Source organism: Vigna angularis, chromosome 3, assembly GCF_016808095.1.
Source record: "Vigna angularis cultivar LongXiaoDou No.4 chromosome 3, ASM1680809v1, whole genome shotgun sequence".
In the NCBI taxonomy this organism is placed as follows: Eukaryota; Viridiplantae; Streptophyta; class Magnoliopsida; order Fabales; family Fabaceae; genus Vigna; species Vigna angularis.
This window is the reverse complement of record NC_068972.1, coordinates 20,107,233-20,174,940: the sequence shown is the minus strand read 5'-3', so window position 1 is coordinate 20,174,940 and position 67,708 is coordinate 20,107,233. Positions and strand designations below refer to the sequence as shown.

Sequence of the window (67,708 nt, the reverse complement as noted above, 5' to 3'; positions counted from 1 at the left end):
CATTATCATGAAAAATTAAATAACATTCTTTTATTGTGGTTATTTATGTTGATCATTTGTTTCTTTGTTAGGAATACTCCCTATATCATATACCTAACATATTAAAAATAATGATAATTAAAACATCTAAAATAACAATATAAATTGTATATTAATTTAATCAAAATTTAAATATTGAAACATAGTAATATCACATAGACAATTCTCCTTGATAATTTTGTACAAAAAAATATCATCATTATTTTTATCTCATTGACTTTTGTAAGTTGACCTATTTTAAAATACAAATTAATCAAAATAGTCAAAATAATTATTTTGGAACTCACTTGTAACACCTATTATATGTGTCTCCAAGCATGACATAACTCTGTTCTTTTAGCATTGTTATCTTTTTATATAGATAGTTTAATCATATAATTATATAGATAGTTTATAAGTTTGGGTTATGAATGTTTTTAGCTTCTAAACATAAAAAAAAATAGAATTCTTCCATATACGAAACTTTAATACATTTTGATCCACAACCTTTAACAATAAATAAATATAATCATTTTAACCTTTAACAATAAATAAATATAATCATTTTAATCAAATTACGTCGAAGATATTTTAACAATTCATAGTTTTTTACTGGAAAAAGCATTCTAAACAGTCACAACATCCTGTTTCTGAAAAACTATATTGGAAAGATGATTTTGGGAACTATTCAGAAAATTTTCTCAGATAAACAACTACATGTTATATGTTATATTTTCTGGTATGTGTTTTTGGGGCAAAGAGAGGTATTGGTCATTATGCTATGTTTGACAACTCAGACTTAATTGAATTGGAAATAGATATTGGGTTTGAAGTCTGCCTCGAGGTTTTGCAGGTACCCCACCTCTTCTTGTTCATTTAAGGACATACCAGACAACGAAATAGAGATATAATACCAGACCCTCCAAGACAACTACTCTTTAAAATATTTACATATTCAAGAAACATTTCAGGAGTAAATTTGATTGATTATGCATGGTTGATTGTTCATGCATTTTTGTAAAATGTATCCTTGGTCATGCTTTTATAAATAAGTGGATGCATTTATGTTTTTTCAAGCCATATAATTTTATATCATGCTTAAATCAATGCATAATCATTTATTTTTGTAGTATTTTTATATTATGTTTATAGATATAGCTGTGTGTATAGCTGGTCGGTTATACTTTGTCTTCTTAGAACATTCTATCTTATACTCCTAGATAAAACAAAATGCATAAATGATAGGTTATAGTTAGATAATGTTTAACAAGAACATTCACTAACTTGGCATCCCGAGAACATTCGTGTATGCTTTTTTATTTTATTAATACATATAACCTTTATGATGTCTTGAAAGCATTTTTATTTCTTATTTTTATAACTTGATTCATAACTTTTAATTCTTTACTAAGAACAATTATGTTTTTTATTCGATCTTAATTTGACACAACTTTTAATAAGAATGTAAGCTTTTTCTATAAATTGATGTATAATGTTCGGTACCAAGAACATTTAAAGTTTTCATATAGATAAGCGTATGAAACCTTAAGAATAACAATATAAATGGATTTTTCATCAATCATGACAACCTTCTACTTCTCTTCCATTGCACGATTCTTTTCTTATAAGTTGAAACTTTCTATCAATGGTTTCAGTTCAGGATTTACTTGTTCCACACCCTTTTTTGAGCTCATTATATCTATGTACATCACATTATACATAAGCAAGTCGATATAAAGTTAAGCACATACAAGAATAAATACATTGATTTTCATGTTAACAACAAAATCAAGTTTTTGTCAAGGTTTTACAATAAAAGCATGAAATAATTTCTAACATCATGAAAAAGAAGTATTAATGATAGAGAACTCAATAAAAGTGTTAATAAAGATAAATGCTATGAATACTGAAAATGAAGAACGAGAAAAAATACACTAAAAAGATAGGACTAAACTTGTTGGTCTATATAATTTACTACAAACTTAAAATAGATTGAGCTAAAGAATGAATTAAAAAAAAGAATCACGAAATAAGAATAGTTATATTAACAACTTAGATTAAACTTGTGGTAAGTCAGGTTTTGAGTCAATAAACTTTCGTGTAAACTGAAGAGTAAGTTAATTAATAATGTTGTACTATATACATCTAAGGACCTGCTACGACTTGAAAGTATAGGATTTGTTCTTGACGAATACATATTAGTTTACTAAGTCGACATGTACTCAACCCTCACCTATTTGATCAATACGAGAGACGGTTAGTCATGATAATCCATAATTAAGTTAAAGAGAAAAAAATTAAGTTAAGATTAACAGGTAATTAGGCCACCACATGATCTAGACCCATCCAAGTAAGAGCTCATGAACAGTGCTATAGATAGCACATTCTATGAAGTATATTAATTGCATTTATTATTACAACATTAATTACCTTCAAATGCACTTAACTGACTTAAACGTCATTATAACACACAACCTCATGTTTGGCCGAAAGAGGACAAATACTCTTAAAGAGGATGAATAGTTTAAAGTTGAAGACTTGAAATGCTTGGAGTGTTTGTCGAATTCTTCTAACCATATATTTGACTATATGTAAGAATAAATATAACATTTTTAATTGTTTAATTCACTATGTATTTTTGTGAAATCTTTAATTTTTCCATCATGTAATCAAATTTTTTTAAGTATTATATATATAATACAATTTTCTTTTAACCTTTTTAAAGTTAAGGCAGGTCAACTAATTCAATCATCAAATTATGTTTAGTTGGATCAGACCAATTATTTTAAAGCAAAGTTAGTTAGAATAAGCGAGTATTTTACATTGTGATGCATAAGTTGCGTTTAATAAGAAAAACTAGTGCTCGTGACAATTCTAGAAAGTGAGTGAGAAAAATAAGTGTAAGTGTACCAAGAAGAGGTTATTTTAAAGGTGTATCAGGGGTGGGGGTATATGTTCCTTTTTAATGTAATGAAGGGCCAGGGGGGTTTAGATAACATTTACGGGGGTTTCATCAATGGACCTAACACTAGTTTACTACATTTATTGGAATTCTCATATGTAGCGGCTCATTTCTTTCTGCACCTCTAAATTTCAACTTTCATCCTTATAAATTTTTGTAACATGTGTTGTTTGTATTCTAAACTATTCATATGGAATTCATAATAAAAAATTACTTTGGATGGTATAATTCAGAATAATTTTTTATCTTCTAGATTATTCATTTCAAAATACAAAAGACTATATTCTAGATTATATATTTTAGAATACAAAATAAAAAATATATTCTAAATCATATTTTTTAAAATATAAAATTAACATATCAGATCCTATAATTCGAAATATAAAAATTTATTGGGATGCAAGTTAAAATTATGGAGAAGCAGGAAGAAATTGATTCCATAGTGCAGTGCATGTAGTATAAAGGCCCATATATATACTAAATCTAAAAGGATGAGTGTATTATGTATTTTTACATCTCGTTTTACATGCACCCCCAATGATTTCTCCTATATTCTATCGAGTGTGACAAAAAGTCTTCATTGTTTGTATAATTTATTTTTAAATTGTTTAATATAAAATACGTTTGAATAGATTATCCAAAATGCATTTTAGAATATACAATTTAGAAATGTATTTAAGATTGTAGAATTCAAAATTCATAATTATATTTTTGGATTACATCCATAAAACATTCACTTAAAACATTTTTTTTATCAAACTTGTTAGACAAATTTAATTCTAAATATTTAAGAGAATAATTCTTATCTTATTAAACTTATTTTTTAATAAAATTAAATTCTCCAAACATGTGTGAACAATGAGGAATGTTGAAAGTTTTCGTAGATAAAACTAATTAAAAATATATAAATGGATAAAACATGGGGTGTAAGAAGAAGGATCATGTTCCACAAACTATTTTTATCCATCGGAGAGGCCAATTCTCTATCTCTATTTCTCTTCTCTGTCTCATATCTCCTTGTGTTGTTACCTCAGAAGGATCGGTCTTACAAGATCCACTCTTATCTTAACACTAGCTTTTGTCCAGTAAGTAAAAGAAATGAAATTTTGAGGGTCGAAATGAACTTGGACACAATAATATAGTTGGGTAAGAAGCAAAATGACCCCAAAGGATTGAAGTTGTGGATGAGAGGTCATTATTCATATGTATGCATGAGAAGTAACACCTCCTACTAGACTTGTTTCGTCCAAATTGTCATGCACTCACCCACTCAAATATGAAACAATCCTAACGGGCCATAACTATGGTCTAGACCTGTATAGTCATGTCAAACGAGCTGGTGTTTCACATGCCACTGTTTTGGTGCTTTCACTTCTTTGTTTCTTCTATTGAGAATTTCCTTGTGGTAGCATTAATGCTGGCCCGAGAAAATGCTAGTTCATCAAGCTCCTGCTCTGGTCCTCATAATGGACAACAAACTCAGATTATTTTTCCTCATTCAAATGTTTGTTTGCTTTCCTATACATGCCATTTCTCCAAGGCTTCAGTGTTTCTACTTTGGAAAGTTGAAATGAGTTTAAATGTGAGCCTTGTGTCCTTGTCAACCATAGCTGGTTGGTTTTGGAATGAGTTGAAATTTTTCATTCAATCATGAACTCTCAGGTTGTGTATGGTCCACTCTTGCACAACTTCATTGGAGATAAACAATTCACAGTGATGGTAATGTGGTACATTGTCCAGTAGTGAACATGAGGGTGGACTGACAACTAGGCCTGCTTCATTAGAGGTGGCAGCCTTGGGATCAGGATACTGCCATTGTCTACTCAACAGGCCATGAGACTTTGCCTTTGTTTCTTACACTGTCTCTTCTGATATTTAAGGATGTTTGGTTTGATCTGCCACATGAGGATGTTCTAAAGGTGCAGTAGAACATCTCAACTCATACCCATTTGACAAAAACCATGTTGCCCTATCAATTTATCTTCCGCTTGTAATTGGGTAAGAGATAGTTTGAGTGGTTAAGATCAACTCAGAAACATTCTTGAATTAGTACTAAAAACACCATATTCTCTTTATATCATATATTTGAAACCTTTATGAGTAACAATATCCATTTAGTTGTACTAGTGTAATGGAGTAATAAGTAGGTGTGCATAATCATCCAACTTCAACATATTATTACAGTAGTGACGAGAAGAATGAATTTTGAAGTGGTGATTGTGAATCAAATAGTTTCTCTGTGTAAGCCATTGAAAGAGTGATTCAAAGGCAGTCTTCCAGCAAAACCAAACTATAAGCAGTACTCCAACAGTACTAAATAGTACATAACATGAATGTAGACTTAAAGCTACTTAAAAATTGTAGATGATAATGTGCTTGAATGTTCTTTGACGAAGTATATACTACAAAGATTGTGAAAGAAATTGAAATTTTATAATGGCTATGGTTCAGCAGCTCCTACCCATAGGAGTATGTTTTTGTGGATTTTCTTAGGTCCACCTGCACAAGTCCATAGTGGACATTTGCATGTGAATAGAACAAGTTGTGTTTCGCACATTAGCAGCTAGTATAATCTAAGTAAGGAGGTGAATGATGGGCCCTTGTGGTGAACAAGTATTGTAATCATCCCATGTGTTTATTTTTAATGCTATTCTCAGTGACTGTCTCCAATTAGAAGAGGTTAGAAACATGCAATAAAGCCAAGAGAAACAAGACAAATCGGAGCTGTTAAATGCAGTCGGGTTTGGAGAAAACTGAATGTCCAACTGATTTGGGGTTGGTGAGGTGAAGAACTTATATGGGCCATTCAGTTCAAAATCTTATGAAATTATTTTGAATGAGTTAGCATGGGCACTCATATGGGCTGTTTCTACTTGTTGAGTCCTGTTTGAGAAGGTGAACTAGGTCATATATCACCATTGTCAAGCTTCTACACTCAATTAGATTCTGTTTGTGGGGACAATATTTGTAGTATTTTGTGTGTTTACCATTCCTATAAACAGGGTAACCACACATTATGCATGTATCCACCATACTCCACACTCCATACTCCATACCAATGTTACTCATTCTCTACTTTGTGTTGTCAATGTTGAGCACTTTCTTTCTTTTGCACTCAAAATTTCCTTTCTTTTCTCTCTCAATTTCTTTCTTCCTTTCATCCATATACTAAAACATTGTGATTCATGTTTAAGTTTTGTCGACAAAGTAATGGCTGGTATGAGTAGATATGTTTAGAGAAATAATGTTGCTTAAGTTAGAAGAAGGCCATGTAGCGAAGATAAGAAAAGACAAAGCTGAAATGAGAGTGGTTCATTATTAGATGAGACCTATTGGAGTGATGTGTCTCTCTATTCTAACTACAGTTAGAGAGACCAAGGGTTTCAATATACTTTTTATTTGTCTCGAGGAGGTTCGTTGTAAGATAAAAAATCAACATTTTAAGGATCAAATACTTATAAAGTTTCTCTAAGATATTCTTCAATTTTTTTCTTCAATTTTTACAAGTTACTTTACCACATGAAACACTTACATATACCTTTTTCTTTCTCTTTATTTTTATCAAAAGAGAAAATCATAAAGTTTGTCCGTTTTAGTTACAAACAAAATTTCGAATCAGATAAAATAAGATATGGACATGAGTTTATATATACATAAGATATCTCCATTATTAAGAGGCTTTTTGACTTGGTACTAAAAGTAAATCTGTAAGAATTTGACTTAAAAGTAAGTTTTAGTACCTATGTGTATGTTAATGTTATCTATAAATGGTGTAAGAGAGGACCCAAAGCTTTTCACTTTCCTATTTTGTAGGTATTGAAAATTGCTCCATTAATCAAAGAATGTATTATTTATTAATAATTCATCTGGATTAATAATCTAACATTTAATAGTTATGTCAGAAGCATATATGAATAAATACTATAAGATGAAAAGTGTAGCTTTAAGCGTAAAAAATATATTCTTCTAAGCATTAACCTTAACAATATTGTGTACTTGCCCAGTTGTTAGTTTACTGCAATAGCTAAAGGAGAAATTAATTTATTTTATAATAAAAAGAAACAGGTAAAACAATTAGAGGAAGAATTACAAGACAAAAAAAAAACAGATAACAATAATATCTAAAAAGAAAACAGGAAAAACAACTAGAGGAAGAATTTTAAAGGAGAAATTAATTTATTTTATAAATTTTTTCTCAAATACTAAAACATTGAAAAAGAAAATAACAAAACACTGTACTTCTTTTATAAGATTTTTATCAGATGAAAAGTAAACTAGAGTCATACTTCTCTTCTGAAATGTAGTTTACATAAGGGTTTGATTTTGATTTTTGTGCTTTCAGCAGGTGAAGTGCTGCAATTGTTGAAAAATTAAGTTTTATATATGTGTGTCAAACTCAATATAACAATGTTATGTATTGCTTTATAATAATAATACTTTGATACAGTTTTGAATTTTAACATTTATTTGACATAGTGAAAGATTATCTTTGTTGAATTTTCAGACTATCACAATGTACAATTTTAAAATTTAATAATATCTGACGTGTAAAATAAGTGTATTTATCACGTTAGCATGTGAAGGTACCGCTGCTCATTGCTTTATAATAGAAAAATTGTTATGTAACCTATGGGAATTGGCTTTGATTCTTAAGGCATAGGAGAGAGATGTGATGGGAATGATGTTGAACCCTACCAGTTGTCACAAACATTGAAGCTGAGGGCCACTAATTATAGGATATGACCTTTTTACTATTCACACAAAAGGACAAAGTAAGTTAGAACATCTTATTCTCAAAATGTTAATATCAACATAATAATGAACCTTACATCACATGAAGATCCCTCGTAAGATACTCTATTTGTGAAGAGGAAAATTGCTTCAAAATTTGTTGCCTAGCTGCTTTAAATCTAAACCAAAAAGTTGAGAAAGTCTATCATGAAAATTCTTCACTTAGATTAGCCCTAGTCTCAATCTTATCAAACAAAGTCTAATCGATGGAAGCAGAGAGGAAAGGACTCAAAAATCTAAGATGAAGCCTAAAATGGAAACATTTTAGTAACCTTTTTCTCCTTTCTTTTCATTAAGCTTTTGGGATTTTTATGTTTGACCAACCCTTGTATTTGTCCTTGTTTACAAAGCTTGTGATTGAGAGAAAAAGAAAACAATCACTTCTAATCACCAGCACAATCTTCTTTAGCTAAAAGAAATGGAAAAACAGATATGAAAATAAAAAGAAAAAGACAAGGATGAGATTGCAAATGAAGTTGAAATGATATCGTTAGACTTAATGAATGAAATATGGTACACGTATAAGCCGTATGAATTTGAGAGAAGAAATTGTAAATGCCAGAAAGCCTCATCATCCTTGGTTTCCTAAAGAAAATCCCAAAAGACGGTTGAAAACTTGGGCCATGGGAGAGGGCTAATAAGAACCTAAATTCTATGATGTTATTACAGAAGATATTGTTAATTTGTTTATACAACAACAAATTCCTGTCTAAAAGAAACAACAATGGTTGCATGGTTGTATGAGACTTGAGAGTTAATTTCAGAACTGAGAAATGCAACGTCTATGACAAGCAGTGGTACGATGTTTATTTGGCTTAGTGTCTTGTTTCCAAAGTTGGGCAATGTCTTGAGAGATTTTCATAGCATCGAAAGAGGCACCAGAGAGCCCTCTCCTTGTGAACCCAACAGCATAAACTCCAAAATTTCCTTTCCAACCATTTGGGAACGAACACTTTGGGAAACCATTCTCCGAGAAAAATTCACCTTCCTGCAACAACAACAATATTACCCTTTTCACATTATTTTTCCATTCCCACTGTACACTCAACAAACATTTCACACTTAGTGGAAACAAATTCTCACCTGAAGCCAAGAAGGAACATTGCTACGGTACCCTGTTGCAAGCACCACTGCATCAACATCTTGCTTTTCACCATTAACAAGCTCCACGCACCCATTGTCGAATCTCTTTATGGCTGGAACAACTTTTATGTCACCGGATTTAATTTTCTCCAACGTTCCAATGTCCAAAACAGGGGTCTTACCCTTTCTGTTCTTCCACGATAAAGGACCTTCCAAAGGCCTTTTCAGCCCAAACTTCTCCGTGTTCCCCAACACCAACCACGCCAGCACCAATAGAACTCTGTCAACCACCCAAAGTGGCAACCATTGCAGCATCAAAGTTGCCAATTCAAACGTTGACTTCCCAAACACTTCTCTGGGCAACACATGAACCTGCCAAACCAAAATCAAAGCAACCCCATTTAATCACCCACCTCAAAATTATTCAAAGAACAACTTGTAAAAATAAGCAATTTCAGTGGGTGATATATTAAGACGTGATGATTACGCAGTTGATATAATAAGTTTACAAGAGAATGACTCACCGAGCTACGAACAACGATGGAAGGAGAAGCACTGTGGTTAAACAAGTCGAGTGAGAGTTCCATGCCAGAGTTGCCACAACCAACAACAAGAACTTTCTTCCCCTTGAATCTTTCTCCACATTTATACTCACATGCATGAATAACATCCCCTTTGAATTCCTTCAACCCTTCTATCTCAGGCATCACGCACTCCGCATTCTCTCCGGTGGCCACCACCAGCCACCTAGAAATGTACTCAAACTCATTCTTCACAGAGCCACAGGTGGCAACGGTTTTGACCCTCCAGAAGCCGCTGGTTTCATCGTACCTAGCAGACTGGACACACTGGTTGAATCGTGGGTTTATGTCGAAGTGTCGCGCGTAGGATTCGAGATAGTCTATGAACTGTTTCTTGGAGGGATATTGGGGGAAGTGTGGTGGGAATGGAAGGTTGGGGAGCTGACAGAACTGTTTGGGAAGATGGAGTTTTAATCTGTCATAGGTTCGTTTTTGCCAGAGTGAGGCTATGCATTCGGCTCGTTCGAGAACCATGAAGGGTACCCCTTTTTGTTTTAGACACGCTGCTGTGGCTAGTCCTGAAGGACCTGCACCTACGATCACAGGACCGTTGACCCAAACGCAGCGTTTTGAGAACGTCTCCTCACAATCAACTAGGCGAAAAAAGTTTTCCATTTTCACACACTACTTTTTTCTTTTTAGTTTCGGCCTCTTGGGTGTGTCAGATAGAAAAGAAGCAGTTTTGGAAGTTGGGAGAGAGAGAGAGAGAGAGAGGTGAATTTTGTGAGGTTTGAAAATGTGAATTTGGGTTGAGGGAAGAGAGGGGTTGGAGGGGTTTAAATAGGGATTTGAATCTGTGATGAAAATGGATAGTTAAAAGACATTTTTCACTTTCTTGTTATCGTATCACGTTAGATTGTCTAGAGATAAGTCATTCTTTGTGCTATAAAAAACATTGGTTTAAGAATTGATTTATAGTTATAGTGTTTTAATGATTTGTTTTTGAGATTTTACTTTTTATTTAATATTATTTCTAAACTTACACTACTTATTATTTTTTAAGTGTATATTTATTTATTTTTATTTAATTTTCAATTTTTTTATTAATGTGTTTATTCTGAGTAGAAAAACAATAGAATAGACAATTTTGTAAATATTTATTTAGCACTTAAGGGAGGAAGTAATTTTGAAAGTAGAAATATATTAGAAAAGTATTTCTTCTATCTTTTTATCTATCTCGATTTTGGAATTTTTTTTTTTTTAAATTTTATCAGTTTCTTTAGAAGTTCAATAACATATTTATTATTGTTTTTATTATGCCCATTAGTTCTTCTAATAATTTAGAGGAGAATAACTTAGGACATGATAGGATGTGGGGTTTATTATATTACACATCAAATTAAGTTTTGTACTAAAAAAAAATGGTTACTGTTAGCATATAATTTGGTAAGGATTTAAAATTTATTCTTTTCTCGGAAAGTTTTCTTTCATCATAATCGTTACATCAACAAAGCGCTTTCTTTTATATATTTAATAAACAAAATTGTAAAGTAATAAGATCTTATCATCCAAGTATATATATCTTACCTAGAGGGCTGATGATGTGACGCAGGTGTGGTGGGCCCGAAAATAATTGGACAAGCGAGTTGTAGGGTTGTTTTGACCCACAAAGCCCATTCCGCCAGCCCAATTTCCACACCACGCTGGATGCCATGTGTCAGTCCCACGTTGGCCAACTATATTTGTTCATTAGCTTCCATGCTTGCTTTCTACCTTCCAACCAAATACAAAAACAACACTCTCCCTAACCCTTTACTCATCTTTTCCTAAATAATCTACAATATATTATACAAAAAGTTATAATCTTTTCATGTTCATTACATCGATATTGCATACATTTATATTTTGCATGCATAGTATTAAAAATACCACACCAATTAAATAAAACAAATTAATAATATATAAATGGGTGTAAATATAATTTTATAAACTAATTTTGTAAGATTAAAAATTTAATTTTAAAGATATAGTGGATTATTAGAGTTAAAAGATGGAAAAATTATATATCTTATAAAAATATAAAAATAGCAAGATGGTTTCACCTTAGTTTGTGGAGGGAAGAGAAATTATTGAAGGAAGTATACTAGTTTCGGTGTGTGTGGTACATAATTAAGATTATGTACTTGAAAATGTATAGTATTATATGATATGATGAAGTATACCAAATTAATTAGGTAGGTGCTAATAGTTTTATTTGATGATGACTTTTTTGTCTAGGTGCTCTTATCTTCTAATTCGATCACACTACATATATACATGCACTAGTACTTTGTGGATGAAGTTTGAAAATTGATGGAATAGGGCACTTTAGAAATGGTTAAAAGTTTATGGAAGGATGAAAATATATTGTAATCTATGAGCTTGGCATTTCTTCAAGGGTTGTGTGTGTGTATTATTAAATTTGATTTGTAATGAATGAATGAGTGAATGATATTATTATGCATTGGTCGCCACTTCCATTTCAAATGCTCCAAAAACAATCTTCCAAATGCCTTTACCACAAAGATATATGAGAGAGGAATGCATAGACTTAGATATATGTTCCTTTTAGGTAGTCATGTCCAATGTTCATGATGTGATTGGATTATATATATATATATATATATATATATATATATATATATATATATATATATATATATATATATATATATATATATAGGTAATGTGTATATTGTGAAAAATAATGTGATTAATTTCTTATCTTTAAGCTTCTATCACCAACCAGCCTTGCACTGCTCCACAGCCAGCTTGGGAATCATATTTCACCTTAGAACTTTTCTGCTTTTAGGATATCAATTCAATTCAATTTTCAGATACCACTTTTTTCTTCATGTCTATGCCCATTAATTTAATGTCGGTGTGATTATTTGCTTCGTATTTATTTAATTTGCTAAACAAACACGTTTTTGGACAATATATCTGTGTTTTTAGAATCGATTGATATAAATATATATAAAAGAAGAATACGTTTTGTAACACCCAGATATTTTAAATACAATATTTTCATTCAAAAAGTGTTATCTTATGTATATTATTTAAAAAAAAGTGTTATGTTATATATAATTGTAACACTGTGTTTCTTATCTAAATATGTTTTTATAAGTAAATTGATGAGTTATGAAAAATAAATTTGAAAAAAAAGATGATTTTGAAGTATGAACTAATTCTTATTTCTAAGTTACAATTGGATGTTTATGTTAAGAGAAATAATTTATATTAATATAAAAGTTAGGTTTCCACATATTGTTTAGTTTGGAGTATTTTTGGTAAATATTTTATTTTTGTTTTCCTTCTTAACTCTTGGATCGAAATAAGATATAATATTTTATTTTGACTCTCAAGATTTCCATTTAAAATGTATTTGGTTAGAGAAAATATTTTTGCAAAAAGTGAATTGACAATACTTATGTCTTATTTCGAGTTATTTTTGTAAAAATTTGACTATAGATTTGTTAACCGTTATCAAGCTTAAACAAACGTTTGCATTTAAGATATTCTTTACTCTTGTTGTTCGAATTTAATTTTAGAATTATGCAGTAAGAAATATAATTTCTGCGTTTTGTTTTGAGTGATAAATTAATGGTATTATCTTAATGTGTTAATAAATTTTAAATATTAATTTTATCAAATTTTGAGAATGTATAAAATACAGAAAAATAATGAAACATGTAACTAAACATTTTAAACCATGAATGAAGAATACATGATTCATAATATTGTTAAATGAATGCATGACATGTGAATAACATTAAAAAAAATTAAAATATTAATGTAACATTCATATAAACTTCTATAAATTGATACTTGAGAGAAGAGGAATAGAATCTTCTTAGTTCTTTAATGACTGCATATTATTTCCATTAAAAAAGAGAAATAAAGATATTATTAATTAGATTAGTTGAAAGTGACTTAATTAGTTTGCACAAGTTATTTTGATGTATGAGAAGCTAGGCATTTATTATTTTTTCTTATATATTTCATTTTATTATAATTATTTATCTTAATTATGTGTCATATTCTTATTTTATTTATATTTACTAATTTTTTTATTTAATTTATTTAGTGTGGTGTTGATAATTTCATTTTATATTCATTATTTTGATTTATTTATTTTATTTTGTGAGGTATTGACTTATTATTTTTTATTTAATTAATTAATTTGAGATGTTTATAACTTCATATTTATTATTTTGCTTATGTAATTTATTTAATAAATGTTCATAATTTATTTTTCTTTTATTTAATTTATTTAGTAGAATGTTCATAACCTCATTTTTATTCATATTTATTATTCCGGTTTTTAATTTTTAGTGAAATGCTGGTAATCTCATTTTTATTTATTTAATTTATTTATGGAGATAGTGATAATCTCATCTTTGTTTATATTTATTATATTATTTATTTATATTCATATTTATTATTTTATTTATTTAATGAAGTATTCATAATAAGCTTATTTTTTATTTATATTTATTATTCTACTTATTTTATTTTATTTAGTGAGGTATTCATAAATTATTTTTTACTTATTATTTTATTTATTTAATTTATGTAATGAGGTGTTCATAATTTTTTTTATTTATATTTATTATTCTTTTTATTTAATTTATTTAGTGAGGGGTTCATAACTTCATTTTTATTTATATTTATTATTCTATTGAGTTTTATAACTTCATTATTTTTGTATTTATTATTTTTTTATCTAATTTATTTTGGTGTGGTGTTCATAACCTTCTTTTTATTTATATTTATTATTTTGTTTATTTAATTTATTTAATGAGGTGTTTGTAATCTCATTTTTCTTTATTATTTTGATATATTTAATTTATGAAAGTGAAGTGTTTATACCATAATTTCTATTTATTATTTTAATTTAATTAACTTATTGAGGTGACCCTAATCTCATTTGTTTATACTTTTAAGTATATAATGGTTCTAGTTATTTGTTTATATTGTTTACATATATATATATATATATATATATATATATATATAATATAAATATAATTATTTGTAAGAAAATAATAATATGTTAAATAATTGAATTATGGATTGAATTTGAATTTTTTTTAAAAATAATATTAATTTTATTGATATTGAATTCAAAAGAAATATTTGGTGGAAAAATGTAAAAAAATTCTTATGACTTTAATTAATTGCAATTAACTTAATAAGATGTTACGCGTAATATATTAAGAGTTAATAATATTTTTAATCAAGAAATTTAAAATTAACTGTTTATCTTAAATGTTTAAAATATGTTTGTTTCCCATACTTTAAAAAAATATAAAACGTAATAGTTCTAAAAATTAATTTTGGATATTTTCACAAAGAAGAGACAGTAGGTATTAATTTTAAAAGACGGAAGTGAAAATTATAATCTTTTTAAGGCCTTAAAAAGACGATATAATCTTTACCAAAACTGTGGTAACATTAGGAAAGTGACAGCAAATACAACGAACTGGAATAAACATCAAATCAAATCAAACATGTACAGCTATACTCTGTCCTTACGAACAGTAGAAAATTAAATAATAAAAATAATAATGAAAACTTAGGTATATGGTATCTTACTTTTTTGCTCCTAATTGGTTTGATTACATAAGATTGGTAGGTAGGTACAAGTTTCTTCTTGGTCAACTAAGGAATATAAATCTCCAATTTTAGCTATTTCTTTTGGTATGTTAGGAAATTAATCAAACATAATAGTGATACTTGACAATAAAAAATTTTAGAGCTAGATCATCATTAACAAAGGGTCCCATGGTTATTTAGGGTTATAAAATTGCACTCAGCTACACCCAATCATTAGAACAACACATCCACATGTTGAATCATTTCTCTCTCTCTTTCTCTTCATTATCGTCACTTGAATTAACAACTTCTGCTTTGAATTAAAATATGAGACACTCTTTCTAAATATACAATCTCTTATTTATTAAAAAGAATCAAATTTTGTGCCACCACATTTAATGTGCTTTTACTTAAACTAGAAAAACTTAGTGAGTATTCTGATTTACAGTTGTTTAGTCAATTTGGTACAAAAAACAATTTCACTTTTACAAGGAAAATACAAACCATAATAATAATAATAATTGTTATGTAGTAAGGATATTTATGTAATAACATAAATATCTTAGATATTTGTCAAAGCAACTAACCACATTTTTAGGTAAGGTGGTTATTTTTATTTTGCTTATAAATACAGTGACAGGACCAAAGTCCAGGTACGTTCTCTTTATGCTCTAGAGATCCTGAATAATACTTCAGAGCAGTATCCAATTACTCTCTTCTGAGCTTCAGCTCCATAACTCATATCTGACTTGAGCGTCGGAGTATCTTTGCAGGTACCTCCCCTCCTTTGGCGAGTATGAAGGACAACAATTGAAGAAATGCAAGCATTCCAGACATCCAGGAGCAACAGAGACACACAGGAAAATGTACACCGAAACATTTTGGCGCCCACCGTGGGGCCGAGTGCCAACCCAAAGAAGCCACAAGAGGAGCCTCGGCCTCAATGAATCACTCGTTCGAATAGAGCTACTCCATCTGCATCGCCACCATGATCCCCATCCGCGATCCGTTGACACCACTGTCACTACCAGATCAAATGACGCCTCCATCGGGTTTCTCTCCTTCTCCCCCCGTGAGTCATTGATGCCAGTTGACATCAACGAAATCACACCCCTTCGCGGGTCAGACTCAGCGCAGAAAACGCCCCCAAATTAGGTCCATCCATCAGCCTCCGTCACACCACCGGACACCACTGTCATAGGGGAACCATTAATTCATCCCCGTCACCTCCAAAACACGATCACAATGATCCTAAGATAGTGATGGAGGCCACCAAACTCATCTTCCATCAGCAATCATGCACCTATGTCCTCATCACCATCTCCATGCCTTCATCGTCACCACTGCGAAGATCAAAACCACAATTCCTAATTTTCCAAATTCCCAGTTACACCAAAAATCGCAGAACAACGGGAACCCTAAATTCCCAAATCGCAACCCAAAACTCAATAGCGCCGCCGCTTTTTCAAATCACTGCATCGCTGTCAACGCCATCTTCACGCCTTCAAAATGGCGAACTCTTCACACAGGAATCGAAACCCCAAGGAACAGAATCGAGATTGAGCAGCGAAAACCCTAAATCCCCAAATTGAGACTAAGAACAGAAAAGCCTCCGCCGCGCCACCAGGCGCTGCTGTCACAGGGGCACCACCGAATCATCCTCCATCGCCGCCTTGGCTCAGACAAGCGCCAACTCCACCAGCGGCAACACCTGCATCTCCAATTGGCGTTGTCTCCAACTATTCCACAGTGTGATTGACTCTAGGGTTTTTTGGGGTAAAGATAGATTTTGCAGAGAGGCGGGAGGAAGACGGTTGTCACCCAGGGTAAACACTTTCGGTGTCTGGTCAAACCCATTCTCCACGTCTTCCGCAACCCTCGCGTAACCCACTCGTCATTCAGTTTTGCCTCCACGTCATCCAACCCAATTTCTATTCCTCAAATACTCCAACGTTCGACCTCGACTTTCGGCTTCGAGGACGCTCGACAATCACAATGTACGAGCGTCCAAACTGTCAGCCTCGCGTACGCCAATGACGTTCGTCATGGAACGTCCCTAGCTCAGCCTCGCGTACGACATTGACGTTCAGCCTGGAGCGTTCGTCTCTCTGCTCAGCATCGACATTCAGTCCCTAGCGCTCGCGCTCGACACTCAACGTGGACGAGCGTTCAAACAAAATACCGTTCATCCTCGCCCTTCGGACATGAACGCTCGACAATGCCTGTGTACGAGCGTTCAACCAGTCAAGGACGTTCGTCCTGGAACGTCCCTACCTCGGCCTCGCGTACGACATTGACGTTCAGCCTGGAGCGTTCGTCTCTCCGCTCAGCATCGACATTCAGTCCCTTGCGCTCGACTCGACCGCTCGACAACTCATGTGTACGAGCGTCCAAATAACCGGACGTTCAACCTCGACTTTCGGAACCAAACGCTCGACAATGAATACGTGGACGAGCGCTCGTCCATCCGTTTCAACGAGCGCTCGTCCATTCGTTTCAAGGAGCGCTCGTCAAATCCATGTCAACGAGCGTTCAAACGTAAGACCGTTCGTCCTCACCTTTTGGATTCTAACGCTCGACACTCAATATGGACGAGTGTTCAAACAGTGGACCGTTCGTCATCACCCTTCGGACTTGAACACTCGACAGTGCCTGTGGACGAGCGTTCAAGCAGACAACCGTTCGTCCTGAAGCGCCGCAAGTTCAGACTCGCATACGTCAAGGACGTTCGTCCTGAGACGTCCCGCAATCAGCCTTGCGTTTGGCCTTTCGGTTTCAAGGACGTTCGATCTCTATCGCTCGACCAAACTTCAACACGAGCGTTTACAAACCGCTCGACAAGCAACGTGACGAGCGCTCAAACCGTCCTCTCGCCCAGCCGCTCGACTCTCCACTTGGTTTAGGCCGCTCTACAAACAACGGGACGAACGTTCAAATCATCCCCGACGTTCGCCCACTCGATCACCAGCGACGTTCGTCCACTCTATTCTCAATGATCAGCCATCCGGAGTCAGTTCGTCCTCAAAACGTCACACACACAACCTCGCTAACGTTCGGCTTCGACTTTCGTGCTCGAATGCTCGACAATCAGTGTGTACGAGCGTCCAAACAGCCAAAGTTCGGCCTCGATGTTCAGAATCGAACGCTCGACAATCAGTGTGTACGAGCGTCAAAACAATCAGTGTGAGACCGTTCGGCATCCCTTCGCTTTCAACCGCTCATCCTCACGTTCGGTCTCTACCGCTCGACCATACTTCAAGAGGAGCGCTCCCACATTCGGCCTCATTAGCGTTCGGCATCTTAGCTGCAACCGTTCGGCCAATCACTTCATTAGCGTTCGCATATTTCCGCAGGAAGCATTCGATCACTTCATCTCTTTGACGCTCGGCCTCAAGCGTCCAGCCGCCAGGTTTGCAACTTGACCAAACAGTCTCACCTATATGCTTAATATTATTTCTTACAGTGCCGATAAACATATCTTGTACATAAAAGCGGACACTTGAAAGCCGATCATCCTGAAGCACTTCTAAACCCAGCAGATGTTCGCCCAAGAACACCCACATGCATAAAGGGATACACTCCCGCTGGCCGATGTTCGCCCTAGAACACCCAGGTGCATCAAACAACACGTGCATAAAGGGATACACTCCCGCTGGCCGATGTTCGCCCTAGAACACCCAGGTGCATCGAACAAAGAGACACACTCCCGCTGGCCGATGTTTGCCCTAGAACACCCAGGTGCATCAAACAACACGTGCATAAAGGGATACACTCCCGCTGGCCGATGTTCGCCCTAGAACACCCAGGTGCATCGAACAAAGAGACACACTCCCGCTGGTAGATGTTCGCCCCAGAACACCCAAACAATCAAACTTAGGGGACCATCCCCATAGCCTAGCTTATGTTCGCCCAAGAACATCTACTTCCAAAGAATCTGTCGTTCAACATCGAAGGCGTTCGTCATTTGGTCTCAACGCTCGACATTCAATTGTAACGAGCGTCCACTCAGTCCGTCGTTCGGCTTCAACGCTCGACATTCAATTGTAACGAGCGTCCACTCAGTCCGTCGTTCGGCCTCAACACTCGACAATCAAATGTCAACAAGCGTCCAAACTTCGCTGGACATTCCATGTTTTCGAGCGTTCAAAAAGTGCTCGCCAATTCAGTACAACGAGCGTCCCAACATCACTCGCAAATTCATATCAACGAGCGTTCAAGAAGCGCTCACCAATGCATGTCAACAAGCGTTCAAGAAGCGCCGGCCAATGCATGTCAACGAGCGTCCAAATATCGCTCGACATTCATTGCAACGAGCGTTCAAATACCGCTCGTCAATCCACATCAACAAGCGCTCGTCAATCCATGTTTTCGAGCCTTCAAGAAGTTGGCCGTTCGGCCTCACGAACCCAGGTGCACGAACGTTCGACCTTTTGTTTCTTAAGCGTTCACCGACCCAGCTTTTTACCATTCGTCTTGGCCTCTATTTGGCTCATCAAACGCAATTGCTCGGTCATCCTTGATTTAAAACATTCAATCCACACATAAACGACAACCACAAACACGCTCCCCAACACAACCTCCCTCAAACTCATAAGTCCTATAGTCGTTCGGCTTCAACGCTCGACATTCAATTGTCAACGAGCGTCCACTCAGTCAGTCGTTCGGCCTCAACGCTCGACATTCAATTGTCAACGAGCGTCCACTCGGTCAGTCGTTCGGCCTCAACGCTCGACATTCGATTGTCAACGAGCGTCCACTCAGTCAGTCGTTCGGCCTCAACGCTCAATATTCAATTGTCAACGAGCGTCCTCATGATCGGCCTCGCATGCCACTCGGCCTCTACCGCTCGGTCATACGTATCCTCACGTTCGGCCTCACTTGCTCCAGCTTTTTGCCGTTTGGCTTCGCCTCCTTTTGGTCCATCAAATTCAACCACTCGGTCACGTTCAATCCACACATGAGCAATAACCAGGAACACGCTCTCTAATTACAGCAAAGACAGCCTCCCTCAAACTCATAAGTCCTATAGTTACCACGTCCATAAAACGGAACGGTTAACTCGGACTTGGGGGGCATGTTATGTAGTAAGGATATTTATGTAATAACATAAATATCTTAGATATTTGTCAAAGCCACTAACCACATTTTTAGGTAAGGTGGTTATTTTTATTTTGCTTATAAATACAGTGACAGGACCAAAGTCCAGGTACGTTCTCTTTATGCTCTAGAGATCCTGAATAATACTTCAGAGCAGTATCCAATTACTCTCTTCTGAGCTTCAGCTCCATAACTCATATCTGACTTGAGCGTCGGAGTATCTTTGCAGGTACCTCCCCTCCTTTGGCGAGTATGAAGGACAACAATTGAAGAAATGCAAGCATTCCAGACATCCAGGAGCAACAGAGACACACAGGAAAATGTACACCGAAACAATAATAAAAAAAAAACTAAACAATTTAGTTATTGATTTTATGAATACAACACCATGGTGATAGTTATATGAATCCTATAACTACACTTATTTTTTGAATGCAAACTTCTTTTATAAATATATTTTTGTCTGCTAATAAAAAAATATAAATAAAAGAGAAATATGTCAAATTTATTAACTTTTTAATACATATGTATATATTACATCTACTTGGTTCGGATACTTCAGATCTCAATATACTTTTAGCAAATCCAATATATTAAAAAATTAAAAGTACTTTTGTTATAAAAGAAATTCGATATATTGATATGATAATAGGCTATCTTCAAGAATATTATAAATAATAACATCTACTTAAAAGTAAATATATATATATATATATATATATATATATATATATATATATATAAATAATTTTATTTATCCATGAGATATAAGATATTTCCTTAACTCTTGTTCTTTACTTCCAATAATCACTTAAAATAGTATATGAATTTTTACTTATTTAAGTCGTGAATATTTCCTCAACTTATCTCAAAAGTTAAATTCAGTCATCTTGACTTTTACATTAGTGCAAAATAGATTTATTAAGTTTGTGATTTAAGTCTATTTAGAAGAGAATAGACTTAAATAAAAGTTAGTTATTAAAATTTCTTGTTTATTAACATACTTAAATAAATAAAGTTTTGTATCGGTTAATTTTTTAACATATTTAAATTAATATTTTTATATAGTTACTTTTTTAACATATTTTAAAAAGTGTTATTTTTATATCTCTTACTTCCTAAGAGACATAAATAAATATTTTTACATTAACTATTTTTAATCAAATTAAAAAAGTGTTTTAACCTGCATTCACATTTTCACTTTTAATCTTTCAAACTTTTTTCATTTTTCAATCTTTACATTCGTGCTCAACCTTAACCAGAGTTGCAACAACGTTTGTCCAATGATAGCAACATTCTTCTAGTAATATATATGAACTAATTTCTTTTATACACGAAGGATGTGTGTATTTTGTTTTTAAATAATAGATTTTTTTAGGAAAATGAAATGGTGGATGGTTGGAATAGACACATAGAAGTTAGAATAATAAGAAAAAAAAGTTAACTATTTAGATTATGCATATTAATGATCGGTGATAAAACAAAAGGTATTTTAGACTAGAGTTAAATTTATGAGAAACAAAATATGATAAACCATTAGAGTTTGGTAAGATAAAATAAGAAATGAAAAATGATGAACGATAAAATAAAAAATATTTTGGATTATAGTTAAATTAACGAGAAACAATAACAATTTCATCTTTTCATCTCTTCATCTCGAAAGTTTTTTTTTCATTCTCAATAATATATATATATATATATATATATATATATATATATATATATATATATATATATATATAATTACTTTAGAAAATGGATGTGTAGTTTTATATACTATTAATGATTGATAGTATAATGAGATTATTGTACTTTGGTTTAGGAAGGAATGAAGAGAGACAAAACTATGTACACCGACTTTTGTTTGGAATAGTTTTCTGGCATGTGTTTGGATTTTATCTCTATATAACATAATCTTAGTGAATATGATTGGAATTAAAATATACGTCATAATAATTTTGGCTAGATTTTTTCTGGCCAACCATTCATCTTACTCAAAATAAATGTAGTATTGCTTGGCCATTAATTCTATGTCACGACAAACATATTCATTCATTGGCTACTCTTTATTATTTTTAATTCAAAGTTGTATTCCCTTTTATATCTTCAAATATTTTCTTCCATTTGTGAAGCTTTTTTTTAATATTTTGTAAAATTTTATGAAATTTAAATACAGTAACAGATAACTTAACTTTTAATATTTTTTGAAAAAGTTACAAAATATGAAAATATTTCCTTATCTTATCCATTACTTCATAAATATAAAAATAATTCCTACATAATATTGATGGTTATTAACTAGATAGTAGGTAGATGTTTATACATAAAAGGAAAAAAGAATGTATATTATGATTGTTTGTATATTAATAAGCTTGCTAATGTTTATAATTAAGTTATAAAAGTCATATATCAACCATGATTTCTAATTAATATAATGCTAAAATTTGTGAACTTATCATACATAATTATTAAACAAAAATATCTATTTTTTCATCACTTAAAGAATTAATTAGTTTAAATTTATTTATGTATTTTTTTTCTCTCTCACTCACACACACACTCTCTCTCTCTCTCTCTCTCTCTCTCTCTCTCTATATATATATATATATATATATATATATATATATATATAAATATATATATATACACACACACACGAGCCAATAATCAAACTTATTAAAGAGGATAAGATATTTAGAGTTGACTAATAATAATTTTGAAAAGATATTAATTAATTAACTAAGTGATGATAAATTTTTTGCAGCAATGAACACTCCTCTATCTCTATATAATAGTTGTTTAGTCAAGGAAATCATCTTAATTCGTTTATTTTCAGTATAAATTGAAGTAAATATTTCTTTATCATTAATTTTTTTTATGCATGATAAAAATATATTTAAAACATATCTTATTTTAAAATTAAAAAATAGATAAAATAAACAAACACCCCTTTAAAAAGTGATTATTAATATTTAAATGGAATGAAGAGAGATCTGAAGAGTGATGTTGGATTGATGATAAATGGTAAAGTAAAGATTTTGAACAAACTTTGAAGTCATGTTCCTAATTAATTGTCTGTTGCGTACCTAAATAGTATGTTGGGAGCATTGTACCTTGCACAACCATGGCTCTGCATGTGGCAGGCCATGTCCTTATTTTTTGCATTTTTTTTCTCTTAAAATACCAATAATTATCTTTTAAAAGGAATTGTCCTCCTTCTTCCCCTCATCACTAACAAATCTTTTCCTAGAACAATATATGTGGATAAAAAACACGGCACTGTGATTTTGGTGGTTCTGATGAGTTAAGGTTGTTCATCAATTTTTGGGGTACTGATTATGATCATCTGATTTCTTCTGTGATTTGAGATGTAGGGTTTCATTTGAACTAAATTCGGAAATTTTCATGTTCTTGTGTTTTGATTAAGGTTTGATAACTGTGATGTTCGTCTCTTGAATCGAAAGTATTGTTTTGTTATATGATGTTTGATTATTCTTTGGTTGTGTGAGTGGTGGCCACAGAGTTGATGGATGCTGTCGTAGGGTCGCGGTGGCGGTGTTGTCAGCTTTGTTCTGACTGAGGATTTCCTGAACTTGGGGTTGGGCTGGCAGTTTGGGTTAGGCCGACAAATATGGATTGGACTAACTAATTTGCGTCGTAAAAGACCCATTGTTGGACAGTCTTGAAAACATTAAGGGGGTTGTTCCCTCCACCTCCCCGTTTCCTCCCTCCACCTCCCCCTTCCTCTTTTACCTTCTCATTTTATCTTTTTATTCCTAATTTATCCTTCGGTATATTTTTAGGGTTAAAATTTTATAATTTTTACCCATTCCCCCACACAACCTATTCATTCTCTTTTACATGCTCTCATTCTTATTTTCACACACACCCTATTCATTCTCTTTTACGTTCATGCTCTCATTCTTACTCTTTCGTCTTGGAAATTCTTTCTCTTATTTTTCTTTTGGTGTGAGAGTGAGAGTGTGAGGAGTGAGAGGTTGCTGCAAAGAATTATTGTACCGATGACAAACTTCAATCTCTGTGTTGCTTGAAGGTGATGGTGATGTTTTAACAGAAAAGTGTGTGAATAAACGCCGAGGTACGTGTGGAAAATTTCTTAAACGGATATGGGCATTCGTCAACAGATATCAACATCCGTTTAAGGTAAAACGGATGTCCATATCCGTTTAACAACAACATTATGCAGTCGAAGTAACCAAGTTACAAGATTTTTATTGAAGGTGTGTAAATCCTTTACATTGTGTCTTGAAAGTTGATTATTATTATTATTTTGCAACACCATCTTGCAATGCAGCACTACTTCCAATAAGCCTAGGAATTTAATCTTTTTACAAACTGATTGTAGAAAAAAATTGATTGCTCATATAAGTATTTATCATCACTACAAACCATCAAATAACAATTGGAAGAGGGGGAGTAAAAACAACCTCATTTACAAAAAAAATATATAACAAGAGCAAGCTGACGACATTTACAAAAATTATCTAACAAGAGCAAGCCAGATTTTATGCAAACTGATAACACACGACAACAATACAACAGTTGCAGAAAATACAGAATGCTGAAACAACAAGACTTTTTGGCAACAAACGGAAGAAAGGAGTGAGAGAGTTGAGAGTAAGAGTTTTACAAAATGAAACGGATCTAGAGAATGGGAACATATATGGAGTTTGGGGGTGAGAATGTGAGAGGAGGGGAGGTGGGACTGCTGCTGAAGTAGTAGAAATTTAGGTTACTTAACTAAATAGGGGTTAAAAAGTAAAAAATAAAGTAAAAAAGTTAAAAGAAGGTTATTATGTCATTAAAAAAAAGTTGAACAAAATTGGGGAGATGGAAGGTGGAAACGTGGTGGTGGAGGGAGCAACCCCAAACATTAATAATAACAACTCAATTGGGCTAGCTGGGTTTGTAAGACCAGACTTGGACTTGGAAACGTAGGACTCATTACTAGCAGAAATCAAATTAATAAGAATGAGACAAGAGAAATTAAAATAAATCCTATGTCTCTAAAATTAAAATAATGGGAAATAGAATTAATTAATCATTGACATTAATTAATGAAAATAAATTATAAAAGGAGATAGATGAAACATTACTTTACAATAATAATTGTTATAATTATGAGAAGAAAGTTATTATTATTTATTTAACAATTAATTGGTAATTAAATTAATTTAAAATTAAAATTGGAAAGATAAATTAATTTGATTCAAAAAGGAAATTAATGAGATTTTAAATTAATTGGAAATTTGATTTGAATGATTGATTAAAGTAATAAATGATCTATGGATTGATATTAAATTATATTTATTTATTGTTTGAGTGGAATCCATTTAGCACATTGTATTTTTGAATGAGACTTAGGATAATGATGAATGAATAATGTTAGATAGAGAATGAAAATGGTCGTTGTACTTAGGTATATGATGAGCTTTGATTGATGTTGGAACGAGTGAGTGTTGAGATGTACCTGAGTGTGTAGTTGATGAGCATAAGATTGGAAGATAAGTCTACTTGTTGTGCCTAGTAAAGCTTAAGACTATCGATCGTCTGATACGAGATAGCGACTCCCTTTGGCTTTGTGTGTGAAAAGGGATGCTCGGGTATTGAGCCTTCTTTGTGTATGGGGGTGATGGTGTTTGCCTTGTCTTTATGTGGCATGAAACATGTTCCTTAGCCAGGTAGGCGGGACTACTCGAGCAGACCTGTAGGAGAGGCTACAAGAGACCTATGGGTATTAAAATATTTGCGAGTATCCACGGGTATCCGCGGGTTTTAAAATATTTGCGGATATTTTTTAAGTGAATATCTGTGCGGGTAGCGAGTCAGGTAATAAGTGGATTTCTGGGTCGGGTTGCCGGTAGGTACTATTCGTGCCCGACCCGACTCGTTGCCATCCCTACTCTAGATGCATGATAGAGACGCGATAGTGAGAAACGACTTGTGTTATTTAAAGTTTTTGTACTAAAAATGTTAGAGACAATACAATCGAATTTATTTTATTACGAATTTATTTTATAAATTTTGATTTTACGATAGTGATTTTAAAAATTTTAAATTTTACTCGGACATCCCAAAAATTGAGATGTTATATGCTATTTTCATTTATATTAAAATAATTTCATCTGTAACATGATTTTAAGTATTATTTACATAAAAACAATAAATACTTGAAAATTAAAATAAATTAATGTAAAATGTGATTAAGATATAAGAAAAAAGTGTTAAGAAAGAAAGAGACACAAGGAACCGCGTTTAGGTGAAAATAAAATTGAAATGTTTTTGTCGCTTCACGATACTAAATATTAAAAGGGTTCCAATATCTTATGTTTTCCACTTTTCTGCCATACATTTAATGCCATGCAAAATTAGTATAATTGCATTTGCCAAGTTTAATTGTGCAGAAATTTCAACAATAAAATGTCTTTTTATATTTAATTTTTATTTCATATTTTGATTTCTAGAAATTTAAATTCAAAGTTATTTTTAATATATATATATATATATATATATATATATATATATATATATATATATATTGTAAAATTAATTGGTTAGATAACTTGTGGTTGATAAATCTTGAAGTCATAAATTTTGATGGTAAAATAAATATTCCATTATAGTTATTATTCTTAATTGAATAAAATTAAGTTTTAATTAATTTTTATATTTGGGGAAACTATTATTTTCTCAAATGTTTAAAAATTACTATTTTTATTTTACTTTCTTACACATAATTTAAAAAATATACATTTTTGTATAATTTTAAATTAAATTTTAATTACAAATTGTTGTATACATCTCAAATATTAAGGGATCAATCCTAATGTTATACTAAGTTATTTTAAACTTTTAACTTGCCCTTAATTATTATATATTTTTCCTATAATTTATAATTACTTTAAAAAATATTTAGAAATTAATAGAATGTATCTATATAACTAAAAAATAATAATTAATGTTATTTTTATTTCAAAAGTTAGAAAATATTTTTTTTGTCTTAAATAAATGGGTAAGAAAAAAAGTGATGGGATTTGTTATATATACTGAATTTTATACCATGTAGTAAAGTTGTATATAACTAGTTTGTAAGAACTGTATTTAATATTACTTTTATGTTTATCTGTTTAGTTTAAAGAATAGCATTGTTTTAAAGATTATAAATGCTAGTTTCATTTATACTATATTTCTTTAATTTTTAATATAATTTTATTATTTCTATAATTTAAAAAAATAGAAAGAATAAAAGAAGTAAAATCAAGTTGTGTTGCAACATGGAATAAAAAAGAAAGTGTTAGAGAAGAAGATAAACCAAATGTAGTCGCAAAAATAAAATGGAAAGGTTTTTGTGCTACGCAAAGACAATGTAATACTAATAAACATTAAAGGTTGCTGTCTTCTCTCTACTGGTCTATAAATTAAATTAGATAAAAAGTTAAAGGTATATAAATTAAATTTTTATATTAACTTGTAGTAGTTGGTTAGTTCTTAAATTATTTGACCTTAAAACTTGTTAGTTTTATTCTGACACAAACTTAAATTATTAGTAATAGCAAATTAAAAATATTATTTAAATTAAGACTATGATATATCCTCGAATATGAAAAGAGGAATAATGAGCTTATCTATGAGTATGTTACCTGACTGGATTGTCTAGAGTGGCTTTCTTGCACATATTGAAAGGATTTTTTATTTGACTGAGGAGTTTTTCTATATTGAAATGACACCAAAAAGAATTAATGTTATTCACAAATCAAAACTTAAGCAAATAGTACAAATGAATCGTGTGTCTGAACTTACAAATTACCACATTTTAATGTTGTGGTAACAAAAAAAAGTTCTCTCCACGTTAACTACGTCTACAAAAAATAAAATTAAAAAATGAATACTTCAAATGAATCGTGTCTGAACTTACAATTACCACAAATTTTAATGCTGTGGTAACAAAAAAAAGTTCTCTCCACGATAACTAAAAATTCAATGATGATATTGAACCACGCCACTCCGTCCCAATGAATAATTTCTCAAGTGTGTTTCCTGTTGATGCAATCCTTTGGCACATGTAGACGGTGAAACTTTGGTTCGATAGGAACAGTTAATGCCTTCCTATCCCAAGAACATGGCTTTGCTGCCTTTGGCTTCACAATACCTGGTGGCTTTTCGATAATAACACTAAGTTTTGTTGCAATGACAGCCTTTCCTTTCTTCCTTGCTAAAGCACTGCAATAGACATTTCCATTGTAATCAAAGTTGCTTACTACAAACACAACATGTAATCAAAGTAATCTGACTATTACTTACCTCAGAGGCCTCAGAACTTTACGCTGCGTCATTTCGGATTTTCTTTTGAATTTATCATTCACATCATTGGGTTTCTGAAGTTTAGTACGAGGACAACTTTTATAAGGTATTGTAGCAGATAATTTACGTTGCACCTTGGAGCGGGAGTTGTCTATTTGAATGCCACCCTGCGTAACATTTTGGGAAGTCTTCAGTCACTGTCTAAAACACTGTTTATGCTATAAAATATTTATAGGTGAACATGTTCTTCTGTGCATGAACTTACAGATTGATTTTCCTGTGTTTTTGGGCGTGATTTCTCATCACAACTGCTATAATAATCAGTGTCTGATTCACTTTTTGGAACTGAACTCACTCGGTTTACAATCTGATGTTTCCCCATTGCCATCCCACCACCTTTAACTGCGGTTTCTTTTAAAGGTGAGAGAAATTTTCTAGCCAAGTTTGCTTCTTTGAGAATTCCCCTTTCCTGCAGCATCAAATAATAACACTTGATTAAAATAAATTGTTTTTTAACAATAAATAAACTTAAACACAATCCCCTTCCCTTACTTACATCAGTTCTCAGCTTAAAAGGCTTAGGGTTTGTGGGCTTTAATTTTCTGTACTTCACAACAGGACAAGCAGTCGTGGTCGATGAAGATTTCTGTTTTAAGGTCAAAATCATAAACGTTATATACACAGTCAAATCATTCAATAAAGTGGGACTGAAAGTAATCATTAATCTATAACTAAGACCACCAGACCTTTTGTGTTTTTCTCGAATCATCCTCATGCTTGCTCCCAAGAATAGCCTTCTTTTTGGGCACGTCGTTATCGGTACTCATCTCTCTGCAGCCGCCAAGAATTCATTGATTTCACCAAATTTAAGAAAACAATGGAGAGTCAAACATTTTTTAGAGAAATCAAATTCCTTACATATTTTCATGAACCATTGAAGCATTTTCTTTGTCATCAGAACAAGCCAATGATTTTTCTTCAGCCTTTCTCATGGTGGATTCAGAAACTTTTCCCTTTGCAGAAACCGAGTTCCTCATCTCTTCATTTTCACTCCTTTCTGCAGTCATCTTTTTATTGTTGGAATTTGACAGTGAGGTAGTGTCACATTCCGAAGCTTCTGACAAAACTTGAACTATAACTAACCTCTCCCCTCTTGTTGGTTCTTGGGAAATTACATCTCCAAGAGATAGTTCAGCACCACTCGCTGAAGTTCCTGATTCATGGCATCCTTCTAGAGAACCACATCTAGATTTCTCATCTATCTCCATATCATTAGAGTCATTTTGATGAGGCTTAGCAACCTGTCGTTTCTGAGTGCCTTTCTTCACTTTCTTCTCCTTCAAACTTGACATTGAGTTAGTTTCTGGTTGCTTACGGTTATTAGAACTCAAGGAATCAAACACACGGCTCTTAACTTCTCTTCCCCTCAATAGCTTTTTGGAGGCAGTCACTGGCAAAGAGTTTCTTCCTTTTTCTTCAGTCTTCTTGACTCCGTTGAGTTCAAGCTTTTTCATTGCTGAACACAGTGCTCTCATTGGTGTTTTTAATTCCATAGAACTCTTGATCTTTATGACCTTCTTAGGCGAGTGAACAACAAGAGCCTTAGACACCACTCTGCTCTTAGGCACACCAACGGTTAACACTTTCTTGCTCTCAACACTTCTAAACGGTTCTACATTCGAAACCTTCTTTTGATTATTCCTTGGAGTGGTCAAGGCCTTGGCCACCGGAGGAGATGGCCTCACCTTAGGGGTTGCTGCGACCTTAGAAAGAGGTTTAACTTGGACGTTCTTGTCGGTCATCTTGAGTGATGATGACGAAATAAAGTTCATCCTTGACACCCTTGACTTTGCAGGAGCTGTATGGGGACACTTCAAATTTGCGCTGAAAGAAGTAACCAAACATCACTCATAATGATGAAAACGTTCTTGAAGATATTAAAGAAGGAAAACTATATGTTGACAACCACACCATTTAACAATCATGAAGGAAAACTATAATAATGAAAGATGATAGATTTTTAATAGGTAAAAATTACCACAATAACTTTTTTTTTAATTAAAGAATGTTTTCCAGTTACAAGTTCCACATTGATGAAGGTGAGTGTATAAACTAGTTTCTTGGTTTAAGGATGCGCTACCTTGCTTCTTCTTTTTTCAAAGCTTTTCTGAGGCGTACATTGGGACCTCTTGCAGCCATAACCTGAAAATCCAAGATCCATTCACCCAATCACCATCATATTTATGTCCATAAGTAGAGTGAACGAAACAAAGATGAAAAAGTAAAGACCAACTAACCCTAACAATAAACTTCTTGTTGATAGTTTCCAACTCTTGCTCATGCTTTCGGTCACATCCTATTATTAGAAAAAGTCATGTCATTGGTAACCAAAGAAGATGAAAAAGATTTGGAATAAGATCAAAGAAGTGAGAAGTTAAACTACCAACACGTGAGCAGAACCAGTGGCTGTCATCACCGGGACGGCAAGAATCAGGTGCGGTGAAATCCACGAACTTGGGAGCTTCAAAGTTCTCGAAGAATTCATCGTTTATTTCTATATCATCTTCGATTATTGGTATGCAGTACTGAGTTTCTGCCATATCCTTTCTTTTCTTCTCTTCCTTTCTTTTCTTCTCTTCGGAGCGTCTTGTTTTTGCTTTCGTTCTTTCTTTGATGCGAATATTGTGTGGGATTGTAGTAAGGTAAGAAGTTGGTTTTATAGCCGCCAATATTTGAAACAAAAATGGTTAACGAGCCGTTATGATTTCCACAGTCATGTGACAAGTAAACATTGAGTGAGAAATTTCTATGCTATACAATATATGTGAGAAATTATTATTTGTATTTATTATGTATGAAAGGTGAATTTAAAATTTAGTTTTAAGTAAGTTATTTTGAAAAAAAAAAACACACTGATGATTTTGTACGTGGTGATTAATAATTTTTGTATTGAGTTTTCCTATAACGCCTAGATTACTGTCAAAAGACACTAATCGGTATTGTCCCCGTTTTTCCAAGAGCTCTATATATACAGAGTTCTCCCTCTTTCATTTGTAATATTGTAAAACAGACAGATACATATGCTATTACAGAAAATGAATAAAGTGCGTATTTTTCTTACCTTTCACGAGGCCTCCGTGCAGATCGCGTCCCATTTTCTCTGAACATCCATGGGTCCGTCGCTGTGCAGAGTGTTGCTCCACTTCTCTCTCTAGCTTCTGGAAGAGCCTCAAGTTCTTTCTCTCTCTTTCAATAGGGACGAAGGGTGTACTCTGCCAACAACGTCTTTCAATAGACACTTTATCTCACTCGCGGGCCTCTAAGCCAATTGGGCCTCCTCTCAGACATGCATCAGGCCATATTTTAATATGGTATCATAGCAGGTTTAATACCTGCTTTGCTTCCACTGCCTCTATTATCATTCTTGATATCTTTTTGGATTGTTTCTTGGTCTCTTCTTGCTTCCTACCGTAATGGATCACATGGATCAATCCGCTAATCCTACCAGGCCTTTCTATCTGCATCTTGGGGAGAATCCTGGTCTTACTCTCATTTCTCAAGTTCTGAACGAAAACAATTACTCTTCTTGGAGCAGAAGCATGAGGAGGGCTCTGCTTTCAAAGAATAAAATCAAGTTCATTGATGGGTCAATCAAGAAACCTCAAAGCAATGATGTTTTGTTCGACGCTTGGGAGAGATGTAATATGATGGTTCTTTCTTGGATTATAAAGACTCTTTCTCCACAAATTGCAGAGAGCGTGATATATGTTGAAGAAAGGAGCTATGGGATGAATTGAAGGAAAGATTTACTCGAGGATATCCACTCGATCAAACAAGGAGAGAGAGGCGTTAGTCAATTTTTCACAGACTTAAAAATTCTTTGGGAGGAATTGGAATCCCTTAGACCCATACCACTTGTACCTGTGATATTCCTTGCAGCTATGATCTTTCAAAGATTTCTTTGAAGTACAGAGAAATAGAACACGTCATATGCTTCTTAAAGGGGCTGAATGAGAGTAATCAAGACAGGAAGGAGACTGGAACTCTGTCAATGCCTGCCAAAGCAGTTCAGGCCTAGAGGGTGTCCAATCTGCTCACTAGATCAACACCAATGCTGCCTTTAACTCTTTTACCCCTAAGCAAATGCATAAACTCCTCAAAATGATAAAGAAGGTTGATGAACCCGCTCACAAGATCAACCAGATGCAGAGAGATAGCATAGAGGACAAACAAGGCATCTCTTCTTGGATCCTTGACACCGGGGCCACATACCATGTGACCCATGATAAAAGAAACTTTGTTACCTTTCATAAAATCAAACCTATCTCTATCAGACTGCCAAGTAATACCATTATTACTCCTGAACATGCAGGAACTGTCCAATTTTCTAAGAATTTTGTTATTTTTAATGTTTTATATATACTTGATTTTTGTTTTAATCTGATTTTTGTCCAAAGTCTCATCAAGGACTTAAACTACAGTCTAACATTTTCTTCTGAGATTTGTGAGATAAGGGAGAATTCTACGTTGAAGATGATTGGGTATGCTAACCTTTGCAAAGGCCTCTATTATCTACAAGGCTTTCCTAATCCGGATCAAAATTTTATTTCAAAGTCTGCTTTCTCTTATGAACATGTTGATGTAAATTTGTGGTACTATAGGTTAGGCCATCCTGGACATAAAACTGTTAAATAGATATGTGAGAAGTTCCCTTATGTGCAAATGGGTCCTGATATTGTGTGTGATGCTTGCCACTATGCTAAACAACATAAACTGTCTTTTCCTAGAAGTATTTCTTTAATTGCTGAATGTTTCGAAATGATTCACTGTGATATATGGGCCCTCTTTCCACTTCCTCTGTTCACGGTCATAGGTATTTTCTTACTATAGTTGATGACTATAGTAGACATACTTGGGTTTTTTTAATGAATAATAAAGGTCAAACAAGGGATCTGTTGCAGAATTTTATTGTGAAAATTAAAAACCAGTTTGATAAAATGATTAAGACTATTAGGACCGACAATGAACCTGAATTTAATTGTGTTAATCTTTATGATTTGTATGGCATTAATCACCAAAAGAGTTATGTTGAAACTCCTGAACAAAATTCTGTCATTGAAAGAAAACACCAACACATACTTAATGTGACCCGCAGTCTTCTTTTTCAATCTAATATGCCCAATGCCTATTGGTCCTATGCTGTGAGTCATGGTGTTTACCTAATAAATAGGTTGCCTTCCCCATTCTTAGTAACAAGAATCCTTATGATATGGTCTATAATGTTCCTCCTACTTACTTATGATTTGCCTTTAACTCTTTTACCCTTGAACAAATGCATAAACTCCTCAAAATGATAGAGAAGGTTGATGAACCCGCTCACAAGATCAACCAGATGTAGAGAGATAACAAAAAGGACAAACAAGGTATATCTTCTTGGATCCTTGACACTGGGGCCACAGACCATGTGACCCATGATAAAAGAAACTTTGTTACCTTTCATAAAATCAAACCTATCTCTACCACAGTTCAGTTCGTCTATCGTTGTCACAGTTCCGTTCGTCTAAACCCTTAGGGTTTTCTTGTTCCTCGCTGGTACTATTCATCTTCTTCAGAAATGATGTCTGGTAGTACTCTTTCTTTCTTTGGAAGTCCATCAATTACTTCCGAGAAGCTAAATGAAAAAAATTATCTATCATGGTCTGCTGCCTTTGAAATGTGATTCCTTGGCCAAGGACATTATGTCCACCTTGAGCGAGATGGAAGCCATGTGCTTACTGAAAAAGTTGATCAGTGGAAACAAGCAGATTTCCAGTTGTGTGCCTTGTTATGGCAATCAGTGGAACCCAAACTTCTTGTATCTTTGAGGGCTTTCAAAACTTGTCACTTTTTTTTGGAAGAAAGCCCAAAGCATTTATGTCAACGATATTCAACGTCTCTATGACACTACGAACAAGCTTGCATCTCTTAAAATGGCAATCTGTTGTCGAAGAACTCATGATATTTTTGGAAGTGGACCCATTAGAGGATATATAAAAGAAACTAGAGAAATTTTACATGGTGTTGATCTTTCGTGCCCTACATCCCGATTTTGATCATCTCAAAGATCAACTTCTAACTAGTCATGAGGTCCCCTCTATGGAAACATTGACCACTCGCCTTCTGCGTATCCGGGTACCTCAAACTCAAGAAGCGCATGAACTAGTGGAACCATCTGTCATGGTTGCCACACGAGAAAGAGGAGGACGTGACACTAGAGGAGGAGAACGAGGAGGTCGGAGACGTCCTCAATGCACATACTCAAGAGAATTGTTATTCCTTACATGGTTTCCCTTCCAAAATCGTGAATATGTAAAAGGCTGCACAGAGGTTCACGAATGGTGTTTGCATGAAGAGTAGTGATAGATTGTGCTTTTGATAGGAATAAATGAGTGGAATAAGCAAATTAATGACCGAAGTAAGATTGTGACTGAATAAAAAACCCAAAATAATGAAACAGATCATGCAAAGAAAGAAATACACTATTTAAAACAATTTTAGTTAGGATTATGTTAACAATATTTTTTAACATTTTTTAACAATAAACTATATGTTACTATTTTATTAATTTGTGTATTTGAAACGGACTAATCAAGAGTTACCACGCTTAAATTGTTAAATTTTTTTATTAAAAAGACATTTTTCTTTTATTTATAATCGTCATCTTTTCTTGACCACTCAACTTTTAACAACGGTTTAATTTATAAAAGTTATTATTTCTCGTCCGTTCTACTTTTAACAATAGTCCTTTCGATAACTATCATTAAAAAATTAGTTAAAATTACAAAATTATTACAATGTCTTTTTTATAACAGTAACTTATTAAACATAGTTTAATCGATGATGTGGAAAATTCTTTTTATACTAGTGCTATTATCTTTTAATAGAAAAAGAAAACTTAGAGAAATCACTATAAGAGTAAAGACAAGAATGAGATTGCAAATAAAATTAAATTGTTTCATTTAACTCGAAGAAAGAAATGTACTGTGCATCTATAAGTAACGTGAACGTAGAAAAGAAAAGAAAAAGTAAAAACAAAAAAGCCTCTTCATCCAGAGATTTTTGAGGAAGCCCAAAAGTTGAAAACATGGGCAGAGGGAGAGGGCTATGTACCTATATATTTCTGTGTTATCTGTGTATTTTTTTTTCCTGTATTATTCTTACGGAAGATATTGTTGTTTTGTTTATAAAACAACAAATTCCTATCTAAAAGAAACAACACTGATTGCATGGATGTATTCGACTAATTGAGTTAATTTCAGAACTGAGAAATGCAACGTCTATGACAAGCAGTGGTACGATGTTTATTTGGCTTAGTGTCTTGTTTCCAAAGCTGAGCAATGTCTTGAGAGATTTTAATAGCATCGAAAGAGGCACCAGAGAGCCCTCTCCTTGTGAACCCAACAGCATAAACTCCAAAATTTCCTTTCCAACCATTTGGGAACGAACACTTTGGGAAACCATTCTCCGAGAAAAATTCACCTTCCTGCAACAACAACAATATTACCCTTTTCACATTATTTTTCCATTCCCACTGTACACTCAACAAACATTTCACACTTAGTGGAAACAAATTCTCACCTGAAGCCAAGAAGGAACATTGCTACGGTACCCTGTTGCAAGCACCACTGCATCAACATCTTGCTTTTCACCATTAACAAGCTCCACGCACCCATTCTCGAACCTCTTTATGGCTGGAACAACTTTTATGTCACCGGATTTAATTTTCTCCAACGTTCCAATGTCCAAAACAGGGGTCTTACCCTTTCTGTTCTTCCACGATAAAGGACCTTCCAAAGGCCTTTTCAGCCCAAACTTCTCCGTGTTCCCCAACACCAACCACGCCAGCACCAATAGAACTCTGTCAACCACCCAAAGTGGCAACCATTGCAGCATCAAAGTTGCCAATTCAAACGTTGACTTCCCAAACACTTCTCTGGGCAACACATGAACCTGCCAAACCAAAATCAAAGCAACCCCATTTAATCACCCACCTCAAAATTATTCAAAGAACAACTTGTATAAGAAATTTCAGTGGGTGATATATTAAGACGTGATGATTACGCAGTTGATATAATAAGTTTACAAGAGAATGACTCACCGAGCTACGAACAACGATGGAAGGAGAAGCACTGTGGTTAAACAAGTCGAGTGAGAGTTCCATGCCAGAGTTGCCACAACCAACAACAAGAACTTTCTTCCCCTTGAATCTTTCTCCACATTTATACTCACATGCATGAATAACATCCCCTTTGAATTCCTTCAACCCTTCTATCTCAGGCATCACGCACTCCGCATTCTCTCCGGTGGCCACCACAAGCCACCTAGAAATGTACTCAAACTCATTCTTGACGGAGCCAGAGGTGGCAACGGTTTTGACCCTCCAGAAGCCGCTGGTTTCATCGTATCTAGCAGACTGGACACACTGGTTGAATCGTGGGTTTATGTCGAAGTGTCGTGCGTAGGATTCGAGATAATCTATGAACTGTTTCTTGGAGGGGTATTGGGGGAAGTGTGGTGGGAATGAAAGGTTGGGGAGCTGACAGAACTGTTTGGGAAGATGGAGTTTTAATCTGTCATAGGTTCGTTTTTGCCAGAGTGAGGCTATGCATTCGGCTCGTTCGAGAACCATGAAGGGTACCCCTTTTTGTTTTAGACACGCTGCTGTGGCTAGTCCTGAAGGACCTGCACCTACGATCACAGGACCGTTGACCCAAACGCAGCGTTTTGAGAACGTCTCCTCACAATCAACTAGGCGAAAAAAGTTTTCCATTTTCACGCAGTACTTTTTTCTTTTTAGTTTTGGCCTCTTGGGTGTGAGATAGAAAAGAAGCAGTTTTGGAAGTTGACAGAAATGATTTTTTTGAGGTTTGGAAATGTGAATTTGGATTGAAGGAAGAAGAAGTTGGAGAGGCTTAAATAGAGGGCTTGAGGTTGTGACGAAAGTGGGAAGTTTAATGAGCCGTTTCCCTTTGGTTTTCCATGTCACTCTATTGGTTTTTGTAATATTTTTGGCCTTTTTGATGGCAACAAAGATACACCCAGAAATGAGAAAGTATGACATTGGAACTTGTAGCATAATTGACCACGTTCGTTGTTAATAATTGGAGCTTAGAAGAATTATTTAATTTGCTCTTATAGCATTAACTAACTGCATTAAAAGGGTTCATCTGTTGAGTCAAGCTATTATGCTTAAATTATTTGCACTCCTAACTAACAAAATAACTATCATAACGGCAACTTCATAAAAAAAAAAAATCTTTCTATATATTTTAATTAATTTGAAACCACCAAGGAAAAAGAATGCAGGAATAAAATATGGTTAGAACATGAGTAGCCGTTTGGAAAAAGCAAAGGAAGAACATGATTGAAGGATTAGATGCTTTTGAATCACCATTTATTACATCATATGAAAACAGGTTGACCACCAAAATGCCCCCCAAGAAACACATGAGGGTCACGTGGAAAATATTTAGACTTTTTAACTAGTAAAAATATAGAAGGATGTAGGATTTTTTTTTTTTGGCATTTTTATTGTACTGTTATATTTTTAGCAAAATAAAATTATTACATTGTTTGGAAATGAAAAAAATATATGAAAATTAATAAAGTAAAAAATAATTTATTAAATAAACGTTTAAAAGACACACTTGTACAAATAATAGATATAAGAAGGCTTTATATTTTATCATAGTTAGCTCTTCTCCTTTATGTATTTTCAATTTCAATATGCGTTGCAATTTCATTTTATTTTATTTTCTGTCTTTAACATCCTTTTCATTCCAATTTTATCTTAGTTCTCGCTGCATATAGATTTTACTGATTGTGATGCTAGAAATGTTTATTATTTAATTAAAAACAAAAATATGAACTTGTACGGGATGTCACACAGAAAAAAGATGCACTCATTCATTTTTCGAACTAGGATTTTAACATCTACCGTTTAATGTTAGATAAAAAACAATCATAGTAAAAAATATTGGTGAGATTATTGTAAACAAAATGAAGAATTAGACGTCGCTCATCTTGTCGGACTGATATCATAGACATGTTTAAAGTTGTCTTTAATAGCTAACTGGCATTCAATACAATGTCAAACTCATGTTGAGTTTGTGTTTTGTAAAAAAAATGATGAATTATACGTGGGTTACCCTATCAGGCCGACGCCAAATGTTTTTATCATAATTTGAGTGTAGTGCTTTGAACAAGTGACATGATCTAAATATATTTATAAAAGTTTTCTAATGCTTAAGTCAATAAAAGAATTTAGATTAATAAAGTAGTGAGTATTAGAGTGATTGATTGATTTGTTGAGTGAGATATTTTTTGGAGATATTAGTTGTATTTATAAGATTAACATGAACTTTGGACTAGTGTTGTCAAAACGTGTTAAAACCCGCGAACTAAACTAGCTCACCACGAATTCGGACTGGGTTAGGTTTGAAAAAAAATGTATTTTTTATATTTTCAACCTAGTTCACTAAGAACACAGCTCACTCGAGTTGAACTCGTGACCGGATTGGCTCACCAATCACTAGTACAGTTAAAGGAATAGGCATCGGTTATTTTCGGTCATAGACATCAATTTGGAAACTGATGCATATACAAGCGAGGTAGAAGGTCAGTGGGATTTGCGCCTCGGTTCTCTTTAACCAAAGTAGTATCTACGATTTGACTCGGTTCTAAAGAACCGAGGCAATATCAGTTCTTCCACTAATTGCCTCCACCACCACATACCTTCCCTTCCCGAGCCTTCCATCGAACAAGTTCTACGCGGGGGTGCCCATCCCGCTGGGAGAGAACGGGATGAGGAGAAAGGGCAGCAGAGGGAAGCTCTTCTAGTTCAATACATCAGCGAAGGACAAAATCTGAAAACAGGGAGCCTTACCGTGTGTTCCTCGAACAACCCAGATGTTGGATCAAGTAAATAAGTGTTTGATATGCTTTTTCATTTCACCAAAGGACAAAATCCCCCTCCAATCCCTTCATTGCCGACAAACAGCCCCAAGAAAAAAAAACCTTCTTTTCACAATCCAGCTCCAAACCACTTCAATTCTTCAGCAGAACCCCACTCGGTACCTTACAGAGGTGAATCCCCACTTCAATTCTGCAGCAAAAAACAAAACTTCAAGATCAAACAAAAAGACCGAAAGCTAACACCAAAAATACTTGCCCCTCTCCAAAGCTTCAAACTTTTATCGATTCAGATCAAGTCCAGTCAAACCCCACCACATGCATCAATCAGAAAACAAAAGAGGGGGGCGATGGAGGAGGGGTTGGCAGTGGTTGATGAGAAGAACATACCGGACCAACAAGAACAACAACACCAATGGCGGATGAACATCAGCAACACCAGCGACGAAGACGACAGCGACAGTGGTGTACTTGGTAGTGGCGACGACGGGGAGGTAAGGACTAGTGGCATGGCGAACGTGAAGCGCGTGAGAGAGGCATTGCTGATGTGGAATTTGAGGACATTGGGGCGCACAATGAGCCAAAAGAGGAACGCGAACACGGCGACGATGATGAGCACGATGGTGAGGATCTTGTAGATGAGGCTGATGATGCAGTCGAAGATGCAGCCACAACAGCAGCTCAGGCACCCGCATCCACCTCCGCTGCTGGACTGACGGCGGTGGGACTTCGACGTCGAAATGGAGGGACCGTAGTAAGCGCCGTTTAGTTGACATTGAGAACCGCAGAGAGAGAAAGACGAAAAGGTTTGAACTTTTGGAACGTTGTGAAAGGAAACTTATAAGTATAGTGAAAGTTGTGATGTGAGCCTTTATAGGCATCGGTTAGATTAAACCGAACCATAAATGTGATACGACTTCGTTTAATATGCAACCGGTGCAGTACCTCTCCTCGAAAAAACAAATATTATTTTTTAAGTGGTTAGCACAGTTTTTTGCCTCGGTCTTTTAATCAACCGAGGCAGTAAACCCTTTAGGTAGCGGGTTCAGAAAAACTGAGGTGTATAGTGTCTCTAAAATTACATTTCTGCCACCACGTTTTTATACGTCTCAAGTTTTCGAAAACCGAGGCATAATAGGCGATTTAAAAACCCTATTTTTTACTAGTGAATTCACCTAATTTAATTTAATTATGTATTACTTTGTGTTTCAATATTATTATTTAACATTTTTTTTATTATATTGTAAACGGAGGATAACGAAGAAGTTGTTTCAAAAGAACAAAATATTATAGATTTATTCATTCAAGTATTTAATCTTATAAATAATAACTCAGAAAAATAATCAATATTAGAAACTTATTTATTCGCTTTTTAAGTTTTTTTTTTAATTACAAATTGTATATTTTATTTATTTTGAGTTGTCTTTTAATTTTAAAAACGAAGGCACTGTAGTTGTTGAATCATAACACGACTGAGTTAAAACGGCCTCCGCTAGCTATGGACAACTTCTAATTCACTGTATTTTGTCCTTGTTGGTGGGGAAGCTGCTATTTATATACATGTTTGACTTTTTGGGAACTATTATAAAACGGGTACCTACACCCTTCAATTCCCCTTTTTCAGCTTTAAAAAAATTACAAATGCCAATTCATGATTGTTGCTTCTTTTTAAATTTGAAAATTTTAATATTAACGAGTATTTATATTTTTAATGAGTATTTTGGAGAAGGATTTATGGGAAAGTCAATATTAAACGAGATGAGAGATCACTACATACAAAATATTAACATCATTTTCAGCTTAAAATTTAAGACAATTCATTTTTATATAAGTTTTTTTTTCTTTATAAGATATTTAAATTTTTTTATATAATTTTTCTTTATAAGATATATATATTTAATAGGAATAAATGATTGAGAAATGTATAAGAAAAAAAAGAATAGAATTATTATAAGAATAATAATGTAGAATGTGGGAATCTAGGAGTGAATAAAGGGTGAGATGGTATAAGGTAAGAAGGAAGTGAGGAAGCACATCGATCGAAATGAATGGCAGAGAAGAAGAGAAGGAAATGGGAATTTGAACAGATGCGGTGCATGATCTGCAACTTCAACAGCAACACCTAATTTGATGCTTGAGGAATTTCTTAGTAATAATAATAGTATATATAATAATAATAATAATAATAATAATAATAATAATAATAATAATAATAATAATAATAATATAATATAATATAATATAACACATGTACATGTTAGTGTTGAGTTATGAGTGGAGGGTCTACTCATCATCTCATGCAACACAAATCAAACCCAATTGCAATTTCGCATAAAACAATTAATTCTTTGATTTGATTCTAGATCTGCCTCAATTATTTACTTTCACCAACAAATATGTCTTTATATATATATATATATATATATATATATATATATATATATATATATATATATATATATATATATATATATATATAATTAACTAACTTTCAATCATTTAAGAAAAACAATACTCAAATATTATCTTAAATTATATACTAGATAGACAAATATCTAACCTGTGTCTTTGTTTATTAATGTTTATTGTTAAACTTTTATTTATACATTCATGTCAAAGTTAAATAAAATATATTCTACGTTACGAACTAGATTATCACTTAATATAGTTTCATCGTTACAATGGTAAGAAAATAATAATAAGCAAAAATGTTTAACCTCCAACTTAAAAAATAACTAGTGACTGTTTTGTAAATAAAACGAAATTATAGAAGTCAGTTAAATAGTCCCCAATGTTAAATAAGGTATAGACGTCAGTTCCTCCTAGGTCAGACGTCAAATGGTTTGCATATAGGATTGAAAAGTTATTATTTTATTGCTTTTAGACGTTACAGACCCTTAATTAAACATCGGCTTCCCCTTCCACAGAAGTAAAAAATGTTCGAAAATATCTCATTTGGACGCCAATATTAATATATTTTGTCACTCAAACGTCGGCCTCCCTCCCCACAAACGTAAAAAAGGTTTGAAATTACCTCATTTTGAGTATCAATATTAATTTTTTTTTACCACTTAGATGTCGGCTGGAAAGGGGGGTCGACGTCAAATACTCTGCATTTTTACCCACTCCGGGATGCGAGCACCGGTTACGCGTTTTCTCTCTCGCTACGTTCAACTTCTTCCTCTGCTTTCTTTCGTTTGCCACTAACGTTTTAGGTAAGTTTTCTTCCACTTTGCACTGTTTAAAATCATTTTACACCAATTATATTACGTTTGGAATCATTATCTTTCATTTGCACTGATTAAAATTTGTTTTCATTGGCTTTTGATATCGTTCTTGGGTGCGTTCTAGGACAACTACGACGACGATTTTCAGACCGTTATTGTGTGCGCTTTTTTCCTCACCCTTACAGCGGCATCTAATTTCTCCCTCACCTTCATAGTTAGTTTCATTTTTGGGTTTTTATGTATATTAGTTGTTGCATTCTCATTGGTTGTTGCACTTTTAATTGGTTGTTACTACTTCTAAAATTCTGAAAATTTTTGTGGTATATTCTTGTGTTTGATATTGATTTTTCATGGTTTCAGTAGAAGAAAATATTGGCGATTTTTTTTTAAGAAAAAACAGCCCATAAATTGACGTCTGTTCAAAGACAACAGACATCAGTTTAACATCTCCCACTATGACGTTTGACGTTTAACATACGTCAAAAGCCTAAAATAACATTAAAAGTTATTTTTGTGTTAGTGAATTATAATTTCTTATTGATTTATTGTATAAAAGGTTTCACACTAATATAATACAACTTATTTGAAATTAGTATTTTCATTTTTATATTTAAATTTATGATCATTTTTATCTTTATATTTTTTATTTAATTAAATCCAATATTTGTTAAATAAGATCAATATAATTTCTTGATGGTAAATTGGTGTTAATATGATTTGAAAGATACCACATGTGAAAATTTAAAAGATATCATTGTCGGACAATTTGAAATATGTCATATATCGAAATGTGAAAAATGTTATGTATTAAAGAAGAAATATCTTAATTCGAAATATGTCAAAATGTGAAAAATGTCATGTATTAAAGAAGAAATATCTTAATGTAGAAGATGATTGAAATTTTGATATATAACATTTTTAGACATTAATATCAGTTTAATAGGAAAGACCAAATTGAATCTCTTAAAAAATAAAAAAACTACATTGAATTTAAAAAGAAAATAAAGACTCAATTAGATCAAAGAAATATAAAGAATCAATGAAATAAAAAACTTAAATATAAAAATAAATTATTAATTAAGTTAAAATTTTAAATATATTGATCTCGAATATTACCTAATTAGTGTCCCTAAATTTTTGAATTTTTAACAAATTTTAAGAGAATATGTTAAAAAAATTATACACTCTTCCAAAAAAATAAAATAAAATGTTGTTTATTGTAAGTGATATCGTACCCCTTTTTTTCCTATCACAAAATCGCTTTCTCTAAAATATACTAAAATGTAAGTATGTATTTAAACAAAACTCTCCATAAACACTTCTACATATAAAAATGAAAATAAATGAAATGATGAGTTTTTCTTAAACTAAAGTTCATTTATGAATAAACTAATGTTAACCTAAAAAAAGTTTACTTTATTTATTTATTTGTATTAGCTATATAATGTATGCAAGACTTGTGTTAAATGATTGTGATGAGTTAACTTTATAAAAAGAGAAAGTTATAAAGTATTTATAAGAAGTGTTACATAAAAAAGTATGAGAAACTCCAAAGAAAGTTTTCCATGCCATATTTTCACTCCTGATGATCACACACGCTGGCAGATATTTATTGCAAGATTCTCAGAGAAAGTGCAATAATGTAAAATTGCTTTTTTCCTTCAAAATCATTGCTCCAAGTTAAGATCCATAAGAATTCAAAAAATCAAACTAATCAATCAAATCAATTTGATAATAATGTTTACCACTTTCTCTTGCATTTCGACTCAAACTTAAAAAATGGAAACATCATTAGGCTTATACACTTTCTCTATTTATTTCTCAAAAATTATATTAAATATCTTTTCACCAACAATTGAAATTTGTCTTTTTTAAAAGAGTTTGATATATTTTAGTCTTTTAAACTTTAAAAATAAATTAATATAACTTTTTTATTAAATTTTTCATGTATTAAACATGTTTTTCAACTAACATAAAACATATCAAACTATATAAATAATTCAAATAATGATATTAAAACATTTTTAACACGTTAAAATATTTAACATAATTATAAAATATTTAACGTAACTAAATTAAAAATATTATATATATTTATTTTTAAAATTTGAATACTAAAATATATCAAAGTATCATAAAATTTCAGTTTTATATAAAAATTTAAAGACTAAAAATATATTTAATTCCTCTTTCAACTAAACTATATTCCTATTTCATATTTTATAAATGTAGTATACAACATTCTTCCAAGCAAACGATACAAGAAATTTTTTTATTTGATAAAAAAATTTATAATAAACTATAATATAACTTTCACGTATCATTTGTTAATAAAATAATATTTTACACAACTCTCATAAAATATGGAAACAAAATAAATATATAATTTTGTTCGCAAAACAAAGTTACATATGTATAGATTAGATAGGGATAGATGATACATATCTATGGTGATAACTCATGTCGATTGAGGACATTTATTTGGAAGCATGTGGAATTGAAAGCAACAACTTTGGATTTTCTCTTTGGGACATCCTCGAATTAATATTACATAATTGTGACATGAAATTTCATGGAAGTGATGACTTAGATAAGTGACCAAGTTGGTGGGAGGATTCAAATATCAAACAACTTTTTCATTAAATTAGGGTTTATCAATGTGCATGCACTAAGGCTTAAAGCTGTTTACTAATCAAGTATCTAAGAACCAAACTTTTCAGTAATGTGCATTAATGTTTTTCAAATATCATGATTGTTATCAATTACTAAGATTTATTATGAGATAAATCTTTGTCTATAGACATTTAATTAATGTTTTTCAAATATCATGATTGTTATCAATTACTAAGATTCATTATGAGATAAATCTTTTTCTATAGACATTTAATTTTGCATAGTCGGGAATTGAAAACTCTGACAACGTATCTAAGAAATAAAATTATTTTTTATTTTGTTACGCGTTAGAATAGCCGTTGTTTATGCGTTTGGACACTTCAAACTTTCCCATTTGGTGGCCCATTATGAGAAACTTCTTTCAACTGAATGTGCAAAGCTTGTACTATGTACCTAAGCTCCCAATTAAATTATCATTGCCGACTAGGACTTACAATAAAAGAAATGTTCTTATTTATCAATAAAGATAAATAATAAATAAGGCTAGTCTTGGAGGAAACCAGAAAATAATGGGCCATCGATAACATTTGCTTGTAACTCTAGAAAAAAAAATGTTTAATTTGAAAATTATATATATATATATATATATATATATATATATATATATATATATATATATATATATATATATATATATATATATATATATGCTCCCAACTTGTAATTTTAAAAGAAAAATGTTAATAACATTTTGGGGTAGAATAATATATTATCTATTTTATTGTAAGTAAAAAAGTATACTAAAATAATAAATATTATAAGAAAACATTGAATTATAAAAATTTATTAGAATTGACTCAACTGATTTTGGTGTAAAATAAAAAGTTAATTTTTTCAAAATTAAATAGCCCAAAATTACTTTTAAATGATTAAGTTGTTAACCAAACTCTAAGTTAATGTTAGTTATTTTTAATTTCTTAAGAATTAAATATTTATGTTAATATTGAATTGATGTCTTTTTATCCAATTCAACTGATATATTGTGTTACTATTTATTATATTGTTATTATATTCCTCAGATAAATATTATTCTAATAGAAATATAGGTCCACGATCATGTTGATTATATAAATACAACTAGTATTTCTTACTTCATAAACAATCATTCTTACTCTATTATAAAAGATCTTAACTTTATTATTAACTTGAGCGTCGAAGAGTGTTTTACAGGTGAATTTCCCCCTCTCAACAACAAGGAGACCCTTTTTAGATAAAAGGAGCAATCAAACTACTGTTAGGATCTCGTCACATATCCACAAGTCTACGTTCAAGATTTAGGTAAGAATATTAACACCCACTGTGAGACCTCACTAAAACACTTCCTCAACCTCACATTCTCATGGTCACCACTTACAACTATCCAATGGCGACCATACAACATCAAATGCAAATGATAATACAACAACATAACGAGTAACATAGGAAATATGATGCCAATATGCAGAGCCTTGATTAGCCTGAAGAATGGAGAACCATCTCCTTGACCTCAGCCACTACCACGAGAAGCTTTCTGATGGTCCTAAAAGCACTGTCCTTCCTCTCTATGATGACAATGACACCGAAAACATGGATTTGTCATCCCAGTATCCCTCAGTGGCAAAATGTGCTTGTATATTTTATATAAGCAATTGAATGTCCTTTTTGTAACAAAACCGTAATTATGCCCACCCTAGAGGCATCATATTCTAGCTCAAAGGTTTTTGCAAAATTTGGTAAAGCTAGAATTAGTGCTTGGGTAAGATTCTCTTTGAGGAGATTGTAAGATCCTTGAAAATATTTGTAAGTCAGATACTAGATTAAAAAAAATATATATATATAAATAAATAAATAGTGAATAGTAAAAAAAAATATTTTTGGAAGGGATAAGTGTTCCACGTAGCTTTGAGATCAGAATTCATCAAATTGCAAATAAAAAAATTATTTTTGTAATAGTAAAATGAATAAAAAAATGAATAGTTAAAATGAATAGTAAAAATGAATAGTAAATTTTTTTGCTATAAATAGCCAAGGGGGGAGGCTGAAAATTTACACCAAAATTCTGGAAAAATTTGTGAGAGAAGAGAGTTGGAGGAAATTCTAGTTGTAGAGGGGAAATTCTGGAAGTTTTCGGAGAACGGTTTCAGAGGAGGAGATTAAGTCTGGAATAGAGGTAAGGGGAGCTAACCTTGAGTATTTCGTTTTGTATTATCTTGAGTCTTGAATATGCAATATTTTGCTCTTGTCTGATCTTAAATTTTGAATATGAAGTATCTTGTTTCTGTATGATCTTGAATTTTGAATGAAAACATGCTTCTGTGTTTAGATCCAAGTGTGATAGTTGTAAAATATGATGTTGATTATGCCATTGTATGTTATTAGTTGTTTATTTTTGTATTTTTGGATGGATTAGAAGTTGTCTAACCGGCTCTGCCAGATTCAACTTCTTGTTTCCCCATACTTTTTATTGTTTTCCTTATTCGTTTTATTTTTGGAAGGATTAGAAGTTGTTTAACCGGCTCTGCCAGATTCAACTTCTTATTTCCCCAGACCTGTTATTGTTCTTATTATTTAATTACATTGTATTTTTGGAAGGATTAGAAGTTGTCTAACCGGCTCTGCCAGATTCAACTTCTTGTTTCCCCATACCTTTTATTTCTTATTTATATTGTATTTTTGGAAGGATGAGAAGTTGTCTAACCGGCTCTGCCAGATTCAACTTTTTGTTTCCCCAGAAATTTTATTGTTTTATCTATTTTTTTATTGCTTCTTTCTGGAAGGATGAGAAGTTGTCTAACCGGCTCTGCCAGATTCAACTTCTTGTTTCCCCTGAATTTTTTTTTATTAAGATTATTTTGATGGTAAAGGGGAGCTAATTATTTTTGTATGAATTTATTTTATATGCATATGAATGTTGAACTGGTGTGCTCTTGTGAAACTGTTTTATGACTTTTATTATATTGGATGTTATAACTGAAACTGTAAAATTGTACATGTTGTGACGTGATGAATTTAATATGCTTTGAATAAGTTTGTTGGCTGAAATTGATCTTGTTGGAAGGTCTGGAGTAAGGGTTCTGTAATAGTTTGTATATGGGTATTAAATAGATGTACAGGTACTGTTTGAGATTGCTGTGTGAGGAAGTGAAAATATTAAAATTAGGCATTTCAGATTTAGAGCATAAGAGAAGAGGGTAGATAATTTAAATAAATTAATTGTTAATTATTGACGGCCTTTCCTTGTTGGTAGGATAGAGGAACCTTAAAAACCTGAGTTGGCACATCCCTGATCATATAGCAGCCCTGGCCTGGTCCAGTCAGTTGTGACTAGTCATATGTGCTAGCGTCGAAGGTGAGTTTGATCCGTTCAGACATTTGGGTCCTCCCCGGTGACCAATTGGGGTAAAGAAAGATCTCTACTAGGATGAAAATAAAATAAAACAAGTTGATTGAAGATGCATAAAGTTATCATGGTAAAAACTTCATATATATTTCATTTACCGCTACATTGAGCCCAAACTTTAATATGTAGTTCCTAAGACATGTTGATGTATTTTGGCTGTTCTACGACCTTTGATTGGTGAAAATATGTTGAGTTATACTCGTTTTAAAAAAAATGAGTTTATAATATGAAGTATGATATCTGGTAATATGTTTACTTTATTTTGGGTATTTACATCAAAACGGGTTATTGTCAATTTATAATTAAAGAATGAACATGATTGAGTTAGGTGGATAAGAGGGTATGATTTGTTGATTTTATGAAATGTTGGATTGGATATGAGAAATCATTACTTATGAAATGGTGTTTACTACTGGGAGTAGTATGTTCGGTTTATACCATGAGAGCTTGATATGAACAAAGTAACACCCGAGGTTTATGGAAGCAGGCAGAAAGTGGTCTGACCATAAGGCTTTGACATAAACATATTATTCGTAAGTCTTATAGAAGCAGGCAGAGAGAGGTCTGACCATAAGGCTTCAGAAAGTAAGACATAGTATACGGGTAAAGCTTAAGGAAGCAGGCAGAGAGCGGTCTGACCATAAGGCTTCGTGAGTAAGCATGGTATACTTGTAAGGTTATGAAAATGGGAAAGATGATTATAAAGAAGAAAAAAAAATGATGAATTAATGACATCGGGATAATGGTAGTTATAAATTATAGAAATACATGATTGAAACATTTATATTGTAAGTAAGTTTAATGATTATATGACATGGTTGGCTTACCCTTATTTGTTTGTGCTATGATCATATAACTCATGTTATATGTGAGCAGATAATGTTGCAGATGCGGTTGAAAAAGCTTAGAGATGATGAGAGAGATGCGTGAAAAACTTTCAGGGATTTTTGTAAATAGAATAAATTTGCATTGAGAAAAAAAAATATGTTGTGTAAGACTTATAAGTTTAATTTCGAATTTATGTTAAGTGGTAAAGACTATATTATTTAAAGTTTGTAAGTTTGAAAATTGTACTTTGAAAGGATTGAAATAAAGTTTGATTGTTTAAATCAGATATTAAATTAATTTAGTCTTTACTACTAGTAATACCCTTTAAATTATTTGGGTGTTACAGAGATCAAAAGCTTTTTGTTACTTTTCTCCCAATGAAATATAACATATTTCTTCACTAGCTCATTGAGTGGTGAAGAAAGACTGGAGAACTTAGGAACATACTGTCGGAACAATCGGTACCGTTATAGAGTCGCGCAGCGGAATAAATTAGTAAAGCGGAAATCGTGTAACGATCACAACACAAGTTAAAATAATCGGTTTCAAAAATTGATTTTCTTAGTGAACTTTTATCGAACGGTTGATGTGCTAAGAGTTTAGGGATAAAGAAAATCAACACAGAATTTTTATCCTGGTTCGAATCAAAAGATTCTACGTCCAGTCGTTAATCACTATAAATAGTGATTAACCTTTTTCACTAAAAATATGGTTTGCAGATTACAATCAGATAATCAAAATAAGCAAGGAATAGAAAACACCTTCCTTCGACAAACGAACGGAAGAACCTGCTCAGCCAACTTGAAGAGAACCGCTCCGACCTTTGACACACAAAACGCGAGCTTCTCCTATTCACAAGACCAGGCAAGAGCACTCTATCACTTTGAGAACTTCCTCAGACAAACTGTATTCTCAAAATGGCATAGATCCTTTTCACTCACAGAGAGCTTCCCTCAGGCACAAAGCTCTAATACTCTCAATTGAAAAGTTCTTTCTAAGAGCTGTGAAGACCTCTATTTATAAGCCTAGTTTCGTGCAGGGTCAAAAAACTGAAAAGACATCTCCCAACTGCTACTGATAATCGATTATCAAAAGTGATAATCGATTATTAAAGTCCGTTACAGGGTTTTCAAAATGTAATAATCGATTATATGATGTGATAATCGATTATTCCTGTATGACTCTGTGATAATCGATTATTGTCATTCCATAATAGATTATTGCAGTTAAAAATGCAAGTTTACAAGAATTTCCTACTACATTTAATTTCTACAAATTGCTTTTAACTAATTCTAATATCTTCTTCAACTAAAACTTCTTGCAGCATCATCAAAACAAATTTCTTCAAGATTTACCAATACTCCTTATTGGTAACAATCTCCCCCTTTTTGATGATGATCAAAAATTCAATTTGTTAAAAGCATTTCTAATTTCCTGCACAGATTCCATACTTACAAACATGTTAGTAATAATTGCACTACTAAAATTAGAAGTTTTCTCCCCCTTTTTGATCATAAGCAAAAAGTAAAAAAGTGGAAAAACTCCCCCTCAAATTTTTCTCCCCCTCAACAAAAGAATTGATGCATTTCAAAACAGAAATAAAATTGAAATTTCATAACATGAAAGAACAAAATTCCTCATGGAATACAAGAAAAACAGAAATTCAACTCTAATTAAGAAGTACAAACAATATTAATTAATCCATAATAGAGATAAAAACAAGATATCTAACAAACTCATATATCTTCCCTTGAATGTAATAATCCCCTTTTAAAAACACACTCAAAAAAGTTTTTTAAATTTTTTTTTTTTTTTTTACGCTGTGACTTAAGATAATCGATTATTACTTTAAATAATCGATTATTTGCGAGCTAAATTGCCAAAATCCAAATTTTGAGGACGAGATAATCGATTATTACCCTTGGTAATCGATTATTTACGTTAATTTTCGAAAAACACAAATTTGGGCCAAATTTTCAACTTAAGACACATCTAACATTCATAAATTATTTCAAAGCTCTTTAAAAAATACCAGGATACCAAAGAGTCTTCTTTTCCTTTTGAAAAATTAACCTGCAAAACAAAACAATAGAGTTTTGGTCCCCATAATCTCATTTGGGTCCTTTGAGGTTAGAGACAATTGAGGTTAGAGACAATTTACTTTATAACAGGAATCCAAGCATATTTTCCATTTGGAATATCAAAATGTTTAATTCTACATTTGTTAGAAGTGTGCCCCTTTTTCATACAATAAAAGCATGTGACAACATTTGGGTTTCTATAAGACATAGTTCCTTTTTCAACCCATACCCTACGGGTTCTTTTAATTTGGTTCTTACTTTTAAAAACACTTTTGTTTTTATAAACCTTTTTAACAGTTATAGGCATTTCAACATTATTATTTCCAGTTGCAACTTCAAGAAGATTTTCAAGAATATCAATATCAAGCATATGACTCTTACATGAAAGACATTCAACAGGATGTTCAACATTTGAAGACTCTTTCATTTCCAAGTTGCAAATTTTATTTCTCAAACTTACTTCCTCATCTAATGCCTTCTCATATTTAATTCGCAATTCTTTAAATTCCTTTTTCAAATTTTTATGAGCAGCATTCAATTTTTCAGATTCATCAAGCAATTCAAGAAAAGCCTTTTGTACATCAAATTCACTAGATTCAGAATTAGAACAACTTACTTGGCTTGCAGTGTCATCAACATTAGCTGTCAAACATAAGTTTGTTTCTTCAACAGAATCACTTGAACTACTTGAGTCATTATCAACCCAAGCAATGTGAACCTTCTTCTTTTTGTGAAATTTCTTGATAATTGGACAAACGACTTTTATATGGCCTCTTTCACCACATCCATAACATTTAAAGCTTGATGAGGAGCCTTGATTGTCCTTCTTTTTCTTCAAGAGTTGGCTTTTAGATGATTCATTTCTGGCCATTAAGCATAGATTTTCTTGTTCATTTGAATTGTTTGAGCTTGAGGAGCTTGAATCAGACAACATCAACTTAACAACATCTATGACTTTATCATGAGTGACTCTTAAAAATTCCCACATTTCTTGAGCACTTTCATAAACAGAAACTTTGAAAAAATCATCAAGGGTTAGTGCAGATAAAATTATGTTCCTAGCCCTAACATCATATTGTGCCATTCTATTTTCATCCATAGTCCACTGTAAAAATGGTTTTTCTACCTGCATATCATTTACAAAAATAGTGGGAACAATTGGTCCATTCATAACAACTTCCCAAATACCCCTGTCAATAGACTCCAAAAATATTTGCATTCTTATTTTCCAAAATGCATAATTTTCCCCCGTAAACAAAGGAGGTCCATCAATAGAAGCACCCTCAACATAAACTTGGTTATGACCGCCCATTTTCGAAAAATTTGAAAAACTATCAAAGCAAGCTCTGATACCAATTGTCGGAACAATCGGTACCATTATAGAGTCGCGCAGCGGAATAAATTAGTAAAGCGGAAATCGTGTAACGATCACAACACAAGTTAAAATAATCGGTTTCAAAAATTGATTTTCTTAGTGAACTTTTATCGAACGGTTGATGTGCTAAGAGTTTAGGGATAAAGAAAATCAACACAGAATTTTTATCCTGGTTCGAATCAAAAGATTCTACGTCCAGTCGTTAATCACTATAAATAGTGATTAACCTTTTTCACTAAAAATATGGTTTGCAGATTACAATCAGATAATCAAAATAAGCAAGGAATAGAAAACACCTTCCTTCGACAAACGAACGGAAGAACCTGCTCAGCCAACTTGAAAAGAACCGCTCCGACCTTTGACACACAAAACGCGAGCTTCTCCTATTCACAAGACCAGGCAAGAGCACTCTATCACTTTGAGAACTTCCTCAGACAAACTGTATTCTCAAAATGGCATAGATCCTTTTCACTCACAGAGAGCTTCCCTTAGGCACAAAGCTCTAATACTCTCAATTGAAAAGTTCTTTCTAAGAGCTGTGAAGACCTCTATTTATAAGCCTAGTTTCGTGCAGGGTCAAAAAACTGAAAAGACATCTCCCAACTGCCACTGATAATCGATTATCAAAAGTGATAATCGATTATTAAAGTCCGTTACAGGGTTTTCAAAATGTAATAATCGATTATATGATGTGATAATCGATTATTCCTGTATGACTCTGTGATAATCGATTATTGTCATTCCATAATAGATTATTGCAGTTAAAAATGCAAGTTTACAAGAATTTCCTACTACATTTAATTTCTACAAATTGCTTTTAACTAATTCTAATATCTTCTTCAACTAAAACTTCTTGCAGCATCATCAAAACAAATTTCTTCAAGATTTACCAATACTCCTTATTGGTAACACATACCTCCTATAAAATTTTGCAATCCATGGAAGCTCCTAACTTCCCCCACATTCTTTGTGGTGAACCTTTCTTGGATGACCTTTATTTTCTCAAGGTTCACTTGAATCCCTTGTTTATTGACCACAAAACTAAAGAAAATGGCATTATCTACACAAAAGATGCATTTGTCAATGGTTGCAAACAATTGGTTTACCCTAAGAATGGAGTGGGAAACTCTAAGATGATGTTAATGCATAAGCAAACTTTGATTATACACTAAAATGTCATTAAACTAAACAATTACAAACTTTTCTATGCAATCCCTTAGAACATGATTCATAAGTCTCATGAATGTACTAGGGGCATTGTTAAGGCCAAAAGGCATAACCAACTACTCATACAATCCAAACTTTTAAAGGCAATTTTCCACTCATCACCTTCTTTAATTCAAATTTGGTGATAACCATTTTTGATATCAATCTTGGAAAATATGTGTGACCTATGTAATGCATCCAACATGTCATCAAGTCTAGGAATTGGATGCCTATACTTTATTGTAGTGTTGTTGATGGCCCTACAATCACAACATATGCCCCATTTTCCATCCTTTTTGGGCACCAACAACACTGACACAATACAAGGACTTAAACTCTTTTCAATCCAACCCTTATCTAGTAAATCTTGGACTTGAGACTCTATTTCCTTAGTTTCTTGAGGGTTGGTCTTATAGGTAGGTCTAGTTGGTAGACTAGCCCTAAGCATAAAATGTATTTGATGCTCTATTTCCTTAAAAGGAGGAAGTCCCATGGTCCTTCTTTTGGGAAACACATCATCAAATTCCTTCAAAAGATTTTTTATAGAAGCAGATAAATTTTGAGTCTTGAACTATCTAGATGTGTATATGAATGTTCCTGACACACAAGGAGGTATGATGGTTGTTCAACACGAAGAAGGTTTTATAAAGCCTTTTTATTCAAAAGAGTTTCATGTTGAATGACCTTGTTGGAGGGAACACCACTCTCCCACACCTTAGTTTCATCCCTAAGGACTACTCCTTTCTTTTCTTAACTTGGACTTTTCTTTTTCTTTTTCATCAGACTCCTTTTTTAGTTTCATTTGTGTTTGATTTTCAGCCACTTGTGAAGGTGTTAGAGGGTGACACAAAAACTTCTTATCATTGTGATGCAAAATTATTGCATCGAAAAGACCATGGTAAATGATTTTATGGTCATATTGTCAAGATTTTCCTCATAGCACATGGCATGTTTTCATGGGAACTACATCACATAAAACTTCATTCATGATAAGTATTATGTAAACACTCTATTCTAAAAGATCCTAACTCTCTTACTAACTTAAGCGTCAGAAAGTGTTTTGCTGGTGGACCTCTCCCTTCTCAATAATGAGACCATTTTCAAATAAAAGGAATAATAAAACTATCATTAGGATCTCAACACTTGTTCACAAGTTCATGTTTAACATCTAAGTAAGAATAAATGTTAATAAAATTTACTTAATGTTAGATCTCATCAAAATTCACAATTGGATGTTAATAGAATTTATTTTAGTCAACTCTAAGACAACATTTATTATTTTTAACTTTTTTTAGTAAATAAATATTTATTTTAGTGTTAGATTAGAGTCTATTTTATATTTAAATGCTAATAGAATTGGTTTAATTAACTTTAAAAGAACAATAAAAAAATTTTAAATTTCTTAGTAAAAACACTTATGTTATAGTTATACTAATGTAAGTCTAGTTGACTTTAATATTTTTTTATGATATATATAAAATAAGGTAAGATTAATCTTATTTGTTTTTAGTATTTACTTAGGTGAGTTTCCTCTAGTTGAACCTAATTTTATTTATCTTACTATTTATTTTAAGTTTAGTATCAACGCTAATTTGTTATAGAGACTATTTTTAATGCTAATAAATTTTAAGTTATAAAATGATATTTAAATTAGTTAATATAGTAATTAATTATTTTTATCTCTAAAATTGATTGTAATTTAATAATTTTTTTAAAACACACACACACACACACACACACACATATATATATATATATATATATATATATATATATATATATATATATATATATATATATATATATATATATATATATATATATATATATATATGAAAAATCTTGTTGTATATTGAAAAAAAAAAAAGGGATAGTACAAAAGATAAAATAGTAAGTTTTTACAATTAATTAGGAAGAAGGGGAATCTTAAAAGTTACATAAACTTTACATAGAACTATTCACTAATTTTCATATATTGTTTAATCTTTTCTTCTACACACCTTAATTTTTTCTGTGTTCCCTTTTAGCATATCACTTTTTTTGACCTAAGCTTGTGGGTTGTGTCCTTTCCCCCCTTTAATAGAAAATGTGAGAAATGAAGTACAAGTATTTATTTCGTGTTGATACCAATTAAAAGGGGTCAAAGTCTAATGAATGCAGATATGATGAATATGAAACTGTGAATGCTTGAAAAACGTATCATTCGAGAAGGTTTTACTTTGAATTTTACTTTCAAGGCAAAGACAACATTAATATTGTACAAGTTTCATTCAATGACATGTTTGTCACATAGTTTGAAGAATTTCATAAGGTCAAACTCATTAACCATTGACTCAACGTGTAATTTTTTGCATTGAAAATGTATTAAAATTAAATATGCATTGTAATTGGTGTAATGTGTTTTCATTGGCACCATGCTTCATGAAACATGAGAAAACGTTGAAGAGTTTTTTGAATTTTTATTTTTAAATGATTGCTACGCAGAGTTAATTGTCGCAATTTCACAAGACTTGCAATGTGTTTGGTGTGATAATATCTGTTTTTTGAACATGAGAGACCACTTCTTAACCTTTTTAATTTTACCATAAATCAGATTCAATCCCTTTTCAAAGTTTTTCAAATACTATAAAGAAATCTCCAATATTACATTTATCTCTGTTTCTGAATAACAAATTATTTCTAACAAAAGTAAGGCAGTGTCTTTTTGTAAAAGTCAAAAAATGATATATGGAAGGTACAATTTGAAAAAGGATAAAATGGAAATTTTCTTATACAGGTGCAAGAAGATTGGAATTCATAGAATGACCCATCCAGTGGGCGTTGGGATAGAATTCAAGAGGAGGGTTGTTTCTTCTTGCACCTTCCTTTTTCTTTTTTTTACTTCCTAAAATTCATAAATCTCATTTTAACCCTGTTAAAAACCTTAATAAACCTAAATATTTTCCGGAATATATAATTTGGAATTTATTTTCTTAAATACTTTTCATTTCGGATCTGAAAAATACCTTTTTATTATCTATCCTCTAGAATACATAATCCCTAATATATTTTTTAAAATGTGTTTCAAATGTACATTCTTAAAAGATAATTTTAAATGTAAAAATATCTTTTAAAATATATAATCTAAAAAAATATTCTTTTTAATACATTTCAAAATGTAGTGTCTAAATATATTATATATATATATATATATATATATCAATGTGAATTATGAGACGCATCCAATTAGGAATCTAAAATATATGTAATCACTTTTTTCTACTCATTCTTCATTCAAATATCTTTGTCTCTCCATCATTATCTTCTCGTGGTGCCTTTTTACTTCAATCTCCACCAACCAACTATTTTCTCATCAAAATAATATGATCATAAGAAGCGTTGCAATCTCACGTAACACGTTTCTCTTACTTTTGTTGGAGGGTAACATTGTGATGAGTCATGACTCTTTATGAGAGCATAAAGGACCTTCCTAAGAGGATTACAAAAACCATAACAAGAAGGGAGACCTTATTATATTTGAGTTTATTTAGAATTAGTTTGTGTTAACTTTACTTTTTGTTGACTTTGTTTGTGTTGACCTTGTTCACTTTGCTTGAGTTGACTTGTTGATACTTTTTGTTTGTGTGTTTGTTTATTTGGATTTTTTAAGGCCATCTTGAAGGAGAAAAACAATTATTTAGAGAGGAGGATATACTTGGACTGACCATACACATAGAGCACATATAAAGAGTACAAGTTGACCTTCCTTTCTAGAAGGTCAACTAGTGACTATGGAGTTCCTTGGAGGACAAGGATCTCACGCCTCTCGCACGAAAGACCTCTTCTTTAGATGATTTATTTTCTAGGACATACTTTTGTGTTATTGCTTTTGTCTCCTTAAGTTTTTGCTAAGAGGTCCTATCCATTAATTATAAAAGGAGACCTCATTGTTTTGTAAAAGGGTTGAATATTTGGAGATTATCTACGTATATTTGACCACCCTTGTAAGGAGATTTCCCCATAAAGTGTGTTTAATTTGACTTTAAGCCTAGTGCATGTCTAACTAGACTCTACAATTTGAGAATCTTTAGATTGTCCTTTCACCTTGAGTCTTTTTAGCTCACTCTTATGCCTTAATATTTTATTTATATGAAAAGGAAGATCAATATTGTTATTCAAAATAAGTCATAACTTGAATATAATTTATATGATGTAAGCATTAACAATGGGAGGCGACTGCTTGAAAACCAATCATACTTAAAAATAAATCATAACTAATAAATAAGATATAACTACTAAAATATGAGTCATAACTTGGAATGAATCACTATTCAAGAATTAATCTTTATTCAAAAGAAATTATATAATGCAATTAAAAAAAATGGAAAATGATTCTTTGACAACAAATTTTTGCCAACTATTTGACAACGCCACGTGTTGCAAAATGATTAGCTTAATTTTTAAATGGAACCGACTTGTTCAGGAGGGCGTTTTTTGGAAAGAAACAATATTCAGAAACCCTTTCTGGCGGATTGAGTCTTCTTCTTTCGAAGTTTAGCACATTTGCAAACTCGGTTTCCGTTCTCTGCCACTCTTTCAGTTCTCCGGTGTGAGTCTTCTTCTTTCAAAGTTTTGCACTTTTGCGAAGTCGGTCTCCACTCTCTGCCACTCTTTCGAATATCCTATTTGAGTCTTTTTCTTTCAAAGTTGAGCACTTTTGCGAAGTCGCTCTTCACTCTACACTCTCTTGAGAATCTCCGCCAGTCTTTTATGACTTTCAAAAACTATTCAGAAACACCCGTATTGTGTTTTCGCATTGTCTGAGTTCTATCATTTCCCCCTATTTGGATGTCGTCGGTGGCAACGTTTTGGTATTTCGTACATACCGGCGAGGTGGAAGTTGGTTTTCCGCACACACCGACGAGGCATGGATTACTATGTTGCTACTTTACTATTGTAATGTTTTTAATACTCAAGTGCTTTATGGAAATTTAAAGTTCTCATCATGAATGTATACATCAACCTTTTACTGATTATTGTTGATAAATACGTACTTGAATAAAGCAAGTTCTGTAATAGACTTCTGAACAAAAAAATCGACAATAAAGCAGTATTACTTTTGTGAATATTAGGGTGTCTAAACATGACTTTCCAGCCTCTACTCACACTTAAACACTAAAATCAAGTGAAAACCAATGGATTTATGCCAAAAAATTAAAAATTTTGACTATAGTCACCTAGGTTACCACAATTGACTCCTCTAGTACAAGTTTTTGTACAAATCCTGGATTTTGTTCGTGTAATCGTTTACCAAGCATCTGTAAACGATTACAAGTATATTTTTTGGTGCAGAAGTTTCAAGACTTCATCTAAGTTGTTCATCTCATAAACATTGTTCCTTTCCTCAATCATGGGGTATCCAAACATGACTTTCCAGCCTCTACTCACACTTAAACACTAAAATCAAGTGAAAACCAATGGATTTATGCCAAAAAATTAAAAATTTTGACTATGGTCACCTAGGTTACCACAACTGACTCCTCCAGTACAAGTTTCTATAAAAATCCTGGATTTTGTTCGTGTAATCGTTTACCAAACATCTGTAAACGATTACAACTGTATTTTTGGGTGCAGAAGTTTCAAGACTTCATCTAAGTTATTCATCTCATAAACATTGTTCCTTTCCTCAATCATGGGGTGCCCAAACATGACTTTCCAGCCTCTACTCACACTTAAACACTAAAATCAAGTGAAAACCAATGTATTTATGCCAAAAAATTAAAATTTTTGACTATGGTCACCTAGGTTACCACAACTGACTTCTCCAGTACAAGTTTCTGTACAAACCTTGGATTTTGTTCGTGTAATCGTTTACCAAGCATCTGTAAATGATTACAAGTGTATTTTTTGGTGCAGAAGTTTCAAGACTTCATCTAAGTTGTTCATCTCATAAACATTGTTCCTTTCCTCAATCATGGGGTGCCCAAACATGACTTTCCAGATTTTACTCACACTTAAACACTAAAATCAAGTGAAAACCATTGGATTTATGTCAAAAAATTAAAAATCTTGACTATGGTCACCTAGGTTACCACAGCTGACTTCTCTAGTACAAGTTTCTGTACAAATCCTGGATTTTGTTCGTGTAATCGTTTACCAATGAGTTGTAATCGATTACAACTGTGTTTTTTGGTGCAGAAGTTCTAGGACTTCACCTAACTTCATCATGTCACAAGCATTGTTTCATTCCTCCATCAAATACATCAATACTAATCAAAGTGGTCACTTTATTCATTAACAATTCAAACAAAACCTCATTTCACAATGACAATAACAAAGGAAATTCAATTAACATTAATAATATGTACAATTTTGTATTACTTTCTCTTAACATTGAACAAAATATATTCTAAATTACAAACATTTGTTCATCTATGTACAATTTTGTATTACTTTCTCTTAAGAAATCTATACAAATATCACTCATATTTTATTCTAAGAAATCGAGTGTAAGGAGTCCTAAGCACTCTGCTCTTGTAACGCTTTCGTGACCCCATCCTCACATAAGTCTTCATTGGAGGTGGATTGGTGGACATGCCTCCCGGGGAAAAAAAATCTAGTGTTCATGGACGGTTCTTCACATAAAACACTTTGTCCATCATCTCCGCAATTAGTGATCGGTGCTTCTCTGTCAAATGCTCGTTCAAAGTAGAAATATACTTTGTTAAAAAGGAGTGACTAACCCTCAACAACAAACAAAATAACCAAAACATAAAAGCCCTAAAACAAAAACAACAAAAAATTTAACAGGGAAAACCCAAAATCCAAACCGAAAACGCAATGTACAAAATGAAGGAAGAATGCATTTACCTTGCTCGTCGAAGGACCATGGTTACCGGAACTTGCCATTTTGCACAATACACTCAACAAAGAGGACGACATTGATCAAAACGAAGAAATGTAACGAAAACGTAGAAGGAGAACGACAAGGAAAAACGACAACCACAAGGAAGAGGGAGACCGAAAAGCAAAAGGGAGAGCTAGAATGAAGATGGTAAACGAGAAGGAAGAAAGAGAACGGTGATTTCTAATGAAATAGGACAAGGGGTATATTTAGAATCCCAAATTTTCTGAAGCTCTCATTAATTTCGATATCACAATTTCAGAAATAAAAGAAAAAGAATTGGACCAATGCAGCAATGACACCTGGCGTTGTTAAAAATGTGTTAAAATTTTGTTGTTAGAATATCACGATCCCAAAAAAATATAGTAACTCAAATGAGTTATATAATGCAACTACTACAAAATGAGTTAACTCTCAATAAGGTCATGTTAGGTCATTATGAACTTTGGAATCCTAATGATGGTCACACTTCAAATAAAAAAAAAAAGTCAATGTTGACTTGCCTTTTGTCGCAAAAAGACTAACAAACCAAAATTTCCCATAGTGTAGAATAAAGAACCTCGGGTACCAAATATGTGGACTTGGTTCGTATTAAATTCTATTTTGCATACTTAACCTTGCTAACAAAATGCAATGGAGGGAAGAAATAAAATGTAAAAATGTCTAAATGCTTTAAAAATGCATGAATGTATTTTAAAAGGTCCTAAATGTATGTTGTGAGAAATGTAAGAATGTGTGCAACTAATCTATTTGACCTAGTGAATGAAAGGTATGCAATGGAAATATATATCAAAATGTAAAATCTAAATTTATGCACATGGGCTTAACCTGGACATTTTTACAACTTCTAAATTGAAATTTTAGTGCAAATTTTTTTATTGCAACTCAGAATTTACCTATGTGAATGCCTAGGAAAATATAAAATGCTTATTATGCATGAACTATAATGTACAATGCTGAAAAATAAATGTAAGTTTGACTATGATGTAGTGATGTTATACGCACTTATGAAATTAATGTACTAATCTCTACATGTTGCAGCAAGTAGAAAAATAATAAAACCTCTAATTTGATACTAACTATATGCATGGAAATCAGAAATTGAAATGAATGTATGTTATATGTATATATGTAAACAATTCCAGTGAAGCTAGAATAAAATACAATGCATGAAGTAACCCTAGGCTGAACTACCAATTGAACTAGATAAAAAGAAAAGATGCATGTAATTAAACTAATGTAGTGTTGCTTAAGTCTAAGCTGCAATCCTAACCAGATGTTAATGGTCAAGCAGTAGGTTCAAAATTGATGGAATACCCCATGGCCATGGTCCAAGCACATTCAAGAAGAGTATAGTCATTTATGCAAAGTGAAGCAAAACTCTTTCTCTTAGGCTATCATTAAGTACCTCCAATAGATTAGGAGTATTTAGACCTTGTATTGAGGGTCAACTAGTGTAGGATTTCTTGTTAGGCCTTATATTAAAGGCTAAGTAGTATAGGGTTTTTGAACAATTTTACTTAAGTTATAGGGAAATATTTGCACCTAACTTAAGCTAATATTTGGTGATTGGTTTTGTAACCCTAACTTGGTAGAGGGTGTCCCACATGAGATATGGTGGCCACATGACAAGCTCTTAGTACAAAGTTTTCTTACAAAGGTAGTTGTCATGTGTCATTTTCCTAGTGAGAAACTTTTGCTAAAGTGGCTTTTCACTTGGCAAGCTCTTAGTGGAATTTTTTTTTCAAAGGTAGTGGCCATGTGTCATTTTTCCAATGGAGAACTTTTGCTAAAGTGTCTTTCCACTTGACAAGCTCTTAGTGGAGAGTTTTTTTACAAAGGTAGTGGTCATATAACATTTTCCTAATCAAGAATTTTTGCTAAAGTGACTTTTCACATGACTAGGGATGGCAACGGGTCGGGTCGGACACGGATAGTGTCTACCTGCAACCCGACCCGCATACAAAAATTGTACCTGCAACCCGCCCCGCTACCCGTATAAAAAAAACTCGTGGATTTTTTGCAACCCGCAGGTACCCGTTGGATACCTGTTTTCAACACACAAATATTTAATGGATAAATAAATAAAATTTAAAATATAAATTCAAGTTAATAATACCTAAAATACATATCCAAATACAATTAATTTAAAAAAAATTGTCATAAAATTAACACTCTAATTTGAGGACTGGTTGAGGAAGGAAGGGTAGTTTTTGAGTCTGATGAAATCTCTTCATGGGGTCGATCCAGATCGCTGCCATTTTTTCTTGCATGGTGGATCTTTTATGTCGCGCAGGACTTCTCTATGAAGCTGAAGAGTTGCTTCTACAGGCACCAGGAAAAAGAGATTGTTTTATGTGGAGCTCTTTGCTTAGAAGTTGTAGGGTCCACAAGAATGAAGAGGTTGGAACAAGAGCAGTACAAGTCTTACTCGAGCCTGAAGCACTGCAATTTTCAAATAATCCTTTACAAGGTGTTCTTTAATTCTTGCCTTGGGTTCTTCAATTCCTGCTTTCAAAAGCCATCACCCATGAAAGTATAATCTAGAAGATGAAGAAAACAGAAAAAAGGGTTTAATCACTTCTTGGATTCAAACACTACTCATGAAAAAATCACATCTACCCACTCAAACACCATACAGGATGCTAAAGAACAAAAAGAAATTAGGAAAAAAGAAAAGAGAAGTTAGATTACCGTGTGCGTGTGGGATTTCGTAGATTTGCCTTGTTGTGGTTCACGTAGTCGTTAAGATAGAATACAACGTTCACAAAGTTAAACCTAATAATAAACCTAAGGATAATATGTTCATTTCAACTTATTTACTTCTAACGAGTACCCGCGGGTACAGATACTATGATACCCGACCCCGACCCGGTAAGAAGCTGGTATTAAATAATTCGCTACCTGCTACCCGCGGGTATCAATTACTCGCAGCGGATTTTACCCGTGGATACCCGCGGGCACGGGTTTTTTTGCCAACCCTACACATGACACTCTAGGAGTGAAGAGTTTTTCTAAAATTTAGAGTGTCACATGTCAAGCTGTCTTTCACCAAGATAGGATTTTTAAGGTTTGGTGCAAGATAGCATTTTAGGGTTTTGGTCTACTTTGGAGACCTTCATCTGTAAATAGAGGTGTTTATCCCCTTGTAAACCGACTTTGAGAATTATAATGTTATGCTGCCAAAATATTTGTGCAACCATATCTTACCTCAAGTCAAGGCTAGAGCAATCTATGTAGTCTCCTCTAGCCACCCTTCAAACACGACAAAATAGGAAAAAAAGTAAGTTCAGAATCACGTTTCATGTTTCCATTAGTTCATTAAGTCAGAACTATCTAAAGAAAATTGTTTGCAACATTTAAGCCCACTTTGGGGTTCTAATGGCTTCCAATTAGAACAAAAATCTTATGCAGATCTTCATCATCGTCAATCAACCAATGAAAGCAGGTAAAATTGACTTTTGAATAGAAAAAATCATGCAAATTTTTGTGCTAAATAATTTTAATACAAACAAATAGTTAAACAACTAAAAATACCCCAATTATGTGAGTACGTAACATGCATATGCTATAATAGTTTGGAAGAGTTACATTACATCATGCCAATGCTATAATAATTTAGGTACAATTGTATAAGTGATACGCTGTCGTTGACGCGATAAAATTAATACTACTAAACTGTAACAACTTTAGTATTACTAAAATAGTAGCCAACAAAATAGAAAAGATAAATTCAACTCTAAATCGTCTTCCAACGAACACGGAATTGATTCTTAACAAATTAGTTCTTATAAAAATTATACAAAAGGGTTAGTAAAATAATAAAGACGATAAAGATAAAGAAAAGATTAAAAAGAACAAAGTAACAAAAGATGGAAAAAAAAAGAAATTTATAAAGAGATTTAAAAAGATAAAAAAAAAACAATGATAAAGAAAATAGGTTGATTTCACTGCTTTTTCAAATAAGATTCATCTTTGGTTATCTAAATATTATAGTTCAATCAATTATTATCTTAAATTTCCAAATTAATCAATGTAAATTCTCAATTAATTTGTTGGCATTCTTACTCTTAACCAAAGTACATTCTCAATTAAAAGCAAGAATTTTGTAGATTAATCATAGTAAATTTAACCAAAGTACACTCTCAATTAAATATTACTATGCCTAATCATGTGTATTTTTTTACCTCTTATATCAAGTAAAAAACTAATTAACCAAAGTACATTCTTGATTAATTCTTGTTAAAGTTTTTACCACTAATCAAAGTACATTATCAATTATTGACAAAAACTCATTCAATGCGGACTAGGAGTGATTTAGAATACCCGGACTAGTCAAGATTCACTAGGGGACCAAAAGTGGTAATAATACTTGCAACCAGGAGTGGGTTAAACTCAGTTGTAATCTTGGATAAGATTAGTGGAACCTCTCAAGAGTTCTTGAGGGAGACTAGACGTAGCTGAAGTTGAATGAACCAATATAAAAACACTTATGTTATTTTCTCTTTCTTTGAATCATTTTCCTAAAAAGCTTCATTGAAAATACAATCGTCTAACAACTATAGCAAATAGTCTAACCCCTGCTATTCTCAATTAAATATTAGTATTCCTAATCAATTATATTCTTTTACCTCTTATATCAGGTAAAAAGATAATTAACCAAAGTACATTATTGATTAATTCTTGTTAAAGTTTTCAACTTTAACCAAAGTACATTTTCAATAATTGGCAAAAACTCATTCAATCAGATAAAAGTTTCTAACTTTAATCAAAATAATCTCAATTAAAATTAAAAACCCTTGGACTCATATGATTGGTATGTTATGTAGATTTAACACCATGCTAACTTGCTACAATGTAAAAATCATTAATTTTACTTGATTAAGAAGCAAAAGACATAGATAAAAATAAATCACAACAAGAATCAAAATAGCAAACAAATTTATTCACTAACCTCAACATTCAGTTAAGAAATTACAACAGAATAAATCCCAAAGGCTTAACATTTCATGGAATGTTGAAATAACATAAAAATAGAAGAAGATAGGGTGCAGAACACGAGAGAAGAGAGAGAGGATGAAATTATCTCCATCCCCCAAAGGGTTCCTCAGCTCTCCTAATATGTTTTCTTAAGTCTCTTTATATAAAAACCGAATTTGACTTTGTTTTGGGCTTTTATGTTATTATAATATTCTTTCTTATACTGTAATATCCTCTAATTATCTTATAAATAATTCAATATCTTCAAGATAAATTTTATTGTTGTGGAAATCTAAAAGTATTTGAGAAGATATTTATTAGATTAAAATAGATTTGGCAAATAATATATTTTGATATTTACTTATATAGTTAAATAGGGTAATTATTTACCAATATCAAATAAAATATCTTTAAGATATATTTTTCTCAAATTATCTTTTATCATAAACATTTATCAATTATCAAAGCTCTTTGAGTAGAAAAAATAGAGAAAATTACAAAATTTAATTTTTGTTGTTTGTTCCCTCTTCCTTTTTAGTCAAATTTTTTCACTTTTTCATCCTTTTATTGTCTTCTTCGTACAATGTTTGGCTTTACTTCTTGTTGTTTTGATTATATTTTATTCTTTGATTTATCTTTAAGGTGTCATCAAAGTTTAACCAATTTATTTTCACACCTCCATCAGTTCAACTTAGTTGCAGCACACTAACACATATCAAAATATCCAAAAAAAAACATTTATGCAAGTAAAAAATTATTTTTATCATGTTTTTTTATCTCATACTCATTAAACCCAATCATAAAAAATCCTAATTAAAATATTATTTTAAAGTACAAAAATGAGTTAAGAATGAAGGTTAAATGAGGGCATATTTATTACCCCTTCGGCAAAAACCTCTGCGAGGATATGGATGCTTCCCCTCGTCTGAGTGGGGAAAGGTTGTGGATGATTTAACTTCGAACTACAAGCTGAACAGTAGGTGAAACTGACTGCTAGATCCTCAAAAAAAATTCTTATAGTTTACGGTGATGACATCTTGGTCTGAAAGTAACATCTATATTTATATACCTTCTTCTGTATTAATATATATATATATATATATATATATATATTATTTTAATAATTCAAAACTAATATTTTACATCATTAACCAGTCGACATCATCGCATCATATTTTAAGAAAGTTTCTCATCAGAATGTAATAGTCGACAACTACTATTTTCACATAACAACAATTAGTGTAAAATATCTTTATTTTAAACGATACTTTAATTTTTAAAATAAAATAAAGTTACAAAAAAATTTAAAATATAATGATTAAATTTAAATTTAATTAAAATATAACATAATAAAATATAAATTAAAATTTAATTTTAATTTTAATTAAATTTAATCTAATAAAATATAAATTAAATTTTAATTTTAATTTTTTATAAAATAATAAATACTCATAAATATGAATAATATAATACTTAGATCCGTTATAAACATATATTAAATTATTCATTATCTATTTTTTTGGTTTAAAATATCCACTTATTATTTATAACAATTTTATTCACATTCAAGAATACTCTGGATACTAATAGCCACTGGTATTTTTCCATTCCTACTTGTAGGTGTAACCTAATCCTAATCTTAATTTTACTCTTAAAATATGTTTTGGGTAGTCCTCCCTCGGACCGATTAAAAAT

At 32.3% G+C, this 67,708-nt stretch overlaps 3 protein-coding genes across 3 annotated transcripts; all 3 read right to left on the bottom strand.

Annotated features, from left to right (window-relative positions):
* Positions 1–8,238: 8,238 nt before the first annotated feature.
* Positions 8,239–10,164, bottom strand: LOC108323371 (probable indole-3-pyruvate monooxygenase YUCCA8). The gene is made up of 3 exons (XM_017555806.2): positions 9,379–10,164; positions 8,855–9,226; positions 8,239–8,759 (listed from the first exon to the last, which is right to left on the bottom strand). The coding sequence occupies exons 1-3, from the start codon at positions 10,048–10,050 to the stop codon at positions 8,532–8,534; spliced, it is 1,272 nt and encodes a 423-aa protein (XP_017411295.2). The 5' UTR covers positions 10,051–10,164; the 3' UTR covers positions 8,239–8,531.
* Positions 10,165–28,136: 17,972 nt separating this feature from the next.
* LOC108324637 (uncharacterized) lies at positions 28,137–31,031 on the bottom strand. Its single transcript, XM_017557581.2, has 9 exons — positions 30,875–31,031; positions 30,729–30,787; positions 30,572–30,633; positions 29,350–30,315; positions 29,178–29,262; positions 28,988–29,077; positions 28,697–28,900; positions 28,432–28,598; positions 28,137–28,350 (listed from the first exon to the last, which is right to left on the bottom strand). Exons 1-9 carry the CDS (start codon positions 31,029–31,031, stop codon positions 28,155–28,157), a joined length of 1,986 nt encoding a protein of 661 aa, XP_017413070.1. The 3' UTR covers positions 28,137–28,154.
* A 4,547-nt stretch (positions 31,032–35,578) lies between these two features.
* On the bottom strand, positions 35,579–37,296 carry LOC108325686 (probable indole-3-pyruvate monooxygenase YUCCA8). Its single transcript, XM_017558783.2, has 3 exons — positions 36,569–37,296; positions 36,049–36,420; positions 35,579–35,953 (listed from the first exon to the last, which is right to left on the bottom strand). Exons 1-3 carry the CDS (start codon positions 37,238–37,240, stop codon positions 35,726–35,728), a joined length of 1,272 nt encoding a protein of 423 aa, XP_017414272.1. The 5' UTR covers positions 37,241–37,296; the 3' UTR covers positions 35,579–35,725.
* Between the last annotated feature and the right edge of the window lie 30,412 nt (positions 37,297–67,708).

Bases quoted from the DNA above. Each gene is read 5' to 3' on its own strand.
- LOC108323371 (XM_017555806.2), bottom strand. From the start codon at position 10,050: ATGGAAAACTTTTTTCGCCTAGTTGATTGTGAGGAGACGTTCTCAAAA. The intron at 9,227-9,378 runs GTGAGTCATTCT...TTGGTTTGGCAG, and splicing joins CCATCGTTGTTCGTAGCTCG to GTTCATGTGTTGCCCAGAGA. The intron at 8,760-8,854 runs GTGAGAATTTGT...TTGTTGTTGCAG, and splicing joins ATGTTCCTTCTTGGCTTCAG to GAAGGTGAATTTTTCTCGGA.
- LOC108324637 (XM_017557581.2), bottom strand. From the start codon at position 31,031: ATGGCAGAAACTCAGTACTGCATACCAATAATCGAAGATGATATAGAA. The intron at 30,788-30,874 runs GTAGTTTAACTT...TTCTAATAATAG, and splicing joins CTGGTTCTGCTCACGTGTTG to GATGTGACCGAAAGCATGAG. The intron at 30,634-30,728 runs GTTAGTTGGTCT...TTGGATTTTCAG, and splicing joins ACAAGAAGTTTATTGTTAGG to GTTATGGCTGCAAGAGGTCC.
- LOC108325686 (XM_017558783.2), bottom strand. From the start codon at position 37,240: ATGGAAAACTTTTTTCGCCTAGTTGATTGTGAGGAGACGTTCTCAAAA. The intron at 36,421-36,568 runs GTGAGTCATTCT...TTGGTTTGGCAG, and splicing joins CCATCGTTGTTCGTAGCTCG to GTTCATGTGTTGCCCAGAGA. The intron at 35,954-36,048 runs GTGAGAATTTGT...TTGTTGTTGCAG, and splicing joins ATGTTCCTTCTTGGCTTCAG to GAAGGTGAATTTTTCTCGGA.